The 72,089-nt window shown below is 44.5% G+C and overlaps 2 protein-coding genes across 6 annotated transcripts; one reads left to right on the forward strand and one right to left on the reverse strand.

The window, feature by feature from the left end:
• The first annotated feature begins 29,621 nt into the window (after nucleotides 1–29,621).
• On the forward strand, nucleotides 29,622–32,859 carry LOC123144097 (CBL-interacting serine/threonine-protein kinase 21). 5 transcript variants are annotated; one of them, XM_044563119.1, is made up of 14 exons: nucleotides 29,622–30,095; nucleotides 30,195–30,257; nucleotides 30,373–30,444; nucleotides 30,529–30,636; nucleotides 30,791–30,862; nucleotides 30,960–31,013; nucleotides 31,124–31,249; nucleotides 31,341–31,430; nucleotides 31,505–31,651; nucleotides 31,759–31,866; nucleotides 31,994–32,098; nucleotides 32,199–32,261; nucleotides 32,460–32,534; nucleotides 32,652–32,859. In XM_044563119.1, exons 1-14 carry the CDS (start codon nucleotides 29,934–29,936, stop codon nucleotides 32,745–32,747), a joined length of 1,341 nt encoding a protein of 446 aa, XP_044419054.1. In that variant the 5' UTR covers nucleotides 29,622–29,933; the 3' UTR covers nucleotides 32,748–32,859. The 5 variants fall into 5 exon arrangements, 4 of the variants coding, with proteins under 4 accessions (XP_044419054.1, XP_044419055.1, XP_044419052.1 ...); XM_044563120.1 differs by having other exon boundaries at nucleotides 30,818–30,862; XR_006471266.1 differs by having other exon boundaries at nucleotides 30,373–30,636; nucleotides 32,199–32,371.
• A 66-nt stretch (nucleotides 32,860–32,925) lies between these two features.
• On the reverse strand, nucleotides 32,926–37,650 carry LOC123144096 (FGGY carbohydrate kinase domain-containing protein). Its single transcript, XM_044563116.1, has 15 exons — nucleotides 37,428–37,650; nucleotides 36,906–36,985; nucleotides 36,701–36,818; nucleotides 36,408–36,586; nucleotides 35,919–36,001; nucleotides 35,648–35,832; nucleotides 35,482–35,543; nucleotides 35,179–35,287; nucleotides 34,975–35,094; nucleotides 34,730–34,849; nucleotides 34,526–34,646; nucleotides 33,836–33,992; nucleotides 33,677–33,749; nucleotides 33,464–33,591; nucleotides 32,926–33,271 (listed from the first exon to the last, which is right to left on the reverse strand). Exons 1-15 carry the CDS (start codon nucleotides 37,483–37,485, stop codon nucleotides 33,149–33,151), a joined length of 1,716 nt encoding a protein of 571 aa, XP_044419051.1. The 5' UTR covers nucleotides 37,486–37,650; the 3' UTR covers nucleotides 32,926–33,148.
• Between the last annotated feature and the right edge of the window lie 34,439 nt (nucleotides 37,651–72,089).

A 72,089-nucleotide genomic window follows, 5' to 3' on the forward strand; every position in this document is an offset into this window, starting at 1 on the left:
CTCATATTCATCATGGGGCTTGAATAAATTTTCAAGATCAAAAGAAGAATCACCCCAATCATGATCATTGCAACAAATAGTAGACATAGCAAAACTAGTATCCCCAAGCTTAGGGTTTTGCATATTATTATTAGTACAATTGACATCAAGAGAATTTATAGTAACATCATTGCAATCATGATTTTCATCGAAGGAACTAACAAGTATGGGTGCAATAGCAACGATCTCATGTTTAACATAAGGGACTATAGCAAATTCATCTTTATAAATATTGGCATCATGGCCACAAGAATAGCAAGCATCATGTTCATCCAGGGATATTTCAATCAAATCATCAGAATCATCATTATCTATAGATTCATGCATATCATTATTTTCTTCCGAAGCAACGCTCATTCTCTCAATAAATTCTTTGACATAGACATTATGAGCATAGTTTTCATAGCAATATTTAAGTATGTCGGAATTTCCAGATTTGTAGAGAGTAATATCATACTTTTCAATCAAAGAAGCAACTTCATGAGCACCCTTAAAAATGACAAATTCTTCAATTTGTTCGATATCATAGTAACTATAAACACCCTTTCCATAAGAAGATAAGATTTCATTATCATTAAACTCACATAGGTAGGGAAGGTGTTTTTTAGGGTTCTTAGAGCAACAAGTAAAATCATAAATTTCACAAAGATTCCAAGCATAGCATAGCAAACTATTTATATGATACCATAAGAGCTTCCCCTTTTCAGACAAACGATGACGCACAAAATAAGCATGCTCATCTAAAGATTTCCCATCAACTAGGCTAGTTGGAGTTTCAGCACGAGCGCATAAGGATCGAAGATGATCCAACTAGAACACTTTAAGTGGATCCATATCAATAGATTTTTAGCAAGCAAAGATGCAAGCAAATAGAAGGCACATGGAAACACAAACAATGATACATACGGGAGGAAGGCGAACGAAAAAGGGCGAATAAAATGGCAAAGGTGACGTGGGGGAGAGGAAAACGAGAGGCAAATGGCAAATAATGTAATGCGAGGGATAAGAGTTTGTGATGGATGCTTGGTATGTCTTGACTTGTGCGTAGACTCCCCGGCAACAGCGCCAGAAATCCTTCTTGCTACCTCTTGAGCACTGCGTTGGTTTTTCCCTTGAAGAGGAAAGGGTGATGCAGCAAAGTAGCGTAAGTATTTCCCTCAGTTTTGAGAACCAAGGTATCAATCCAGTAGGAGACCACGCTCAAGTCCCTCATACCTACACAAACAAATAAGAACCTTGCAACCAACGCGATAAAGGGGTTGTCAATACCTTCACGGCCACTTGCAAAAGTGAGATCTGATAGAGATGATAAGATAATATTTTTGGTATTTTTATGATAAAGACTAAAAGTAAAGAAAGCAAAATAAACGGTAATAGAAATAACTAGTTGACGGGAGATTAATATGATGGAAAATAGACCCGGGGGCCATAGGTTTCACTAGTGGCTTCTCTCAAGATAGCATAAGTATTACGGTGGGTGAACAAATTACTGTCGAGCAATTGATAGAATTGAGCATAGTTATGAGAATATCTAGGTATGATCATGTATATAGGCATCACGTCCGTGACAAGTAGACCGACTCCTGCCTGCATCTACTACTATTACTCCACACATCGACCGCTATCCAGCATGCATCTAGAGTATTAAGTTCATAAGAACAGAGTAACGCTTTAAGCAAGATGACATGATGTAGAGGGATAAAATCATGCAATATGATATAAAACCCATCTTTTTATCCTCGATGGCAACAATACAATATGTGTCGTTTCCCCTACTGTCACTGGGATTGAGCACCGCAAGATTCAACCCAAAGCTAAGCACTTCTCCCATTGCAAGAAAGATCAATCTAGTAGGCCAAACCAAACTGATAATTCGAAGAGACTTGCAAAGATAACCAATCATACATAAAAGAATTCAGAGGAGATTCAAATATTGTTCATAGATAATCTTGATCATAAACCCACAATTCATCGGATCTCGACAAACACACCGCAAAAGAAGATTACATCGAATAGATCTCCAAGAGAATCGAGAACTTTGTATTGAGATCCAAAGAGAGAGAAGAAGCCATCTAGATAATAATTATGGACCCGAAGGTCTGAGGTAAACTACTCACACATCATCGGAGAGGCTATGGTGTTGATGTAGAAGCCCTCCGTGATCGATGCCCCCTCCGGCGGAGCGCCGGAAAAGGCCCCAAGATGGGATCTCACGGGTACAGAAGGTTGTGGCGGTGGAAATAGGGTTTTTGCTCCTCTTCTGATGTTCTCGGGGTATGTAGGTATATATAGGAGGAAGAAGTAGGTCGGTGGAGCTACAAGGGGCCCACGAGGGTGGAGGGCGCGCCCAGGGGGGTAGGCGCGCCCCCTGCCTCATGGCCTCCTCGTTGATTGCTTGACGTCCACTCCAAGTCCTCTGGATCACGCTTTTTCTGAAAATCATGTTCCCGAAGGTTTCATTCCATTTGGACTCCGTTTGATATTCCTTTCCTTCGAAACACTGAAATAGGCAAAAAAACAGCAATTTGGGCTGGGCCTCCGGTTAATAGGTTAGTCCCAAAAATAATATAAAAGTGTATAATAAAGCCCATTGAACATCCAAAACAGATAATATAATAGCATGGAACAATAAAAAATTATAGATACGTTGGAGACGTATCAGCTACCTCTACATCTACCTTCGGGATTAGTTTTAGACCTGAATAATTGTTATTGGGTGCTAGCGTTGAGCATGAACATTATATCTGGATCTTGTTTAATGCGAAACGATTATTCAATTAAATCAGAGAATAATGATTGTTCTATTTATATGAGTAATATCTTTTATGGTCATGCACCCTTGAAGAGTGGTCTATTTTTGTTGAATCTCGATTGTGATGATACACATATTCATAATTTGATGCCAAAAGATGCAAAGTTGATAAAGATAGTGCAACATATTTGTGGCACTGCCGTCTAGGTCATATTGTTGCAAAGCGCATGAAGAAACTCCATGCAGATGGACTTTTGGAATCACTTGATTATGAATCATTTGATGCTTGCGAACCATGCCTCATGGGCAAGATGACTAAAACTCTGTTCTCTGGAACAATGGAGCGAGCTACTGACTTATTGGAAATAATACATACCGATGTATGCGGTCCAATGAGTGTTGAGGCTCGCGGCGGGTATCGTTATTTTCTGACCTTCACAGACGATTTGAGCAGATATGGGTATATCTACTTAATGAAAAACAAGTCTGAAACATTTGAAAAGTTCAAAGAATTTCAGAGTGAAGTGGAGAATCATCGTAACAAGAAAATAAAGTTTCTACGATCTGATCGGGGAGGTTAATATTTGAGTTATGAGTTTGACCTTCATTTAAAACAATGTGGAATAGTTTCAGAACTCACGTCACCTGGAACACCACAGCGTAATGGTGTGTCTGAATGTCATAACCGTACTTTATTAGATATGGTGCGATCTATGATGTCTCTTACCGATTTACCACTATCATTTTGGGGTTATGCATTAGAGACAGCTACATTCACATTAAATAGGGCACCATCTAAATTTGTTGAGACGACACCGTATGAACTGTGGTTTGGTAAGAAACCTACGCTGTCATTTCTTAAAGTTTGGGGTTGCGATGCTTATGTGAAAAAGCTTCAGCCTGATAAGCTCGAACCCAAATCGGAGAAGTGCGTCTTCATAGGATACCCAAAAGAGACTGTTGGTTACACCTTCTATCACAGATCCGAAGGCAAGATCTTTGTTGCTACGAATGGATCCTTTCTAGAGAAGGAGTTTCTCTCGAAAGAAGTGAGTGGGAGGAAAGTAGAACTTGATGAGGTAATTGTACCTTCTGTGGAATTGGAAAGTAGCTCATCAAAGAAAACTGTTCCCGTGATGCCTGCACCAACTAGTGAGGAAGCTAATGATAATGATCATGAAATTTCGGATCAAGTTACTACTGAACCTCGTAGGTCAACCAGAGCACGTTCCGCACCAGAGTGGTACGGTAATCCTGTTCTGGAAGTCATGTTACTAGACCATGACGAACCTACGAACTACGAGGAAGCGATAATGAGCCCAGATTCCGCAAAATGGCTTGAGGCCATGAAATCTGAGATGGGATCCATGTATGAGAACAAAGTATGGACTTTGGTGGACTTGCCCGATGATCGGCAAGCCATAGAGAATAAGTGGATCTTCAATAAGAAGACTAACGCTGATGGTAATGTTACTGTCTACAAAGCTCGACTTGTCGCAAAAGGTTTTCGACAAGTTCAAGGAGTTGACTATGATGAGACCTTCTCACCCGTAGCGATGCTTAAGTCTGTCTGAATCATGTTAGCAATTGCCGCATTTTATGATTATGAAATCTGGCAAATGGACGTCAAAACTGCATTCCTTAATGGATTTCTTAAAGAAGAGTTGTATATGATGCAACCAGAAGGTTTTGTTGATCCTAAAGGTGCTAACAAAGTGTGCAAGCTCCAGCGATCCATTTATGGACTGGTGCAAGCATCTCGGAGTTGGAATATACGCTTTGACGAGGTGATCAAAGCATATGGTTTTATACAGACTTTCGGAGAAGCCTGCATTTACAAGAAAGTGAGTGTGATCTCTATAGCATTTCTAATATTATATGTGGATGACATATTGTTGATTGGAAATGATATATAATTTCTGGATAGCATAAAAGAATACTTGAATAAAAGTTTTTCAATGAAAGACCTCGGTGAAGCTGCTTATATATTGGGCATCAAGATCTATAGAGATAGATCAAGACGCTTAATTGGACTTTCACAAAGCACATACCTTGATAAAGTTTTGAAGAAGTTCAAAATGGATCAGTCAAAGAAAGAGTTCTTGCCGGTGTTACAAGGTGTGAAGTTGAGTCAGACTCAATGCCCGGCCACTGCAGAAGATAGAGAGAAAATGCAAGTCATTCCCTATGCTTCAGTCATGGGTTCTATCATGTATGCTATGCTGTGTACCAGACCTGATGTGTGCCTTGCTATAAGTCTAGCAGGGAGGTACCAAAGTAATCCAGGAGTGGATCACTGCACAGCGGTCAAGAACATCCTGAAGTACCTGAAAAGGACTAAGGATATGTTTCTCGTTTATGGAGGTGACAAAGAGCTCATCGTAAATGGTTACGTCGATGCTAGCTTTGACACAGATGCGGATGACTCTAAGTCGCAAACCGGATACGTATTTATATTGAATGGTGGAGCTGTCAGTTGATGCAGTTCCAAGCAAAGCGTCGTGGCGGGATCTACGTGTGAAGCGGAGTATATAGCTGCTTCGGAAGCAGCGAATGAAGGAGTCTGGATGAAGGAGTTCATATCCGATCTAGGTGTAATACCTAGTGCATCGGGTCCAATGAAAATCTTTTGTGACAATACTGGAGCAATAGCCGTAGCGAAGGAATCCAGATTTCACAAAAGAACCAAACACATCAAGAGATGCTTCAACTCCATCCGTGATCAAGTCAAGGAGGGTGACATAGAGATTTGCAAAATACATACGGATCTGAATGTGGCAGACCCGTTGACTAAGCCTCTTCCACGAGCAAAACATGATCAGTACCAAGACTCCATGGGTGTTAGAATCATTACATTGTAATCTAGATTATTGACTCTAGTGCAAGTGGGAGACTGAAGGAAATATGCCCTAGAGGCAATAATAAAGTTGTTATTTATATTTTCTTATATCATGATAAATATCTATTATTCATGCTACAATTGTATTAACCAGAAACTTGATACATGTGTGGATACATAGACAAAACACAATGTCCTTAGTAAGCCTCTACTAGACTAGCTCGTTAATCGAAGATGGTTAAGTTTCCTTACCATAGACATGTGTTGTCATTTGATGAACGGGATTACATCATTAGGAGAATGATGTGATGGACAAGACCCATTTGTTAGCTTAGCATAATGATCGTTAAGTTTATTGCTAACCATAGACATGTGTTGTCTACCGTTTTCACCACTGGATTCCTCGCGTCAAGATCTTCAAAACTAAATCCTACGTTGATAGGCTTTGATGTACTTTTTTCAAGAAAAAAGGGACGAATAAACCGAACGGGGAGCATATTTTCCCCTTTTCGGAAGCCGTTTCCGAGAGGCACGGCCGTGCCTCTTGCGGAAGTAAAACCGTACCTCTCACAAAAAAAAACACATTTTTTTTCATTTCGGAAAAGCGCGGGTCTTGCCTCTCGCAGAAGCAAAACCGTGCCTCACACGAAAAAAAGAAAATGCATTTTTTTCGTTCCCAGGAGGCACAACCGTGCCTCTCGCGGAAACAAAATCGTACCTGTCATGAAAAAAAATAGAAAACATGTTTTTTTCCGTTTCCGAGAGGAAACAAAACCGTGCCTCTTACGAAAAAAAAGAAAACACATTTTTTTCGAGAGGCACGGCCGTGCCTCTCGCGGAAGCAAAAACATACCTCTCACGAAAAAAACGCGTTGTTTCGCTGAAAAAAATCAAAAATATTTTTTGTCGAATAGCTATGGAAGACCGGTGAAAAACCAAAATGTCGAAAAACCCGAAAAATAACATCTAAAAAGCAGAAAAATCGCGAGGATTTTTATAGAAAAGATTCGAAGGGAGCGCCCAGAGCACGACATGTGGCGGCTGCTGAGAGCGCGTCAAGTGACGCGCGCTCAGTTCACTCCATATGATCGTTGGGAGACTCTCGAAGGAGCGCTCCTCAACTAGTTGATCTGTGTGAACTCTGAAGACTGATTTGTTTATTCATCTTGGGCTGATGGGCTGCAACGTCTGGGCCGGCCGCCATCTGTGAGTAGTTGCTATAAAAACTGTAAGAGAAAAAGGAAAGATCGTCTCACGCTCAGTATCTACTTTGCATAGCTTGGTTTGATTCGTTAAGACAAAACTTCGAACAGAAAGGTTACTATATTGTTAGAAGGCTGACAACTAGCACGTGAGAAGCATGGTAAGTTGGGCAGTATCATAACTTTACACAGAAATTATCAAAATATATTTCAACAACTTTTACCCTCTTTGAAAATTTGCCATGGTGTTTGAGCACAAGTTATTAACTATGTGATGCGTAAAAATACCATTCTTTTCGCACATAAGTTATCGGTGTAAGTTCTTAACAACTTTCTTTCCTTCATCAAAAATTACCACGGTGTTTGTATGTAAGCTATAATGTTTATAGTACGTATATTACAATATTATTTACAGAGAAGTTATCGGGATATATTTTAAAAAATCCACAGTCAAAGTTACTGTGGTGTTTATTGTGTAAGTTATCAGGTCCGTGGTGCATATATTATCATGGGTCCGTCTATATTAGAGCAACTCTAGTAGACCCCGCATCCGCCCCCGACCCGCAAAATAACCGCCAAAATGCGGGTAGGGGCGGAAAAACCTGCCCATTCAGACCCCGCATCCTGCCCCGGCCCGCAAAAAAATTTGAGGGGCGTGGCGAAATCCCGACCTCAACCCGGGAATACGCGGGTTTCCCCCTCGCGGCTGCGGTGCCCTACCTGCATCACAGAGAAGCAGTTGGCGGGAGGGACATTTCAGCCCGCGCGCTTTTCCCCCTCCTTCCGCCGCCGACCGCCCTTGCTTCCGCCCGCCCGCCACTGGGGTTTCCGGCCAAATCTGCAGGCGGAATCGGTCCGCGGGGCCGCCCCACACCCTCCCGCGCCGAGACGCTGCATTGATCCCCCCCCCAGATCCAGCGAGAAGATCCGCCCTCGTCGCTGCCGCCGCCTGGGATCGACCACCGTCAGGCCCGCCTCTTCGTCGCCGCCCGGGATCACCCGCCGCGTCCGCCACCGGTTAGTGCGTTTTGTTGTGATTTTTGCGAGTAGCATAGTTAATTTGACACGCCGGTGCGCATGTAGATGGAGTTGAGCCCGTGCGAGAAGTTCTTGCTCTCCGATTCGTCCGATTCGGACGACTCGGATGTTGAGACCATACTTGCGAACTTTCGGCAGCAAACATTGGTCATGGCACTTGCCGTGAAGGAGCACGAAGATGGGAACCGGAAGAGGAGGCGAGGATCCACCGTCGGGCATCTTTGCATTCCCCGGAATCGTCATCTTGGGAGCGAGATGTTGATGCAAGACTACTTCATGGAGAATCCTACATATCCACCGCACCTCTTCCGGAGAAGGTACCGAATGCGCCGATCCCTCTTTGTCAACATTGTTCAAGCTTGCGAGGCAAATTGCCGGTATTTTACTCAAAGAAGAAATGCTTTGGGATTAAAGGGATTTAGTGCATATCAAAAAATCTCCGCGGCAATGCGGGTGATTGCATATGGTGTTCCGGCTGACTATGCTGATGAGTACCTTCGCATTGGTGAAGATACTACAATTGAGTCTGTGCGTAGATTTGCAAAGGTGATCATCCGTGTCTTTGGTCCTGAGTATTTTCGGGCACCCAACGAAGATGACACAAAGAAATTGATGGCAACTAATGAGAGGAGAGGTTGGCCTGGCATGCTAGGTAGCATTGATTGTATGCATTGGACTTGGAAAAATTGCCCCAAGGCATGGCAAGGAATGTATTGTGGCAAGTCTCGTGATGCAACAATTGTGCTAGAGCCCGTAGCATCCGAGGATTTATGGATTTGGCATTGTTTTTTTGGTATGCCGGGCACTCTCAATGATATCAATGTGTTGCAACGGTCTCATTTGTTTGCTAGGCTTGCTAGTGGTGATGCTCCTGCTTGCAACTACACTATCAATGTGCATGAATACACAAAGGGGTACTATCTTGCAGATGGTATATACCCTCCTTGGTGCACATTTGTCAAAAGCATCAAAGAACCCAAAACTAAAAAGCAATGTGAATTTGCAAGGGTGCAAGAGGCAGCCCGAAAAGACATTGAAAGAGCATCGGTGTTTGCAATCTAGGTTTGCCATTGTCCGTGGTCCTGCTCGTTTTTGGGATAAGAAAACCTTGAAAAATATTATGACATGCTGTGTTATCCTGCACAATATGATTCTTGAAGATGAGAGAGGAATGAACTTGGAATTCTTCTATGACAATGTGGGTAGTCGTGTCAAACCAGCTAGAGACCCTAACCGCATTAGAGCTTTTCTTCAAACATACAAGGAGATTGAAAATGCAAACACCCACTTTCAATTTCAGGAGGATCTCATTGAGCACCATTGGCAAAGGGCTGGACAGTAACTCATTTTTGTATTCATTTGTATTTATATTTATGACAAGTTTTGTATTGCATTATTTAAGTTTGCTATGGTGATTTAAATAATTTATTGTATTATGTTTGATTTGAATAATTTAGTTTTGCTTTCAATTGTTGTATTACGCTGGATTTGATATTTGCGGGCCGATGAGATGAGGATGCAGCGACACAAAGAGCAGACCTCGCATAGCCGACCCGTAAAAAAGCATATTCCGTGAATATGCTTTTTTACGGGTCCGTTTAAGGGGTCTGCATTTGTGGCCGTCTAAGCCGGCCCGTAAAATCGATTTTGCGCGAACTGCAAACACGTTTTGCGGGCCGGCGGGATGTGGGATCTGCTAGAGTTGCTCTTACATCTAGATGTGAGATAATATCTCACATCGAAGTATGATGTCAACGCCACCTCCTCATTGTTTATTTTGTTTGTCCGATTTTGATTTGTCATAAAGCCTAAATCAAACGAACCAGTCTCGCGCTCACGTCCGCCTCGGCGGGCCGGCGTATATGTCCAACATCTCGTAGTGTGTACTAGCAGGAGGGTAGCTTAATACGGTGTGCATCAGCCAGCCGAAGGTTCCTTCTTGCTACATGTGTCTCTTCCTGTGCGTGCATGGTAGATCGATAGATCATATTAGATCGGATGGCCACGCAAGGAGAAGCAGCAAGCACCTTGGTAAGTTGTGTTGCGTCACAACTCGAAGCTAGCGATCAGATTTTTTTTCCATGAAAATCTAGTGATATGTATATCAGTGAAAATAAAGTAGCTCTACCATCGATTTGTTGATTTTTGCATTTTATTGCCATCTATTTAGCGGCGTGTCTCTGACCACTAGCTTCTAGTAGGCTATAAATGATTTGTTTTTTTGCCCTTTAGCTTTTGCTTTTCCGTTCCACTCTTTATATTTTATGCATTATTTTTTAATAAAAGACAAAGTTTGATAATAAAAAAATCTGTAACATGTTCACGAATTTGTGGCAATATACATTTAATTTTTTAAATATACAGTGAACTTTTTTAGATACAATGAACTTTTAAATTATATTCACTAAACTTTCTTAATACACACTAATTTTTTAAATACAAACTTAACCTTTTTAAATATACGTAGAACTATTTTAAATATACGGTAAAATATTTTTATAATATATACACTAAATGTTTTTAAAACACATACAGAACAATTGATCGCATCCAAAAGTGTTAAAAATTGTTCTGGATTAAGAAAATGTTCGCCGATTCAAAATAAATAAACCACAAAGTTCCAAAATGTTCATGAATTTAAAATTGTTCATATATTTGAAAAAAGGTTAAAAAGGTTTAAAAACAAAATGTAAAGGAAGATAAGAAAAATAATGGAAAAACAAATAGAAAAAACCAAAAGAATAACCAGAAACCCCAAAAGAGGAAAATAGACAAAAAAGAAGAGAACAAAAAAGGCGGTTGCAACCATCCAAAACCACCAAAAAGGTTCCTAAAACCGGATCCCCCAACCACAACTCGCTCCTAGGAATCCTCAATCGCTTCCCAAAAAACACTCGCTAACAACACAAACGGTCCAACCTACTATGAGCGAATAGTGAGCGACCACTAAGCTTAGTGATTGTATCAGCGCCCCCAAGGTCCTTATTGTAGCTATTAGCGGGCCTTGTTGTTTTATTAGCAACATGCAACTGGGACAAAGGGTCGAGTCATGCAACTTCAAGTCCATCCTCAGTTGCATGTCGAGGGTGGACATGCAATTGGGTACGGGCAAGTTGCATCTCAAAGGTGAACATGCCAGTTGCAATCGGGACAAAATGATCTAGGCCAGTTGCATGTCGAGAGTGGGTCTACAATTGGTCAAAAGGGTTGAGAATAGAGTTGCTTGTCGAGGGTGCACTTGCAACTGCGACAAAGGGTCGAGACAAAGTTGTATCGATGGTGCACTTGCAAGTGGATCAAACTTGATTTTAAAACTCAGGTAAAAAGGGTCGAGCCCAGTTGTAAGTCGAAGGTGAGCTTGCAACTGGGACAACAACGAAACTATGGGCCCTGTTGCGAGTCGAGGGTGAACTTTCAACTAGGCCAACCATCAATGTATTATCCCAATTGTGAGTCGAGAATGGAAGTGCAATCGGGATGAAACAAACTATGAGCCTAGTTGCGAGTTGAGGGCGGACTTGCAACTCGGACAACTACACAAAACTAACATATCATTTGTGATTCGAGGATGGACTTGCAATTGGGACAATAATAAACTACAAGCCCAGTTGCGTGTCGAGCGTGGATTTCCAAGTGGGATGAAAGACGAAATACATGTCCAGTTGCAAGTTGGGGGTGGACTTGTGTAGGATCGAAAGTATGTCTAGAGGGGGGTGATTAGACTACTTGACCAAATAAAAATCTAGCCTTTTCCCAATTTTAGTTCTTGGCAGATTTTAGCAACTTAGCACAAGTCAAGCAATCAACCTACACATGCAATTCTAAGAGTATAGCAGCGGAATGTAAAACAATTGCATATGAAGGTAAAGGGAGGAGTTTGAGGGAGCAAACGCAATGTTGACACGGAGATTTTTTAGCCGTGGTTTCGATAGGTGGTGCTATCGTACATCCACGTTGATGGAGACTTCAACCCACGAAGGGTAACGGTTGCGCGAGTCCACGGAGGGCTCCACCCACGAAGGGTCCACGAATAAGCAACCTTGTCTATCCCACCATGGCCGTCGCCCACGAAGGACTTGCCTCACTAGGGTAGATCTTCACGAAGTAGGCGATCTCCTTGCCCTTACAAACTCCTTGGTTCAACTCCACAATCTTGACGGAGGCTCCCAAGTGACACCTAGCCAATCTAGGAGACACCACTCTCCAAGAAGTAACAAATGGTGTGTTGAAGATGAACTCCTTGCTCTTGTGCTTCAAATGATAGTCTCCCCAACACTCAACTCTCTCTCACAGGATTTGGATTTGGTGAAAAGAAGATTTGAGTGGAAAGCAACTTGGGGAGGGCTAGAGATCAAGATTTATGTGGTAGGAATGGAATATCTTGACCTCAACACAAGTGTAGGTGGTTCTCTCTCAGAAAATGTATGTTGGAAGTGTAGGCATGTTCTGATGGCTCTCTCCACGAATGAAGAGTGGGTGGAGGGGTATATATAGCCTCCACACAAAATCTAACCGTTACACACAACTTACCAAACTCGGTGGGACCGAATCGTGAAACTCGGTCGGACCGATTTAGTAAATAATGTGACCGTTAGGATTTTCGGTGGGACCGACATGTCAACTCGGTGGGACCGATATGGTTAGAGTTAGGGCATAACGTAATCTCGGTGAGACCGATTACGCAAACTCGGTGAGACCGATTTTGGTAATAGACACACAGAGGGTTGGTCAGGCAAACTCGGTGGGACCGATTCGCTCATCTCGGTTAGACCGAAACGTTACGAAAGGGAAACAGTGAGTTTGCATTGCAATCTCGGTGGGACCGATCGCTCATCTCGGTTTGACCGAAACGTTACGAAGGGAAACAGAGAGATTGCAATCCCATCTCGGTGAGACCGAGATCCCTATCGGTGAGACCGAAAAGACTAGGGTTTGTGGCAGTGGCTATGACATCTGAACTCGGTGGCGCCAGATAGATGGTTTCGGTGGGGCCGAGTTTGACTTTTGGTTTGGGTCATATGTGGATGTGAGAAAGTAGTTGAGGGCTTTGGAGCATATCACTAAGCACTTTGAGCAAGAAACTCATTAAGCAACACCTCATCCCTCCTTGATAGTATTGGCTTTTCCTATAGACTCAATGTGATCTTGGATCACTAAAATGGAAAATGTAGAGTCTTGTGCTTTGAGCTTGAGCCAATCCTTTTGTCCTTAGCATTTTGAGGGATCCACTTTTCTCATCCATGCCATGCCAATCATTGAGCTTTCCTGAAATATTTATCTTGAAATAGTATTAGCTCAATGAGCTATATGTTGTTATGAATTACCAAAACCACCCAGGGATAGTTGCACTTTCAATCTCCCCCTTTTTGGTAATTGATGACAACATATAGATCAAAGCTTCGACAAATGATAATAAGATTGAAAAACATCGTCGCTTTGAGAAGTATGTGATAAGCAAGAGCTCCCCCTAAATTTGTGCACTATTTAAAAATTTGCTTTGGACTGCAAATGCACAATGAGTTAGGATCATGGGTCACTCTTCCATGTCACATACATCTTGGTGGAGCGCTCAAAATGATAATAATTAAACACATGCACTCATCACCAAGCAAAGTGAATGATCATATAAGGATATAAAAGATAATGTCATCCAACAAGCATTAAGGTAGCATATGATCAAACACATGATCATCCAAGTATCTCACAAAAGGCATAATGTATCAAGCAAACACACAATAAAGAAGTTCAACCACCAAAAGCAAGAGAGATAAAAAGCAACACTCTCTCTCAGCCTATGATCTATACATTTTTCTCCCCCTTTGGCAACAAGTTACCAAAAAGTTCAAAAATGAATAGTGCTAATCGACTCTCAGGCTTGGTCTTCATGAGGTGGTGTAGAGATGACTCCAAGGACGAAAGCGTCTGTAGATGTGGCTGGAGCTGGTGGAGTGGGTGCTGGAGCTGGTGGCACTGAGGCTGTGGCAGCTGGTGCAGAAGATGTAGCTCTAGTGTCTGGAACATGCACTGCAGCAGATCTCTGTCCTCTGGGCACTCTAGCAAATGCATATGTAGTAGACTTGCCCTTCTTCTCCTCCACATCCTCCTGAAGTTGCTCAACTGCAGTTTGGATTTCCGTGACCTTCACATCAAGTGCATAAAACTTCTGCTCTATGATTCTCTCCAAGCTCTCCTGGTTTTGAGTCAGGGTGGCCAAGCCCTTCTCAATCCTCAAGGTGGAGGCAATCAAGTAGACAATCTAGTCTTGCTTGCTCTTCAGAAGCACTTGAGATGCCTCTTCAGCAGTTGGCATCTTTGCAGCTTTCTCTGCCCTTGCTTTCTCTCTCTTTTCATGTGCTTGCATAGATGATGGTTCCTCCTCATTCATCTCAACAGTGTTATCTTCAAATTCAGGGTATAAGGGTAGATGCTCCTTATCCAACAGATATGTGCCTGTGCCCATATTTGAGTTGATGAGCTCCTGAATGTGTGGAGCATACCCACAACTCCTCTTCTGATCAGTTGTTGTTCTCTTGATTGTTTCCACAATCAGGCTCATGACTTTGAATTTCTGAGGTATGTCAAACAAGTGCAGCAAGTTGATAGCATGACCTCTGATCATCTTGTGATCTCCTGACTTGGGAAGCAATGTGTGCCTAAGGATCCAGTTGATTGTAGGCAGACCAGATAGCAGGAAGTGTACAGATCCAAGCTTGTGAGTTTCCAAAGCTTTATCTAGGATCTCTCTATACATGTGTGCCATAGAGTTGTGGTCTTTCTTCTTCTGCATATATATCCAAGTCATCTTCAGATTCCTTAGGGGCATTGATCAACTCAGCCCATTCTTCAACTGTGGATTGGTACCTAGTACCTTCAGACATCCAGACAATCTTCCCATCTGGGTAGAAGTGAGCTGTGGAGTAAAACTGCATGATGAGCTCATCATTCCACTTGGTGAGCTTCTGGGCAACAATGTCATCTACTCCACAAGACTTGAAGCTGTCATATACTCCTGGATAGTGAGCTTCATTCTTCTTGATGTACTCCCAGTTGATCCATCTCATGTCACACACAATGGGCTTCTTGTCAAGCAAAATTGTTTCATAAAAGTCATGTTGCTCCTTTGTGTGGAATCTGTAGTCAACTGATGTCCTTCTCCTCATAGCATAAGGATCTGACTGTCTCCACAGTCTCAGTCCAGCATCCTTTCTGATATGCATGTCTTCAGCAACTGGATGAGCATCATTGTGATCAGGAATCTTGGGCTTAAACTTTCTCAGAACAAGAGAATCACCTTCTTCTTCAGCAGCTTCAGGCACTGGGGCCTTGTTCTTCTCTGATGCAGGTATACTTCTTGTGTTCCTCTTGGGTTTAGGATTGGTGTTGGAGCAGCAGCTTTGGGAGCAGCTTTGGGCTTAGATGGAGCAGCCCCTGCCTTAATTGCATCTCCCATTAGCTTCTGAGCTTTAGGAGCTGGTGCAGCATCCTCTTCTTCTTCTTCTTCTTCTTCAGAGTCTCTCCTCATGGAGGGCTTGCCAAGGACTTTGGCAGTAGTGGTTCTGACCCTCTTCTTCTTCTTATCTTGGCCAGCAGCTTCTTCATCAGACTCAATGGTGAACTTCATGGTTTCACCAGTGGCAACTTTCCTAGGTTTGGATGTGGGCACTCTCTTGGCAGGTGCCTTTCTGTTCATGCCTGGCTTTGTGGTAGCAGCTGTGCCATACTCCTTTTTCAGCACCTTCTTCTTTGAAGCGGCCTCATCTTCAACAGCAATATAGTCCTCATCTTCAGAATCTGAGGTTTTCTTCTTTCTTGTCCTGGTGGCTGCTTTTGGCAAATTGCTGGGTGTGCTCCTGCTACCCTCATCGTAGCTGCTTGAGGGACTAGTGCCCTCACTCATCTGAGCTTGGTCCTCTGACTTGTTCTGGCTGTCACTTTGATCAGACATTTTCAGGCAAACTTACTGATAGCAGACCCTGTGAATAGATATAGATGAGGTAGAGTGGATGAGAATCACAAAGCACAGAGGTTTTTGCAAAATAATTGAATCAAAAACTTAGTTTTACTTTTCCACAGAAAGCATTTTGGAGCTACCGATTTGTAAACTCGGTGATACCGAAGCAGCTTTTGGAACCTAAACTAGTGAACTCGGTCAGACCGAGTCATAGTTCGGTGGCACCGAGACTGCTAGGGTTTCACAAAGAATCGATCTCGGTCACACCGATTTGCAATTCTCGGTCAGACCGAGAATCACATGTGCAGTGGCCTAAGCCAAATCGGTGAGACCGATTTCTACAACTCGGTCGGTCCGAGATGAATTCGGCGGAAACCTAACCCTAAATTTTCAAATCTAATCTAATCTACGGAGTGCTTTCGCTGGATAGAGTGATTTCAAACGTGGCAAGATTCATGGCAAAGCAATGTGCTAGGAATCGGAGTTAATGATAGCACAAAGTTTCAAGTCCATACCCTAGTTCGGTGATGAACTTGCTACGGCGGCAACGGCGGGGCAGAATGCCGTTGACGGCGGCGGAGACCAGCGGCGGGAGGTCGCTGGCGACGAGGAGGATGATCCGGAGACCCTTGAAGGCAGAGCAGGCTATGCGCGGGCAAAGGGGTTTCGAATTTTTTTCCAAAATTTGACCCGGGGGTATATATAGCCTGACCCTGTCGGTGTGACTGAGCGGAACAACTCGGTGGCACCGAGACACAAAACTGCAAGCAGTTACTGCAACTCGGTGTGACCAAAAAGTTCTAATCGGTTGCACCGAGGTTGAAAACCTAGATCAACTTAGTGATCTTGGTGTGACCGAAAATGGTGAATTGGTCAGACCGAAATGCACAAAGAGGTTTTGGAAGTTTAAGTCTATGATGAATCGGGGACTCCGAGTGCTCCTCACATAGAGTGGTTCGAATCTGACTTGATCAAACTTTGTGATGTGGCATGAATAGAGTTTGAGACAAGAAAAGCATAGATAGATAGAGAAGGTTCTTAGGCATTCTTGTCCATCCACTTGGCAAAAGAAAAGAAACCAAACAATCAAAACAACAAGTGGATGTCCTTGAATGAGTAAAATATGCAACCAACATGCTCACACAATAAAATGGCAAATGAAATATGTGGCAAAGCATGCACGACCAATTCTAACATCTATCAAACAATTGGCGATGACTAGGTCATCTATATATGAGTATATTGACTTAGGAGTCAAATGAGAACATTTGATCATAGGTCATACTCATCGTTTAAGCACAAGTGGGGTTACCACTTTTACATAAAGCATTGTTGTTTTCACACCATTAGAGTTGCTTTAGCTCAATACTTAGAGTAAAGCTCCCCCTAGATGTGAGATCCCCCCTAAGAGGGATGAACTAACCTTGGGTTTTGTCGATGATGACTTCATGTAGGTGTTGAAGATGTGGATGCTCAATGTTGATGTAGATCATTTGGAGCAATCCATTGGAGTGAGTTGCACTTTCAATACCTACACGGGTTAGTCCCACAAGGAACAAACAAGGATATCCATAGACATAGAGTGATGCATACACAAGATGATGTCCATGAAAGCATTAGGTTACCTTGTCCCTTGTCTTACCAACAAGAGGGTTTGTGACTCCTTGAACTAGTGCAAGATGTGGAAGTTGATTGCACTTGTCCTTGCCAAAATGATATGAGTGAAGTATGTTGGCGGAGTCACCCTCAAGAACTCTCTAGTTCTTCTTCTTTGGGATTCATATCATCTTGATGGGAATCCTTGGAGTTGTAGTTGTACTTGATGAAGTAGAACTTGATGTAGTCTTGGGAACCCACTTGACCAAGGCCTTAGGAGCTTCTGCAAATGCATCAATCTCCTCTTGAAGCTTGTCCTTGCCTTTTTGCTTGTGGTCTTGTGGTGGAAGATCATCTTGAGCTTGTGTCCCTTTGAAAGAAGTAGGATCATACTTCTCTTGTTGAGGAACAAACTTCGTCTTGGGGTATTGATCTTCTTCCCACTCAACTCCATTGGCATTGAACTTTCGTTCAAAACCAACACCTTGATTCTTCCGGTGCCTTCCTTGCTTGCGTACAATTTCCTCGAATTGCTTACTTCCGGCAAGACTCTTGTAAACACCTTTCTCTATAATTCCCTTCAATAAGCTATTTTCTTGCTCAAGTGTAACTTGGCTAAGAGAATCATTAGTGGAATCAAGAGAACTACTAGAAGCAACAACATTGGATTTAGCATGATTATTGTTACTACTAGAAGAAGAATCTTTCTTGTTCTTGTTACTAGACTTGACTTGTGGCATGTAAGTAGATAAGAGTAAACGCTTGGCAATGTAAGAAGAACTTTTCTTGCGAAGATCATCATTGATTGCCTTTAAAAACTCATGCTCTTGCTCAAGGTTGAGCTTTTCAAAGCGTAACTTCTCATGAGTCTTTAAAAGTTCTCGATGATCTTCCAAGATAGTTTCATGAGCTAACTTAAGAGTGTTTAGTTCTTTAGTTAGGCGCTCAATCTTCTCCTTATCATTGTCATTCGTTTTATCTTGATTAGCATGATTATTGACGTTTCATCATAGTATTCATCACTAGAGTTGTCAACAAGTAAATCATCATCACCTAACAAGTCATCTTCATCACTATTGAAATCAACATACTCGGGGTGTGATACCTTTGGGCCTTTAGCCATGAAGCATCTTCCAAGTCCTTCATTTGGTGAGTCAAATATGTCGTAGGAGTTGGTTGACACAAGTGCTAGACCGGCAACACCTTCATCTTGAGTATATTCGGAGTCGGAGTGATAGCTTCTCTCGGAGTGATTGTCGGAGTCGGAGCCGGATACCCATTCACCAACATGAGCTTGATGTCTTCGTTTTGTGTAGCTCCTTGATGACTTGTCCTTCCTTTCCGAATCCTTGCTTCTCCGGGATGTTCTTCGTTCATAACGATCATCTCTACTCCTTCTTTCTCTTGATGGTGATTCTTCTCTTCTACTCCTTCTTTTTGGAGAATCTTCTCTTCTTTTGTAGGGAGCCGTACACTCATTGGAATAGTGTCCGGGTCTTCCACAATTGTAGCAATTACGCTCACGACTAGAAGATCTTTTGTCATTGTAGGACCTTGACTTGGAACTTCTTTCCTTGCTTCTACTCTTGTAGAACTTGTTGAAGTTCTTCACCATTAGGCTCAATTCTTCATTGAAGGTTTGTTTCTCACTTGATGATGTGGGAGCTTCACATGAGGCTTTGTAAGCACCACTTGACTTGTTGTGGAGCTCCTCCTTATCCTTGAGTGACATCTCATGAGCAACAATTCTTCCAATGACTTCCGTTGGCTTGAGATCTTTGTAATTGGGCATCATTTGGATCAATGTGCACACGGTATCATATTTTCCATCCAAGGCTCTTAGGATCTTCTTGATGATGAATTTGTCGGTCATCTCTTCACTTCCTAAGCCGGCAATCTCATTTGTGATGAGAGCAAGCCTAGAGTACATTTCAGCGACACCTTCACCATCCTTCATTTTGAACTTGTCAAGTTGACTTTGAAGCACATCCAATTTGGATTCCTTGACGGAGTCGGTACCTTCGTGCATGTCAATCAAAGTATCCCAAATTTCCTTTGCATTCTCAAGACGGCTGATTTTGTTGAATTCTTCGGGGCACAATCCGTTGAAGAGGATATCACAAGCTTGAGCATTGTATTGCAGCATCTTCAACTCTTCCGCGGTAGCTTCACGGTTCGGTTCTCTCCCATCAAAGAATTCACCTTGCAAGCCAATACACACAATAGCCCAAACGGCGGGGTTATGTCCAAGAATATGCATTTTCATCTTATGCTTCCAACTAGCAAAATTAGTACCATCAAAGTAAGGACCTCTACGGTGGTAATTTCCCTCGCTAGACGCCATACTCTCCTAGGTTGTGAAACCAAGGCTATGACCACCAAAAGCTATGGAAATCAAAGCAAATGGAGACCAAAGCTCTGATACCACTTGTAGGATCGAAAGTATGTCTAGAGGGGGGGTGATTAGACTACTTGACCAAATAAAAATCTAGCCTTTTCCCAATTTTAGTTCTTGGCAGATTTTAGCAACTTAGCACAAGTCAAGCAATCAACCTACACATGCAATTCTAAGAGTATAGCAGCGGAATGTAAAACAATTGCATATGAAGGTAAAGGGAGGAGTTTGAGGGAGCAAACGCAATGTTGACATGGAGATTTTTTAGCTGTGGTTCCGATAGGTGGTGCTATCGTACATCCACGTTGATGGAGACTTCAACCCACGAAGGGTAACGGTTGCGCGAGTCCACGGAGGGCTCCACCCACGAAGGGTCCACGAAGAAGCAACCTTGTCTATCCCACCATGGCCGTCGCCCACGAAGGACTTGCCTCACTAGGGTAGATCTTCACGAAGTAGGCGATCTCCTTGCCCTTACAAACTCCTTGGTTCAACTCCACAATCTTGTCGGAGGCTCCCAAGTGACACCTAGCCAATCTAGGAGACACCACTCTCCAAGAAGTAACAAATGGTGTGTTGATGATGAACTCCTTGCTCTTGTGCTTCAAATGATAGTCTCCCCAACACTCAACTCTCTCTCACAGGATTTGGATTTGGTGGAAAGAAGATTTGAGTGGAAAGCAACTTGGGGAAGGCTAGAGATCAAGATTTATGTGGTAGGAATGGAATATCTTGACCTCAACACAAGTGTAGGTGGTTCTCTCTCAGAAAATGTATGTTGGAAGTGTAGGCATGTTCTGATGGCTTTCTCCACGAATGAAGAGTGGGTGGAGGGGTATATATAGCCTCCACACAAAATCTAACCGTTACACACAACTTACCAAACTCGGTGGGACCGAATAGTGAAACTCGGTCGGACTGATTTAGTAAATAATGTGACCGTTAGGATTTTCAGTGGGACCGACATGTCATCTTGGTGGGACCGATATGGTTAGGGTTAGGGCATAACGTAATCTCGGTGAGAGCGATTACACAAACTCGGTGAGACCGATTTTGGCAATAGACACATAGAGGGTTGGTCAGGCAAACTCGGTGGGACCAATTCGCTCATCTCGGTCAGACTGAAATGTTACGAAAGGGAAACAGTGAGTTTGCATTGCAATCTCGGTGGGACCGATCGCTCATCTCGGTTTGACCGAAACGTTACGAAGGGAAACAGAGAGATTTCAATCCCATCTCGGTGAGACCGAGATCCCTATCAGTGAGACCGAAAAGACTAGGGTTTGTGGCTGTGGCTATGACATCTGAACTCGGTGGCGCCGGATAGATGGTTTCGGTGGGGCCGAGTTTGACTTTTGGTTTGGGTCATATGTGGATGTGAGAAAGTAGTAGAGGGCTTTGGAGCATATCACTAAGCACTTTGAGCAAGAAACTCATTAAGCAACACCTCATCCCTCCTTGATAGTATTGGCTTTTCCTATAGACTCAATGTGATCTTGGATCACTAAAATGGAAAATGTAGAGTCTTGTGTTTTGAGCTTGAGCCAATCCTTTTGTCCTTAGCATTTTGAGGGATCCACTTTTCTCGTCCATGCCATGCCAATCATTGAGCTTTCCTGAAATATTTATCTTGAAATAGCATTAGCTCAATGAGTTATATGTTGTTAGGAATTACCAAAACCACCCAGGGATAGTTGCACTTTCAACTTGCAACTGGGGTGAAAACAAAACAACACCCTCCTGAGTTTCAAGTCGAGGGTGGACTTGCAATTGGGCCGATTGAAACCCCTTCAGGTCAAGGGTCTAATTGCAACTACTATGAAATAAGAACAAAAAACAACCCCCCCCCCCCCCCGAGTTGCGAGTCGAGGGTGGACCTGCAACTAGGGCAACTACAAAACAACACCCTCCCGAGTTGCAAGTACATGGTTGACTTGCAACTGGGGCGATTACAAACTACATTGCTCGAGTTGCAAGTCGGGGGTGGACTTGCAACTGGGGTGAAAACAAACAACACCCTCCCCGAGTTGCGAGTACATGGTTGACTTGCAACTGGGGCGATTACAAACTACATCTCCCGAATTTCAAGTCGGGGGTGGACTTGCAACTGGGGTGGAAACAAAACAACACCCTCCCGAGTTGCAGACGAGGGTGGACTTGCAACTGGGCTGACAGAAATCCCTAGTTGCAGGTCGAGGGTCTAATTGCAACTACTATGAAACAAGAACAAAAAACAACAACCCCCCCCCCCCCCGAGTTGCGAGTCGAGGGTGGACTTGCAACTAGGGCAACTACAAAACTACACCCTCCCGAGTTGCGAGTACACAGTTGACTTGCAACTGGGGTGATTACAAACTACATCCCTCGAGTTGCAAGTCGGGGGTGGACTTGCAATCCGGGTGAAAACAAACAACAAAAAACACCCTCCCGAGTTGCGAGTACATGGTTGACTTGCAACCGGGGCGATTACAAACTACATCCCTCGAGTTGCAAGTCAGGGGTGGACTTGCAACTGGGGTGAAAACAAAACAACACCCTCCCGAGTTGCAAGTCGAGGGTGGACTTGCAACTGGGCCGACAGAAACCCCTAGTTGCATTTCGAGGGTCTAATTGCAACTACTATGGAACAAGAACAAAAAACAACACCCCCTCCCCCCCCCCGATTGCGAGTTGATGGTGGACTTGCAACTAGGGCAACTACAAAACTACCCCTCCCTTGAGTCGGAGGTGGACTTGTAACTAGGACAACAACAAACTATGAGCTTAGTTGCGAGTCGAGAGTGGACTCGCAACTAAGATGAAAAAAAAATAGAGGCCCAGTTGCGAGTCGAGGGTGGACTTGCAACTAGAACAACAACAAACTATGGGCCTAGTTAGAGTCGGGGGTGAACTTACAACTTTGACAACAACAAAAGTATGAACCTAGTTGCGAGTCGAGGATGGACCTGCAATTAGGACAACTATGAAACAATGCGCCCAGTTGCGAGTAAATGGTCGACTTGCAACTGGGATGAAAGAAACTATGGACCCAGTTGCGAGTCAAAGGTGGACTTGCAACTGGAGTGTAAAACAAAAGACATGTCTAGTTGCGAGTCGAGGGTGGGCTTGCAATAGGGAGAACTATAAGGCCAGTTGCGAGTCGAAGGTGGACTTGCAACTGAGAAAGCTACGAAACTACGAACCCAGTTGCGAGTCAAGGGTCGACATGCATCTGGGATCAAACAAATTACAATCCCAGTTACGAGTCAAGGGTGAACTTGCAACTAAGATGAAAAGACAAAACACAGGTCAAGTTGCGAGTCAAGGGTGGGATTCCAACGAGGATAAAACAAACTATGGGCATAACTAGTTGCGAATCAAGGGTGTACTTGTAACTGGGACAACTGTACAAAACTATGATATGAGTTGCGAGTCGACGATGAGTTTGTAACTGGGACAACTATAGACTGTGAGCTTAATTGCGAGCCAAGGGTAGACTTGCAACTGGGATAAAAAACAAACCACATGCCCAGTTACGAGTCAATGGTGAGCTTGCAACTGGGACAACTACACAAAACTACGATACGAGTTGTGAGTAGAGGGTGGATTTGCCACTAAAAAAATTACAAACTATGAGCTGAGTTACGAGAAAAAGATGAACTTGCAACCAGGATGAAAAACAAAATATGGACCCAGTTATGAGTCTGAAGGTAGGCTTGCAACCGGGACAAGCGCATAACCTACCTCTTTGACTTCTACGACATTGCCAAATGACATGAGCACACAAGAACGCGTGCAGAAAAATGCCCAATAAAAAAAATATGCACAACACGGACGGGACGACAAATGAACAAAAGGGAACAACGCGATAGAGGAATACATCGGCCGACATGCAAAATCAAAAATTTGCACTAAATTACAACAGCGAGATCCGAGGGACAACAACTAGATGAAACATTGCTAATTGTATCTTGATAAAGCTTAGAAGAAATGGGAGACAATGTGAAAATGAACAGAGAAGGTAACAACCACGATAGACCTTTGCTTTTCTTGTCTCTTCTAATTCTACGCCGTGGCCTAGAAACAACGTAGCGAAATGGCATGTCAGCGCGGCACGATAATGGGCCGAAAAGTGTGAAGTCAAACTGACCAACAAAAGGATGCGCGACAAACAAAACATCGACCAACAAGGCGGGGATATCGCTTGCATAAAAATCACAAAAACTAAATCAACCAGTAAAAACTTAGATGAGACATCATCAAAAATCATCCAAATGCCATTTTGCAATTTAGTATAAAAGTTTCGACTGGACAAATGGAGGACAAAAGCCACAACGCGCACCAGATAGAACAAATTACATGAACCGTACAACAATTAATCATCAGGAGAGAATGAGCAAATAGTCAATCTGATTTGTACAAAAAAAATCAAAAAATTATAACAGTTTTCTTTTAGAAAATCACGAACAACTCACATTTTTTAAAGTCAAACGAACAGCTCACATTTTTTTGAGGTGGTCGAACAACTCACATGGACGTGAAATGATCGGGGGACAAAGAAAAAAAACAGGCCCAAACACTGACGCAGGGAACACAGGCCAACAAACAACTACTAATAAGGACATAATGGGCCCAAGAAACGCAGCAGCGGACGCGACAACGGCAAACTACAGGAATCAAGGGCTCGCATGAAAAAAAGACTGTGGATTGAACGGTGAGGGACTTAGATGTGAGACACCAACAAAAATCACGAGTTTTTGAAAAGGCGAAAACAAAAAATAAAAAGAGAAAAACCAAAGAAAAAAGACAAAAAAAAAGGTTTGGAAGCTTCTCCCAAAACTAGTAAAAAAACCTTCATGGGTCAGCTCATTCACACATGTACGCTCCGGGGAGACAAAAAGCCAAACAATTGGCAGGACATAGAACGGCTGGACAAACTCTCCTCCCTGGAAAAAAAAACAATTCTCGTTTTCCCTGGCTGAAAGCCCACAAAGAAAAAAACGGGAGACTCGCAAAAAACAAAAAAGCTCACAACGAGCAGGCGGGACAAGAGGCCGACACGGGCTGGACACTGGCTGCGGCACCTTCGGACTGGACACGGGCTGCCGCGCGCGACGCCAGCGAGCGCGAGCGAGCCGAACAAGCTGCGCGAATCATAGACAGAAATAAGACCTGATGGCCCCAGACTTAGATGTGATATAACTATTTCACATCTAGATGTAAAATAGCAAACCTGTATCATGTTATTTACACAAAAATTGTCGGGCATGTTTCAACAACTTTTTTTCTCCGGGTCAAACTTATCATGGTGTTTGTATGTAATTAACCAGGTATGTAGTACATAAGTTATCATACTATTTACATGTGTGTTAGGGGGGTATAGTTTCAACAACTTTTTTCTGGTTCAAAAGTTACCGTGGTGTTTGTGCATGAGTTATCAGCTCCACGGTGTGTATATGTACCATTTTATTTACACAGAAGTTGTCAGGTTATATTTTTCCAACAACTTCTGTCCCGGAGTTAAAAAGTCACCGTGCTGTGTATGTTACCTTGTTATTTACACAGAAATTATAGAGGGTGTGTTTACAACAATTTTTTTTGTTGGATCAAAAGTACACGGTGTTTTGCACATAAGTTAGCACGTCTATGGTGCGCATATTACCATACTATTTACACAAAAGTTACGAGTAAAGTCTATTCTAAACCTTGAACTCGTTGACTTGTCGGAACCGAACCCTCATATCCGAATCCCTGAAATCGGTACCCTCACCTCTTTGATCCCGGTTAATATCAACCCTAAGCCTGTTTGGCGCACCGGGAAAAGATCCATCCTGCCCAGGATCACAGTCTACTATCGCTGACGCCCATGCCCCTTGCATGCCCCACATGTCATATACATCCCAATCCCCGGGCATTTTTCCTGGCTGCATGACCTGCGGAAGGGCGTGCATGGAGGTCTGGTGTGCTCCAGCATGACGTCGCCGACGCCGGGGCTGGCGGCAAGGCGTCAGAGGAGGGATGGGAGCTGTAGGGGGACGGATAGTGATGGCACGTGTATTGACGCGGTGGAACAAGAGGTAATAGCACTAGCAGTCCTTAAACTTGTCCAGGATGTGATGATCTAGTTCAAAACTTGCAAAAGCCAACTATTGCATCCCATAACTTGTAGCCAATGTGCAAATTTAGTCCTAGCCAATCAGACGACGACAAGTGGAGCCTAGTCAGCAGAGCCGGTCAGCGCAGCACATTTTGCAATTACCCTCCTGGCCTATTCACTAATCAACCCGCGCTACACTGCCTTTTGCTATTACCTCTTTCTGAAATAAGGATGTTGGCAAACAGAGATGACCACCGCGCAAGATGATAAAAAGCAACAGAATGCAGGATTTGATTCGGATTTGACACAAGAATGGGGACAGAAAAAGTAACACCCTGTGCAGAGCAAATCGCGGAATTTCAAGCTAGCCAGGGTCAGGGAATCGGCAAAGGCTGTGAAGGAGAGGAAGTGCAAATTTTTACTGCTGACCGAAACTGCCAAGGCTTTCGACACGGTCCCTTGGCAATTCCTTTTGGATGCGCTGCGAAAAATCGGCGTCAGGCACAAGTGGTGCTCCTGGATGTTGTTCGCTTGCCCATACATTCTGCAGGCAAACTTCTGCTGGATATTTTTGGAAGCTCCACTATCTACGATACAAACTTGGTAAGAACTCGATCTCACCTATCCTCTGGAGATGATGAGGTCATGGCCTTCAGTAACATTCTAAATTGTCCAAACTCACCTCTCCCTAAGTACCTGGGCTTGCCCCTTCGTTTGAGCAAGTTACGAATATAAGACTGACAGAGGAAGACTTGACATTCAGAGGAAGATTGAGTCCTTGGCCTACATGTTTTCTCTATCAAAGCGATCGTTTTTCTCTTGGTGCAAGCGGTGCTTTCAGCTATCCCGATTTTCCACCTAATGTCCCTGGATCCCCTCCATGGGTTTTCAAAGCAATCAACATAGTACGAAGATCTTTTCCTATGAAAAGGGACTGAAACCGTTCAAGGTGGACATTTCCTTGTTATCTGGAGGCATGTGTGCCACCCAAAATCGGAAGGTGGTTCGAGGTGGACATTTCCTCTAGAGTGAATCATCAAGCTGATCAAGGTAGAAGCTAGACAGTAGGTTATTGCAAGTTCTGGGTGTTTCACTCCACCTCCAGCTATACATCTTACTTGAATGTTTAGTGGCAGCTAGGAGAAGACTGCGAGGGCCTAAGATCAAGTTTCTGAATTTATACACTGTCTCTTGTCACCTGGAGCATTGAGTGTGTATGTAGCAGCAGGGTTCTTGAAGATAACTACCCACCAGTCCAGTGAATCTTTTACCAAGTCACGGCAGATGCAAGGAATTGATTCTTGCTAGTGCTGGGCATCCTCCTTTGTAACTCGTTTGTTTCTTCCTGCTGCATTGAGGTGCCTGCTGGATGTTTATTCAGAAGAAAATAAATAAATGAGAGGATGCTTATAAGCAAAAATTCTACATCCCAAACATATTCAGAAAACCATGTCAAACAAGACAGGTTTCTTTGAAACAATTAACCGTATCTTTGCGTATACAAAGAAAGAATTCTCATTCACTGATACAATGCTCTCCGCTTACAAAAAAAGGAGCATCAGGATAAGGGCCTTTCACTACATCTTCTAGTGATATCTATTAACAAAAAAATTGGGAGGCGCTCAAAAGGACCCGTCCTTTGGCCTGATGACAAGCATATGATCCCAGGGATTGTGTACCTGACTGAATCCAGTCGCTCGAAAGAATGCTGCAATTATTACTTTCGCATGGCCGTTTTTGCAGCATAGCGCAGGCCAACATGAGTACAAAATTGTAAATGTGCTGTGTAGTGCGGGTTGATTAGTGAATAGGCCAGGGGGTAATTGCAAAATGTGCTGCGCTGACCGGCACTGCTGACTAGGCTCCGCTTGTTGTCGTCTAATTGGCTAGAACTAAATTTGCACATTGAGTGCAAGTTGTGGGATGCAATAGTTGGCTTTTGCTAGTTTTGGACTAGAACATCACATCCTGGACAAGTTTAAGGACTGCTGGTCCTATTACCTCGTGGAACAATGCATGCACATCGAGGACGTGGGAGAGTAGCACGACGCGAGCAGTTGGGTTGACACAGCGGACCCGTGTGCCGGCGATCTTTGTCACGACGTTGGCCGACAGGAGGTGCATGACGCGCGCATACATCGGCTGGACGGGCCTGCTTGACTTTGTTCTTCGGGTCCTCAGTAATCACATCAGTTGATGACTACGTGCTGCGGCGCGCCATGAAGCTGGTGACCAAGGTGCTCGGGTTCTTCCTTGGGACGTGTCTAGCATGCTCCCGGCGGCAGCATGCCGGCGGGCCATGACAAGACGAGGATGCGGTTCCATCTCATAAGGGCAGAGCTCACGAGGGACCTTGTGCAACTGTACATGCACGTGCGGGAACTGCACCTTGATTGTGAGGAACGAAAGCTCGGAGCTGGCTCGCCGTACGAGATGATTACCGTGTCGGCGCATGCCACCGTGGGCGATTACGCAGAGCCCCAAGTCGCCGAGCCGTCGCTGAGTACTCTGCGGCGAACACTATTGTGCAAAGCTGACTCGAACGATTTTGGTATTCCAGCGTATTCACGTAGAAGCTGACTTTGAAGCAGGTAGGCATGTGGATGGATTTCCATGAGCTAGCTGACGTAAACACCGGCTAGCTTGATTGATCTGTACCGGCGGGACTCGGCTAGATGCCGTTCAATGGACGCGCGAGTACGCCCAAGAGCACGGCCTCTGACTCGGCTTCGGCGTCTTGGCGGGTGTCGGGGCATGCCGTGGAGTTTGCCACGCATGGCAGTGCTGGCTGTTGCAGCATCGCTCGGCGCGATAGCAGAGGGGGAGATGGATATGACGCACAGTGAGAGAACATGTAATCCCGGCCAGGATTGCGGTTTTCCGGTGCGACAAACATGTCTAGGATCGGTGTAGGGTTGATTTTGACCGGGATCAGAGAGGTCAGGGTATCAATTTCTGGGATTCAAAGGTTGAGGTTCGATTCCGACTAGCTCTACGAATTCAAGGTTTAAAACAGACTTTACTCCAAAAGTTACCTGGGGTATATTTTTATCAACTGTTTTTTCATAGGATCGAAGTTATCACGGTATTTATACGTAACTTTATCAGGTATGCGGTTCGTAAAGTATCATGATATTTACGCAAAAATTACCGGGGTATGTTTTTAGCAGCTTTTTTTCCTATGTCAAAGTTATCATGGTGTTTATACGTTAGTTATCAGGTTTGTGGTGGTAAATTATCATGCTATTTCTATTGGAATTACCGGTGCTGCAATGCACTGGTGTAGAACATGCAAAAACAAAAGGAACAAAAATGGTGAAACTTATGTGCATAGTTTTTAAAACCACACTAGTGAGGCCATCAGTTCAGGATTTCACTTGACTCGTCGCTGTTTATTTTTTCAATTGTGTTTTAAGAAAGGTATAAGGAGTATGTAACTTGTGTATAAATAACAAAGTCACTTAGCCTAATTGGTTATTAAGGAGCTGTTCGGCAGTCCTCCAGCTCCCTGAAATATGAGAATCTGCGGAGCTCCTTTTTTCCTGCTCCGTCATTTTTAGCTACAACTCCACCAACTTTTGAAGCGGACTTAGGGAGCGCGAGAGTCTCCGAACAAGCCCTAAGAAGGAAATAATAAGTTTGCCCGTTATTATTTCACGCGGGGATTCAAGAGCGCAAGTTGCATGCATACTATACTCAATACTTGCATCTTTGCCCTCAAAAACAAATACTTGCATCTTCCATTCCATGACCAGAGGCCAGCCGACCGTGCACGCCGTCGACGAGAGGGAGACACACAGGGCCTCTCCTTTTTACCGGGCCGTGGTGCACGCCGTTGACAGGAGGGCAGACGGCCAGACGGCGACCGGCAGTTGCGCCCGGAAATCACGTTGCCACGGCTACTTTCTCCCCAAACCCCCCAACCACCTTCCCCCTCTCATCCCATCTCCGTTTCACGGTGCATCCATCGTACTACCACCACGGACAAGCGCACATTCCCGTCCAGCCACTGCTTGATTAAGGGTTGCTGCTCGGTACGAGGAAGATGGTGCTGGCGGAGAGCATTGGCAAGTACAGGGTCGGCCGGACCATCGGCGAGGGCGCCTTCGCCAAGGTCCGGCTCGCCGTCGACGCCGAGACGGGCGGCTGCGTCGCGGTCAAGGTCATCGACAGGAGCACGGTGCTCAGGAACAACCTCATGTACCAGGTGCGTACGTGTCCGGCCCGGCTGTTATTGCTGTGAACGATGCTCCGCCGTCCATGGACCGGAGCATTCCGTGACGGCCTCTTTGCTTGGCCTTTGAAGGTGAAGAGAGAGATCGGCGCGATGAGGCTTCTCAATCACCCCAACATAGTCAAGATACACGAGGTAGTTGCTCAAATTCCTTCGCCATTCCATCTATCTGGTTGCCCAAGCATCTAGCATCAGGACTTTGGCAGAATTGAACCCTCTTTCGCGCCTTACCGCGGTTACATCTGCTCAGGTGATCGCGACAAAGACGAAGATATGTCTGGTGACGGAGTATGTTCCGGGAGGGCAGCTCTCTGACAAGCTAGTAAGATGGGCATCTTCATCAAGTAACAGTTCTTGGTTATTGTTCAGGAGGTTTTTCTTATGGTTACTGAATTTTCTGTTTAAGAGTTACCTCAAGAGATTGGACGAGAGGGAAGCAAAGAAGTACTTCTACCAGCTGATTGATGCTGTGGACTATTGTCACCGGAGAGGCGTCTTTCACAGGGATCTCAAGGTCAATTTATTCTCATTCTCCCCTAGCTAGTTGCATGTTTGCGTATAACTCTTTTCATCCCTGATGATGCAAACTGATTCGCATTCTTCCTCGATCATCGTTCATTTATGGTTGCCACATCACTGAGTTATTCTACTTTTGAGAGTGTCAACAGCCTGAAAACTTGTTGCTAGATAATCAGGGCAATCTCAAGGTATCTGATTTTGGCCTCAGCGTGCTACGGAAGGTAGTGAGAACTTGCAAAGGCTATGAGCTCATCTCATTTCAGTTTTCGATGATTCAGATTGATCAACTCCAAAACTTTGCATCTGATTTTCTTCCAGCCAGGGCAGTTGCTATCCACATCTTGCGGCTCTCCGTGCTACGTCGCTCCTGAGGTATTTGAAAGATCATAGCGCTCCAGCAAAAATAAGAGCTTGGCATGGCCTAACTACACAAAATTTCAGTATTTTGCATTGCCAACTTCTAAATTTTGATGCTCTGATAGGTGATTCAGCACAAGACTTACGATGGGGCGGCCGCGGACATCTGGTCATGCGGTGTGATCCTGTTTGAACTCCTTGCTGGTTATCTGCCATTCCAGGACTGCAGCTTGATACACTTGTACAGAAGGGTAAGCATAAACATCAAAGTGTCTGATGATGCCTTTTGCTTCGTTACACCTTGCTGATGCGAGGTTTCAACTGACAACTATCGTCGCGAAGATATCTCGAGCACAGTATGCATTACCGCAATGGATCACGCTGCCTCAGAAGAAGATCATCTTGAGGATACTGGATCCGTCTCCTATAACGGTAACCCTATTAGAAGCATTAGACCAATACATGTTCTTAATTACTAGCACGGTCATCTGACAACTGTGGTGTAGAGAGCGAAGATAAATGATATATTCGATGACGAGTGGTTCCAAGAGGGCTACAATCCATCAGTAAGGAGAACTGAGAGTGATAATGGTGATGATTGTGTTGATCTTGATGAGGCTGGCACAGATAGTGATGGCAGTCACAGCACAGAGGTAAGAGTACTAAACACAGCTCTGGAACACATACCCACATATTAATTTCCTCCATTCTGCACCAGTCATTTCCTACCTTCAATTGCCAGGACTTGCCTTTTGTCTAGGTAAGAGAAGCTGGGGGAGCGAATCCAGAGCCTGAGCAGTTCATCAACGCGTTCCGGTTGATAGCGACGTGCAGAGATCTCGACTTGTCAGGACTCTTCCAGGAGCAGGTCATTAACCATATCCTGTCAACTTTGTTCCATATGTATTTGACCTGCATCAACAAATGGGTCTAGCTTGTACCTAAAATTTTCCGGTGGCTGACTTGGCTGATGATGCATGATCACCATTGACCAGAAAACAAAGCTCGGCTCGCCGCATTCGGTGCAAGAAACACTGGAGATAATCACAGCTGCAGCCCAGGATGTGAGCTTGTCAGCGAGGAGAATGGGCAGCTCCATGGTAATTAGCTAGAGCTTGGCAATATTTGAATTCAGCATCTTGAATGATCTTGAGAAATCACAGGTCAAGTTTTGATCCTGGGATTTCAATTTTGGCACAGGTAAAGCTTCAGGACATCAGATTGCTCTCAAGAAGCATGCTGGATCTTACGCTCTCGGCCGAGGTGAAGTGCCGTGCCATATATTCTTATATACCACTGGAGATAGCAATACCATACAATTTGCAATTTGATGAATGCCACTGGATGCGCTACTGACATGTGGGATCTGGAATGTTAGCCTCACTACAAGTGGCCTTTTTTTTCAAAAAATGATAGATTCACGGTGTCATCTATCTAATTTTGCTTATCTGAAAAGTGCAGGTGATCCAGGTGACACCAGCACATTGCGTTGTCGAAGTGTCCAAGTCCAGCGGTGATCTGAGAGCATACAAAGAGGTATGTCAATATGGCAATATGAATGCTGTTTGTTTCATTCCAGTCTGATCTTATCTCGAGGAAAGATGATGCACAGTTTACTGATGAACAATGCAATTGCATTGTTAACACATGCAGTTCTGCACAAGCCTGTCCAGATTGCTGACCGGGCGGGTGCAGCAGAATGGCAGCTCATCAGATTTGGAGACCAACCAACTCCCAACTCTTGAGTAAAGGATGATTATTTCTGTCAAGAGAGCAAAACAGCCGAGGTAGCACAACCTGCTAACAGAGTTTCCAGCTACGCTGAGCAGTTGGTTCTCGAAGATTGTAATGCTGCCCTGGTTAATCAATAGAATCTCCCTTTTCTGTCGCAAGAGAAATATGAGATGTAATTTCAACAACTGAAATTCGAACCGGAGCATCTAATTTCACAAAAACTTTGTGGTAGATAATTACCATTCCACTACAAAGGATCATTTTCTATACTTTTGGTGACTCATAGACATTATTGTATCACTGCTTCCATAACGGAATGAAATTTCTTTACATGTAAATAATTCAAGGAAACATGGCAACAGATCTGGGGTATTCAGAACCAAGAGTGAAGTATCCAGTTCAGTGGTCACGTAACCCTACTGCAATGCTTGCGCCATAGTTGAGCGATGAGAGAGCTGTTGCTCATACAGGGATCTAAATATCTTATATTTGGCATCGTGGTATTTCTTCACCCTAGGATCCGAAGATGGATGCACAACCTACAAAAAAAATACATTTGCTTTAGAAACAGCAAATGAAAAATGGAAGATTCTAATTAAGAATGTATGCAAATCAAAATGGACGAATATCGGGCATATTTGATGAATAACAAGTTCTCTAGGTTCTCTAACAGCAAAAAAATGGAGCCAGCTAATCCATATTTTTTTAAAATAGGAGGGACTGGGACATACCTTTCCAGCTGCATTCATTGACTTCATTGCATCGTGAATACCAGAAAACTTCTTTGCAGCAACAGCACCCAGAACAGAAGCACCTAAAAGCACAGACTCATTCTCTCTAGGAAGTATTATTGGACAGCCTGCAAAGAACCAAGTAAATTTCAGAGCGGGGAGGAAAGGAGATGGAGAGAGGTGAGTAGGTAACTGCAGGAAAAAGAGGCATACCAATGATATCTGCATGCTCTTGGATATACAAGGAGTTCTTTGCAAGTCCGCCACAGGCAAGAAGGGTGTCGATCTAATATACATGAAATAAATATTATATTATAGGCATCCAATCATATACCGAGTTACTCTTTGGAATCCTTGGTCGAAAATAAGTACCTTGTGTCCATGAGCATTGCAATGCTCCACAATATGACGAGTTCCATACGCAATACCCTGAATTGTTGCTAGGTACAAAAGCGCTAAATACTTTTCACTTGTATCAAGTGTCAAGCCACAAATCACTCCTTTGGATTTTGGATCAGCAACAGGGGACCTAACCATTAGAATGGTTTACATTAGAGTCAGCCACATCAGGAGTGCGTCCTTTTTGTCAGGTAAAACATTGAACAAAACATTTGAGGGGGAATAACAAATTGTGCGAACTGATAAGGCTGTAACTTCACCATTCTGTTATAAGATTTAATATCTTAGGAATAACCGAGATTGCTAGCTGTCTCACTGATTGTGTTATGTTGTCATATTGTTGAATGCATACATCTAATTAGAACAGCAAGAAAAGTTAAATACTTAAATAAGCAAATTATATAAAAGCCGACAAAATACATCCAGTTAATGTGTCAAGAAAATACATACGGTTTTCATCCTCTGCAGTGAAATAGTTGCTATAGATGTCAGAGATAAATAAAGTTTACACTACGGCTGGTTGAGATTCAGGACAGGAAAAGGAGACTGATTTGGTCTGATATTCTGAGATCTTTATGTGTCGCATTGCAAAATTGTGAAGACATGAGGATCTGGATAACTAGAATTCTTGTTTAAGCACAAAGGATTTAATGAATTTCTTACCGATTTCCATGAAAATCTGGAAGGACATGCGTATCTTGACTCAAGGCAGATAGAAAGGGAATATTTTGTTCATGTGCCATCGAAAGCAATATCTTGTTCAACAACTCAAATATGGATACACCTGAACAATTTCAGAAGAAAATTACATGCCTTTTACAGGGCACAAACTAAAAAATAATCTGCTTGGGCAAACATGAAACTTACTCTGAGAAGCAGCATGATTAGCCAGAAGGGGAGCAGCAGCATGGTTTTCGACAATGTAATCAAGTAGAGCACCAGTTGCGCTTTGACCACCTTCTGTGAGCCAATACTCAGGAATCATCGCTGAACATTGAATCACAATATAAGTGTCAACCAACATGTTCCACGATAGATACTAGAGAACCAAGGAATAAAGCAGAGATGCTGGCTAGAAACATATGGAAGTAAATACACGAGGGCAACTCTACCAGACCAAAATGGCCCCCAGACACCAGGAATAAATAATTTGTTCTTTGAAACAGCCATGTGGCATGTGGATGTCCCACAGACCAAGACCATACGGCGGCAGATCGCTTCTTCATCAGATACTGAAAACAAAATGTTCCTCAATAAATGAATATAAAGTTCTAAAGTAGTTTCCATAGGAAAAATACAGATTAATCAACACTAACAGTCGGCTTTAGATTCTGCCTCTGGCACACTTTCCATTACTCCAACGCCACCGGCATGAGCATCAATAAGCGAAGTTCCAACAGGTGTCCCAGGAAGCAAGCCTAACTCCTGAGAATTGGATTCAACCAACATCAGATAGGCAATTACATAATATTAACAGCAGAGGCATTTCCGCTGACACAAATATTATATAGAAAGAACCAAGATAATTGATCACAACATAGTTCATAAATGACACAGTTACTATAAGTTCAACGTAAACATTGCAATTTCAAATAAAAAGCAACATTATTTTTGCTTGCCTTTGCAGAAGTAGGTGTCAAACCAGAACCTAGAGCATGGCCTGGAAATGCAACACTGCGTCCTATATGTTGCATAAGAGTAGTGTTGTATTAGGAAACTAATGACCATCAATGACATGTTGGTTTTAGTGCTGGAAGGGGGAAATGAACAACTCTTCAGTTCAACCTATTTTTGCACGATTCCCTTCAACTAGGTCTCCCAAGCCTATTTCTTCCCAAAAGACTTCATCCCATCCACATGCTTCCATATCACGCGAATCTAATTCCCTCCACTGGCCCATGTGTGCATGTCCAAGATATGTCCATTTGCAAACAGTTGTGCATAAGCTACGGGTGTCATCACCAGTTGCCCTAGAAAATGAACCACCAAAGCAAACATGTTATAGAAGCCAACCTATAGCTTACGGCAAATTCAGACATAGATAGTGAAAACTCACCTATATGCTAACCAGTCACTAAGGTCCATCCACCTACATGCCATGGACCAGGACTCTTGCAGATTTTCCTTTACCCACAAAAGCTGAAAAATATTTAAAGTAAAAATGTGATACTAGCAAGGGAGATAATCAAATAATACACGATGGTATTAATTGCTTAACAACTTTTCTCGAAAATAATATTTGGGAAGGTCAAATTTACGTATATTCATGCTGTAACCAACATCGATTTTAGTGACTCCCTAAACAATGTCCACGTTTATTAATTTCTTCAAACCATCTCCAGAGAGTGAACATTGCAATTTCCAGGTTTCAAAACCAAGAAGTGAAATTTCCTGGAATATACTGTGACTACCATTATCAGGCAATAAACATAATGGTTGACTTTTATAACATCATGTTTATATTATTTACAAATCATGAATCAAGAAGTCAAGAGTCCGCACAATTATGATTTAAACCATACTGCATGAAAAGTGAGGTGGTTACCTTTGGAGCTTGCATTTCTGGAGAGACGCCCCCGCCACAGTACTGCAATACAGGTGAATTGCGAGCATTAATTCGATCAGCCTGGTCGACAGCCCTATGGTCCATCCACACGATGATGTTCCTTCTTGCATCAGCACTCCAAGAAACCGAAACAGGGGAACCATCAGCATCAACAGCAACTGCAAGCAGCACACTATGATATTATCAGGTCGGTGAATTCCGAGTCACCTTAAGACACAAAATTCCCCAATAAGAAGCCAACTCAAACAGCTCATATGGAGATGAGGTCAAACCAAGGGAGCAAGTAGCGGCGAATCCAAGGCCAGCGACATCCTCAGCTGCAACATTTGCAAGCGAGCATGCAGATTTTACAGCAGTGCACACCGCAAGCCAGATATCCGTCGAAGATTGCTGGTGTGCACCGCCCAGAATTAGCAAGGTGTTCGTTAGTTCATTTGTCGATCATGCAATACATTGAACGGATTAGAGGTTACTAACCTCGATGCAATCTTTCTCTTTCCATATCTGTATTGGGCTGCTCGCCGAACCGAGCAATTTACCCTTCTCATCAAAGATGCCTGCATCAACAGACAACTAAGAATTAATAACACCAACCTAATTACCTGCTATGCCTGCCAAGAATGAACTCCTTTCTCAAGGCCTGATATGCCCGGTGTCAAGCATGCTCTGTTAACACCCATCTTAAATTACCCTTCGTAACATCCGAGAGAACGATTGAGGGAGAACTACATGAACAGCACCGCTCCTCCCATGAAAACAACATTCAGTTCGTCACTCTCAGTGGACAACTAGTGATACTCTTGAGTAAAAAAAAATCTTCGGAAATGGAATTTCCCCCAGAATTTAACAATTGCTTCGCCACAGAAGCAGCACTGCTAGTGATAGCCTACTCACTCGATTACTACTCTCAAATCAAGAAACGGCCGAAGTCTATCTAGTAAAAGCTAGTCAAGAAAAAGGGAGGGGGCGTTGATTCAAAGGATTCAGAGGGTGACGAGCCTGCGCGAGCGCTCCCAGTGCCGACGTCGACGCCGAGGAAGACGCCGCCGTGGGACATGCTGCCGGCGGCGACGGGCGCAGGCGGGGAGCGTCCACGTGGGCGTGGCCTGCGTCGCGTGTTTGGGCTTCGGTTTGATCTGATCCGTTTGCGCTGGCCCACTTGTCAGAGCAAATTTGCGCCCTTGAGAAGTGATGATGAAAATGAAAAAAGTGTTTGACTCGGAAAAAAGCGGAAAATGTTGTAAATCCAACGGATCCCCCGAGCGGAGCAGCCCCGTCCTAGAAAAAAAAAATACATGCCCAACACACCCACCCCGCCGAAGCCGCCCCCGTCCCCGTTGAGACAATCCCACCGTGGTTGCCTGCTCCATGGCCGCGGTGAAGCCGAAGAAAGAGCTCACCCCGAAGCAGAGAGCTGCCGAGATGGTGGAGCGGGCCAACCGGAGGGGGTGAAGACAAACGAAGAAACCGCCACGCCACTGTTCTGGACACCGAGGCCATCGTCGGCAAAGCCGCGCAAGCCACCCTCCGCATGTTAGGGATCGTCTGTGAGTCAGCCCTTGTCGTAGCTGCCACCACGGCAGGCTTCCGGAGTTGCCCTCCATGTCAACATCGCCGCCGACACATGGGTACCTACCCGGACACAACCTGACAATGTTTCGCTTCTCCACCTCATCTTGGGACAGCTCGCCGGAAGACGATGATTCCGTGTCGATCGTGCATGCGGTGCCTCCTATCTTACATTCTTAAGAAGTTGATCCCCACTACTACTAATTCTCTCAACATGCACACTGTCCACATCATCACCATGCCACATCATCATTCAGTTTGCAAATTAATACTACATTCTTCCATGAAAAACTGTCCGTTTTTACATGTTGAACATCAAAAATTATTCCTTGGTCTTCCTCCTATATGTGCGTCGCTTGAGGTAAAGAAATCCGTTACGTGGACAATTGGGAGAGGACTCTGTAGCGCTTCAAATCAGGAGAATGCATGCACGCCCCAAAGCAAATACAGTGTTAACTGCTGCAATTAGTTAGGGAAGTTAAACAACCCAACGCTTTTATAGGATGCGGAGCACGAAACGTTTTTGCCCTTCTGATAGCCTTCCTAGATTAAATTCAAGCTTAAACAGCTCAGTTGTCGTCTCCCCTTCGGCCATTCATAATGCCAAATCAAGGATTAAAAAGTCCCCAATGGGGAATCGCGTTGTGGATTTGTGGGGACCGAATCCTCAGCTCCAGCAAGATCATCTGCCTACGATCTGATGCATCTGGTTAGAGCGGCCGGTGCCCTATGGGCTATGGCGTCGCCCTCATCTTGAAGCACCTGCAAGTTACTGCCGATGTAATTGCTGAAGGCGCTGAATTGGAAGATCTCCACGATCGACTGCTTCTCGCCTGCTGCCACCCCCATGATCTTCGCTCAACAACCCGTTGTGGTGTCATCTCCAGCGCCTCCAAACGGTCTCTCTTGCAATTGCATCGTGCATTCGACTACAATGATGATCTTGCCCATGAGCAGGTAACTAACCTCTGGTGTGAAACCTCGATTATGTCTCCAAAATTAATCTTGCCTTTCCGTTAATTTTCTTCATGCACCTCTATTTCTTCTTATACAGATTATAGGTCGGCGAAATTTGGACTCTCCATTGCCTGCAGGTCTTCCTCCTGATGTCATCTATACCACATAGCAGGCTATTCCTTTTTCATTTTGAGGGAAACGTTGCAGGCTATTCCTGATTGCTTCATTACTAATCCCCATCCATTATCTTGCTACTTTAGCGTGAGGTTATGTTACTGATCTGCTTATTATTATTTTTGCCATGCCTTATGTAGGTTCGTTCGTATATGGATGATATTTTTCACCCCAATGATTCATGTTTATTGGTTCATTTTTTGAGTTTTTGTTAAATTTGCTATTTGATCATTTCTTATACTGTTAGATAGCGAAGCATAGACCATCAAGGTACATGGAGGGTTTTCCACAATTTATTTTGATCTGAAACAGCATGACATCTTATGCAGATAAATTAATCATTAATAGGTATGTAAAAATTAGCAAAATGGCCTCATAAGATTATTGAGCCATTATTGAGTACTACATATTGCTTTCCTCACTCCACATGGCATCCCCATATGTAATTCATGTTTATGTTTCCTTCCAATTATCTCCGTTTGATCTTACCAAAATATGAAGCGTCCATTTGGTTTCTAATTACATTTTTCCAAAGTGTGTTCTTTATTGCAGTTTCTTAGAAGAGTGCCAAGGACAACCTATGTAAGTCACAAGTTTTGTACCCAGTAATTAAGCCTAAAGAGCTAACGACATGTTCTCTCAAAAATCATAGATTAACTAGCTGCATGGATAATATGAATTCCTCATTATATATTTTGCCAATTCTAAATCTTAAGTACCATGCACGAAAAATGATTCTTATATTCAATAATATTTTACAGTTATAGGAGAAAATATATGTATAATTAGTCTAAGATCTTATTATTAATCAAAATATTCATGTTCCATAAAGTCAAATCACATTAGTATATATTGCAACCTATTCCGCAGCAACGCGCGGGGTATTATCTAGTTGATCTCAATGTCGCACCCATGGCCCACGAGTCAACGAGGACGCCAAGGAAGCCCCCACGGGTGGTCTCCCTTGCCAACCTCCCCGATGAATGCAACCTATTTGGTGAAAAGTCGGCCTGACGCCTGACAACATGGGGTACTACGAGGGGGCCATGGGCCCAAGAAAAAGGGTTTGGTTTGAGAAGAGGCAAAAGTTCATGATCGACCAAGATGCGTGATCATCTTATATTTATTTCTTTTGCATGAACTATGAGATCGAGGCCATGCGGGGCTTGTGTGGTTCTTTGGTGCAATGTTGTATATCGGTATGGCATAATATTCTCTTGGTACTTAAAAAAATGCTAGATTTATTTGCTATTTTATTTTGATGAAAATATGACGAACCAAGTGGTCATCCCGTCGGGTGCACTGAGAGCATCGCAGATCCCGGGAAAACATGTCCCGTAAAACCAATTTCGAGTACCCAAAAACTGGTTTGTGGTAATGCGCGGGGCATTTGTTCCGCCCACCTGCGCGGTACCGTAAGCCCAACAATATTATGAATCGAACTTATTAATGTTTTAGCATCATACACTAAAATAATTATCTCAATTACAAAAAATGTTCAAATCCGAATAATTAAAACAATAACAAATGGTCTAAAATGAAAATTACACATGAATACAAAATAAGATCAAATGAATAAATTGGGAGTCTACCTCCCATGCAGTTGCTACCGGTGATCACCACAGAGTGGGTGTGTATCATTGTCCTCGATCTACAGGTAGGTCTCAAGAAATGCATTGATCCAATTTGGGTTCCTGCTAGGTTTGACATGGCTACCAATTTTGTCATAGAAAAAACTCCGTTTAAATCCCTCTCATCCTCAATAAGCATGTTGTGTAGAACTACACATGCATGCATGAACTACACATGCATGCATGATATTTGAGAGGGATTTCTTATCCTAGATAAGAGCAGGACCTCGAACAATGGCAAACCGAGCTTGCAACATATCAAATGCCCTCTCAATATCCTTTCGGCATGCTTCTTGTGCTTGGGAAAAAAATGGATTGCTTCTTGCCCTTTGGCTTCTGGATGGCCTTCACAAATGTTGGCCATGAAGGATAGATATTGTCGCCAAGATAATACCCCATGGTATAATCATGCCTATCGACAGTGTAGTTGCAAGTCGAGCATCTCCACTAGCAAGCCAAGCAAAAAGATGTGATCTCTGCAATACATTGATCTTACTGAGAGCACCCGACAAACCAAAGAAGCAATGCCAAATCCACAAAGTCCTGCGAAGCCATGACTTCAAGCACAATAGCAGGATCATGATGATGATCGGTGTATTGCCCGTGCCAAGCCGTAGGGCAGCTCTTCCACCTCCATGCATGCAATCCACACTCCCAAGCATGCCCGACTATCCTCTTGCTTCATTCATCGCCATCAACTGCTTTGTGTCCTCCTCATTGGGAGCTCGAAGATACTCAGGACCAAAAACCTGAACCCAAACCTTGATAAACACCTGCACGCATTTGAGCATTGTATCTTCTCCTATGCGAAGACACTCATGGGTGTAGTCAGCCGAAATACCATATGCTATCACTCTCATTGCCGCTGATATCTTTTGGTATAAACTAAACCCAAGCAAATCGGCGGCATTCCTCTGGTGAGTGAAAAGCGACAATTTTTCTCGCAAGCTTCCACAGTGCAAAAATAAGAGATCTACGCATTCGATAACGCCTGAAAGATCATTGATGTCGCCTAGAGGGGGGGTGAATAGGCGCTTTAAAATAATTACGGTTTAGACTTAAACAAATGCGGAATAAAAATAACGTTTAATTTGTCAAGCACAAAACCTAAAACAACTAGGCTCACCTATGTACACCAACAACTTATGCTAAGCAAGATAAACAACTAAGTGATAGCAAGATACAGTATATAACAAGAAACAATATGGCTATCACAAAGCAAAGTGCATAAGTAATGGGCTCGGGTAAGAGATAACCGAGGCACGCGGAGACGATGATGTATCCGGAAGTTCACACCCTTGCGGATGCTAATCTTCGTTTGGGGCGGTGTGGAGGCACAATGCGCCCCAAAAAGCCACTAGGGTCACTGTAATCTCCTCATGCCCTCGCACAATACAAGATGCCATTATTCCACTAAGGGACCCTTGATGAAGGTCACCGAATCCATACAAATGGCAACCCTTGGGGGTAGTCACCGAACCTGTACACTTTGGCAGCCCTTGGGGGCAGTCACCGGAACCCGTACAAATTGCTCGAGGCGATCTCCACAACCTAATTGGAGACCCCCGACGCTTGTTTCGGAGCTTTCCACCACAATGATTGAGCTCCACAACACCAACCATTTAGGGCACCAAAGCACGCAAGAGGAACAAGCTCTAGGGTGCCCAAACACCCAAGAGTAATAAGCTTCTCACCTTCACTTCCATGTATCACCGTGGAGAACTCAAACCTATGCACCAAATGCAATGACAAGGGCACACGGAGTGCCCAAGTCCTTTTCTCTCAAATCCCACCACAACAACTGATGCTATGGAGGAAAATGAGAGGAAGAACGAAGAAGAGAACACAAAGAACTCCAAGATCTAGATCCAAGGAGTTTCCCTCACATAGAGGAGAAAATGATTGGTGGAAAGGTGGATCTAGATCTCCTCTCTCTTTTCCCTAAAAAACTAGCAAGAATCCATGAAGGGATTGAGAGATAGCAAGCTCGAAGAAGGTCAACGATGGGGGAAGAACACGAGCTCAAAGGATAAGGTTCATTGGGGAAGAAGACCCCCTTTATAGGACCTCCCGAATCCAACTGTTATGTGCTCAGCCCGCACACAAGCAGTACTACCGCTCCGTGGAGCGGTACTACCTCTCGGGCGGTAGAACCAGGAAAATAGAGCAAAGGCGAGGAACCTCGGGGAGGTAGAGCCGCCGGAGCGGTACTACCGCTCATGCCAACGGTACTACCGCGGGAGATGCAGAACACAAGAGCAGAGGAGCTAGGGCAGAGCAGAGCACGATAGCAGTACCCCAGCAGCGGTACAACCGCCCGACCAGGACGGTACTACCGCTTATAGGCGGTATTGCCGCACCTCACTGCTGCCCTACTACCGCTGAACCCGACACGAAAAACAGAACCCCCAGAATAAGCAAAAGTGCGTGCGGTACTAGAACAACAGAAGTACCACTTACAGGCGGTACTACCGCCTGACTTGGACAGTACTGTCGCTTACAAGTGGTACTACCGCTGCCCAGAGCGGTACTACCGCAGGGGTGCATCAAGCAAGCCCCAAGCAAAACAGATGCAACAAGAAAACCAGAACTGCCATAACTTCTGCATATGAGCTCCAAATTGAGTAAACTCAAGCTTGTTGGATAGATGACGATGAGTACTATCCAAAAAGTAATACATATATGAGCTCCATTTTTGATGAACTCGAGCTTGTCATGAAGATGACCATAAGCTCTAAAACTCACAGAAAGAAACACCAAACAAGAACTAAGAAAGGTGATGCAACAATGCAATGGTTTGAGCTCTCTACGAACAATACTATCAAGCTACTAACTTGAGAGCCCCCCTTGATAGTACGAAAATCGATTCTATAACCCGGTCTCCTAACTGTCACCATGAGACCGGTAAAATAGAAAACCTATCACGGACAAACATTTGCCTTGCACATAGTCCACTTGAGCTAGATGATGATGATCTTGACTTCCTCAAGTTGGACCACCTTTCTCGATTGCGTTGGCTCGATGAAGACTAGTTGATTGCTCCCCCATACTCCACTATGGATGAGCCACTCTTCGGCACATCTTCACAAGTCCATTGTCACCCCAATGGACGGCAAGCTTCAAGCATGATCTCTTCGTGATGCTTCACTTGAACTTGCACACCGCAATCTTGATGACGATCACCACTTGATGTCATCCTCCATGGGTGTACACAAAGCATAATGGACAATGCTTACATACCATGTGGTCACATGATCCCCCTCAGTACATCTTGTATGCTTTTTGTGTTGATCAACTTGATTCACTCTTTGACTTAGTCTTGATCAACCTTGAACCTTTCCAACTCTCTTCATTAAGATGATGTCTTGAAGGTAAATATGAATGTTCGCACAATCTTCTTCTTCTAGACATGCTTGCAATAGGCTCAACTCTCACATGACCAATCTTTGGATAAATTCTTGAATAACACCTTGGTCAACACATATTTTCTTTTAATAACCTTAAAACCAACAAATGGTCTTCAAGTAATACTTATGGACAAACCCTTCAAATATAACTCAACGCAACCATTAGTCCATAAAGATTGTCATCAATTACCAAAACCAAAAATGTGGGCACCACATGTTCTTTCAACGCCCATGGAAGAGGTGAGTCATATAAGCCGGTACCTCGTCAAAGTAATCTTTCATGAGCATGGAATGGCCGAGAGCTCGGTTGCGCAAAATGCAAAGATGGCCAACCGTCTATGCTATACGCTTTCTCTTCTTGCCGCCCTCTAATTCTTGGACAAGATGCAACAAGGCGAGGTGCTCGACACATCGTCTAAACACAATTCCTCTATGCCGGAACCATCAGACTCTGACAACGACGACGAACTCCAATAAATATCCATATAAAAATCCAAAAATTAATCCCACATATCGCCAGTCTCCTAAAATTAAAACTGACAGAAACCACCAGAAAAATTATCTTTGGCCGCAAGGACGTCGCTTCTTCTTCCCACCGACGGCTGGTAGCAAATCCATCCCCTACTTCCACATGGTTGCGCGGCCCCAAACCAGCGGTGTCGGCAAGCGTGGCGGCTGTGAGCATGAATTCACGTCTCAATCACGCCCGGAGCAGACTCTTCCGACCGTAATGGGGTGATGTGGAGCATCCTACGATCATCCCCAAGCCCACTACGACTACTCCCCAAGCCTCAAGAGGACCTACGACGAGACCTCAAGCATACACCATTGGACACAAGGTGAACCCGCTCCTAGACGCTTCCCCTTTCCATTCATGCGAGACATGGTTGCTACCTCAAGCGCGGACCTTGTGCATACTCAGGTACTCCCAAGGAGACCATAGAGAGCCCAAGGACCAAGGCCAAGTGTGCGCGGGAGCAAAGGAAGGAGAAGGAAGAAGAGCCAGCTGCTACAGCGACCGTACATCCGGCCCAGCCCGGACATCCGGCCCAGCCCGGACATCCGGCCCCCTCCTATCCAGAGAGCTCCGGAAGCGACCCCGACAGCCCGGACATCCAGCCCCATGCCCCGGACATCCGGCCCCCTTATTCAGAGAGCACATGAATCGGGCAACTCCAGCCCGGACATCCGGCCAGAGGCCCGGACATCCGGCTCTTCGTGAGCCGCCGGACATCCGGCCCCCAGCCCGGAGATCCGGCGCCTGTCTGCGCACAGTGTACGGGCCAAGGGCCCATGTATCCCCCCTCTCACTTACCCCTTCGTGGGCTAACACTATATATAGACCCCCTCCTCCTCCTAGTTAGGGTTAGCGTTGTGATAGCTCATATGTGAGATAGAGCCTCGCTTATCCATCCGGATCTACTCCATCGCGAGGGACCGACACCTCTTCGGAAAGATCCACTTGGATTCAAGACCCCTAACGGGAAGACCCTAAGACCTCCTCGCGGAGAAGAACCGGTTACCCTATTGATGACCCACAAGTATAGGGGATCTATCATAGTCCTTTCGATAAGTAAGAGTGTCGAACCCAACGAGGAGCAGAAGGAAATGACAAGCGGTTTTCAGTAAGGTATTCTCTGCAAGCACTGAAATTATTGGTAACAAATAGTTTTGTGATAAGGTAATTTGTAACGGGTAACAAGTAATAAAAGTAAATAAGGTGCAGCAAGATGGCCCAATCCTTTTTGTAGCAAAGGACAAGCCTGGACAAACTCTTATATAAAGGAAAACGCTCCCGATGACACATGGGAATTATCGTCAAGCTAGTTTTCATCACGCTCATATGATTCACGTTCGTTACTTTGATAATTTGATATGTGGGTGGACCGGTGCTTGGGTACTGCCCTTGTTGGAAATATGCCCTAGAGGCAATAATAAAGTGGTTATTATTATATTTCCTTGTTCATGATAATTGTCTATTGTTCATGCTATAGTTGTGTTATCCGGAAATCATAGTACATGTGTGAATACATAGACCTCAACATGTCCCTAGTGAGCCTCTAGTTGACTAGCTCGTTGATCAATAGATGGTTACGGTTTCCTGACCTTGGACATTGGATGTCGTTGATTACGGGATCACATCATTAGGAGAATGATGTGATGGACAAGACCCAATCCTAAGCATAGCACAAGATCGTGTAGTTCGTCTGCTAAAGCTTTTCTAATGTCAAGTATCATTTCCTTAGACCATGAGATTGTGCAACTCCCGGATACCGTAGGAATGCTTTGGGTGTGCCAAACGTCACAACGCAACTGGGTGGCTATTAAGGCACACTACGGGTATCTCCGAAAGTGTCTGTTGGGTTGGCACGAATCGAGACTGGGATTTGTCACTCCGTGTGACGGAGAGGTATCTTTGGGCCCACTCGGTAGGACATCATCATAATGAGCTCAATGCGAACAAGGAGTTGATCACGGGATGATGTGTTACGAACGAGTAAAGAGACTTGCCGATAACGAGATTGAACAAGGTATAGGGATACCGACGATCGAATCTCGGGCAAGTAACATACCGATGGACAAAGGGAATTGTATACGGGATTGATTGAATCCTCGACATCGTGGTTCATCCGATGAGATCATCATGGAACATGTGGGAGCCAACATGCGTATCCAGATCCCGCTGTTGGTTATTGGCCGGAGAGATGTCTCGGTCATGTCTACATGGTTTCCGAACCCGTAGGGTCTACACACTTAAGGTTCGGTGACGCTAGAGTTGTTATGGGAAATAGTATGTGGTTACCGAAGGTTGTTCGGAGTCCCGGATGAGATCCCGGACGTCACGAGGAGTTCCGGAATGGTCCGGAGGTAAATATTTATATATGAGGAGTCCTCATACGGTCACCAGAAGTGTTCGGGGGTTTGCCGGTATTGTACCGGGACCACCGAAAGGGTTCCGGGGGTCCACCGGGAGGGTCCAACTGCCCCGGATGGCCCTATGGGCTGTATTTGGAGGGGAACCAGCCCCTAAGTGGGTTGGGCGCCATTCCCCCTAGGGCCCATGCGCCTAGGGTTGAGGGGAAACCCTAAAGGGGGCACCCCCCTTGGCTTGGGGGGCAAGTTTCCCCTCGCTGGCCGCCGCCCCTCCCCTAGATGGGATCTAAGGGGGCCGGGCCCCCTCTCCCTTGCCCCTATATATAGTGAGGGGGTGGGAGGGCAGCCGCACCCTTCCCCTGGCGCAGCCCTTCCCCCTCTCCAACATCTCCTCCTCCTCCGTAGTGCTTGGCGAAGCCCTGCCGGAGAACTGCAAGCTCCACCACCACGTTGTCGTGCTGCCGGAGCTCTCCCTCAACTTCTCCTCTCACCTTGCTGGATCAAGAAGGAGGAGACGTCCCTGGGCTGTACGTGTGTTGAACGCGGAGGCGTCGTTGTTCGGCACTTAGATCGGAATCGACTGCGATCGGAATCGCTGCGTGTACGACTCCACCAACCGCGTTCTTGCAACGCTTCCGCATCGCGATCTTCAAGGGTATGAAGATGCACTCCCCTCTCTCTTGTTGCTAGTCTCTCCATAGATTGATCTTGGTGATGCGTAGAATTTTTTTAATTTCTGCAACGATCCCCAACAGTGGCATCATGAGCTAGGTCTATGCGTAGTTTCTATGCACGAGTAGAACACAAGTTGTTGTGGGCGTCGATTTTGTCAATTTACTTGCCGTTACTAGTCTTATCTTGATTCGGCGGCATCGTGGGATGAAGCGGCCCGGATCAACCTTACACGTATGCTTACGTGAGACAGGTTCCACCGACTGACATGCACTGGTTGCATATAAGGTGGCTAGCGGGTGTCTGTCTCTCCCACTTTAGTCGGATCGGATTCGATGAAAAGGGTCCATATGAAGGGTAAATAGAAATTGGCATATCACGTTGTGGTTGAGGCGTAGGTAAGAAACGTTCTTGCTAGAAACCTATAACAGCCACGTAAAAAACTTGCAAACAACAATTAGAGGACGTCTAACTTGTTCTTGCAGCATATGCCGTGTGATGTGATATGGCCAAAAAGATGTGATGAATGATATATGTGATGTATGAGATTGATCATGTTCTTGTAATAGGAATCACGACTTGCATGTCGATGAGTATGACAACCGGCAGGAGCCATAGGAGTTGTCTTAATTTATTGTATGACCTGCGTGTCAATGAAAACGCCATGTAATTACTTTACTTTATTGCTAAACATTAGCCATAGTAGTAGAAGTAACAGTTGGCGAGACAACTTCATGAAGACACGATGATGGAGATCATGATGATGGAGATCATGGTGTCATGCCGGTGATGATGATGATCATGGCGCCCCGAAGATGGAGATCAAAAGGAGCAAAATGATATTGGCCATATCATGTCACTATTTGATTGCATGTGATGTTTATCATGTTTTTACATCTTATTTGCTTAGAACAACGGTAGCTTAAATAAGATGATCCCTCGCTAAAATTTCAAGAAAGTGTTCCCCCTAACTGTGCACCATTGCGAAGGTTCGTTGTTTCGAAGCACCACGTGATGATCGGGTGTGATAGATTCTAACGTTCGAATACAACGGGTGTAAGCCAGATTTACACATGCAAAACACTTAGGTTGACTTGACGAGCCTAGCATGTACAGACATGGCCTCGGAACACGAGAGACCGAAAGGTCGAACATGAGTCGTATAGTAGATACGATCAACATGGAGATGTTCACCGTTGATGACTAGTCCGTCTCACGTGATGATCGGACACGGCCTAGTCGATTCGGATCATGTATCACTTAGATGACTAGAGGGATGTCTACCTGAGTGGGAGTTCATTAAATAATTTGATTAGATGAACTTAATTATCATGAACTTAGTCTAAAAATCTTTACAATATGTCTTGTAGATCAAATGGCCCACACTAATGTTGCCCTCAACTTCAACGCGTTCCTAGAGAAAACCAAGCTGAAAGACGATGGTAGCAACTATACAGACTGGGTCCGTAACTTGAGGATCATCCTCATAGCTGCCAAGAAAGCATATGTCCATGAAGCACCGCTAGGTGAAGCACCCATTTTCCCAGCAACTCAAGATGTTATGAACGCCTGGCAGTCGCGTAGTGATGATTACTCCCTGGTTTAGTGTGGCATGCTTTACAGCTTAGAAACGGGGCTCCAAAAGCATTTTGAGTAGCACAGAGCATATGAGATGTTCCAAGAGCTGAAAATGGTTTTCCAAGCTCATGCCCGGGTCGAGAGATATGAAGTCTCCGACAAGTTCTACAGTTGTAAGATGGAGGAAAACAGTTCTGTCAGCGAGCATATACTCAAAATGTCTGGGTTGCACAACCGCTTGTCTCAGCTGGGAGTTAATCTCCCGGATGACTCGGTCATTGACAGGATCCTCCAGTCGCTTTCCACCTAGCTACAAAAGCTTTGTGATGAACTACAATATGCAAGGGATGGAGAAGTCCATTCCTGAGTTATGTTCAATGCTGAAATCAGCGGAGGTGGAGATCAAAAAGGAACATCAAGTGTTGATGGTGAATAAGACCACTAGTTTCAAGAAGGGCAAGGGTAAGAAGAACTTCAAGAAGGACGGCAAGGGAGTTTCCACGCTCGGTAAATCAGCTGCCGGGAAGAAGCCAAAGAATGGACCCAAGCCCGAGACTCAGTGCTTTTATTGCAAGGGAAATGGTCACTGGAAGCGGAACTGCCCCAAGTACTTAGCGGATCAGAAGGCCGGCAATACCAAAGGTATATATGATATACATGTCATTGATGTGTACCTTACCAGCACTCGTAGTAGCTCCTGGGTATTTGATATCGGTGCGGTTTCTCATATTTGTAACTCAAAATAGGAGCTGCGGAATAAGCGGAGACTGGCGAAGGACGAGGTGACGATGCGCGTCGGGAATGGTTCCAAGGTCGATGTGATCGTCGTTGGCATGCTACCTCTACATTTACCTACGGGATTAGTGTTAAACCTCAATAATTGTTATTTAGTGCCAGGTTTGAGCATGAACATTGTATCTGGATCTCGTTTAATGTGAGATGGCTACTCATTTAAATCTGAGAATAATGGTTGTTCTATTTATATGAGAGATGTTTTATGGTCATGCCCCGCTAGTCAATGGTTTATTCTTATTGAATCTCGAACATGATGTTACACATATTCATAGTGTGAATGCCAAAAGATGTAAGGTTGATAATGATAGTCCCACATACTTGTGGCACTGCCGCCTTGGTCACATTGGTGTCAAACGCATGAAGAAACTCCATGCTGATGGACTTTTGGAGTCTCTTGATTATGAATCATTTGACACGTGCGAACCATGCCTCATGGGCAAAATGACCAAGACTCCGTTCTTCGAAACAATGGAGCGAGCAACCAACTTATTGGAAATCATACATACTGATGTGTGCAGTCCAATGAGCGTTGAGGCTCGCGGTGGTTATCGTTATGTTCTCACCTTCATTGATGACTTAAGTAGATATGGGTATGTCTACTTAATGAAACACAAGTCTGAGACCTTTGAAAAGTTCAAGGAATTTCAGAGTGAGGTTGAGAATCAACATGACAGGAAAATAAAGTTCTTACGATCAGATCGTGGAGGGGAATATTTGAGTCACGAATTTGGCACACACTTAAGGAAATGTGGAATTGTTTCACAACTCACGCCGCCTGGAACACCTCAGCGTAATGGTGTGTCCGAACATCGTAATCGCACTGTATTGGATATGGTGCGATCTATGATGTCTCTTACCGATCTACCGCTATCATTTTGGGGTTATGCTTTAGAGACTGCCGCATTCACTTTAAATAGGGCTCCGTCAAAATCCGTTGAGACGAAACCATATGAATTATGGTTTGGGAAGAAACCTAAGCTGTCGTTTCTGAAAGTTTGGGGATGCGATGCTTATGTCAAGAAACTTCAACCTTAAAAGCTCGAACCCAAGTCGGAAAAATGCGTCTTCATAGGATACCCTAAGGAAACTATTGGGTATACCTTCTACCTCAGATCCAAAGGCAAGATCTTTGTTGCCAAGAATGGATCCTTTCTAGAGAAAGAGTTTCTCTCGAAAGAAGTAAGTGGGAGGAAAGTAGAACTTGATGAGTATCGCCTCTTGAATCGCAAAGTAGCACAGCTCAGGAAGATGTTTCTGTGGTGCCTGCACCGACTAGAGAGGAAGTTAATGATAATGATCATGAAACTTCGGATCAAGTTACTACTGAACTTCGTAGGTCCACAAGGACACGTTCCGCACCAGAGTGGTAAGACAACCCTGTCCTGGAAATCATGTTGTTAGACAATGGTGAACCTTTGAACTATGAAGAAGCGATGGCGGGCCTGGATTCCAACAAATGGCTTGAAGCCATGGAGTCCGAGATAGGATCCATGTATGAAAACGAAGTATGGACTTTGACAGACTTGCCCGATGATCGGCAAGCCATAGAGAATAAATGGATCTTTAAGAAGAAGACTGACACGGATGGTAATGTGACCATCTATAAGGCTCGGCTTGTCGCTAAGGGTTATCGACAAGTTCAAGGGGTTGACTATGATGAGACCTTCTCACCCGTAGTGATGTTGAAGTCCGTCTGAATCATGTTAGAGATTGCCGCATTCTATGATCATGAGATATGGCAAATGGACGTCAAAACGGCATTCCTTAATGGTTTCCTTAAGGAAGAATTGTATATGATGCAGCCAGAAGGTTTTGCCGATCCTAAGAATGCTGACAAGGTATGCAAGCTACATCGCTCAATCTATGGGTTGGTGCAAGCATCTCGGAGTTGGAACATTCGCTTTGATGAGATGATCAAAGCGTTTGGGTTTACACAGACTTATGGAGAAGCCTGCGTTTACAAGAAAGTGAGTGGGAGCTTTGTAGCATTTCTCATATTATATGTGGATGACATACTATTGATGGGAAATGATATAGAATTTTTGGAAAGCATAAAGGCCTACTTGAATAAGTGTTTTTCAATGAAGGACCTGGGAGAAGCTTCTTACATATTAGGCATCAAGATCTATAGAGATAGATCAAGACGCCTCATTGGTCTTTCGCAAAGCACATACCTTGACAAGATATTGAAGAAGTTCAATATGGATCAATCCAAGAAGAGGTTCTTGCCTGTATTGCAAGGTGTGAGATTGAGCACGGCTCAATGCCCGACCACGGCAGAAGATAGAGAAAAGATGAGTGTCATCCCCTATGCCTCGGCCATAGGGTCTATTATGTATGCCATGCTGTGTACCAGACCTGATGTGAACCTTGCCGTAAGTTTGGTAGGGAGTTACCAAAGTAATCCCGGCATGGAACACTAGACAGCGGTCAAGAATATCCTGAAGTACCTGAAAAGGACTAAGGATATGTTTCTCGTTTATGGAGGTGACGAAGAGCTCGTCGCAAAGGGTTACGTCGATGCTAGCTTCGACACAGATCCGGATGACTCCAAGTCACAAACCGGATACGTGTATATTTTGAATGGTGGGGCAGTCAGCTGGTGTAGTTGCAAGCAAAGCGTTGTGCAGGATCTACATGTGAAGCAGAGTACATAGCAGCCTCGGAGGCAGCACAGGAAGCAGTCTGGATGAAGGAGTTCATCACCGACCTAGGAGTAATTCCCAATGCGTTGGGCCCGATGACTCTCTTCTGTGACAACACTAGAGCTATTGCCCTTGCCAAGGAGCCCAGGTTTCACAACAAGACCAAGCATATCAAGCGTTGCTTCAACTCCATTCGTGAATATATTCAAGATGGAGACATAGATATTTGTGAAGTGCATACGGATCTAAATGTCGCAGATCCGTTGACTGAACCTCTTCCACGAGCAAAACATGATCAACACCAGAACTCTATGGGTGTTCGATTCATCATAATGTAACTAGATTATTGACTCTAGTGCAAGTGGGAGACTGTTGGAAATATGCCCTAGAGGCAATAATAAAGTGGTTATTATTATATTTCCTTGTTCATGATAATTGTCTATTGTTCATGCTATAATTGTGTTATCCGGAAATCATAATACATGTGTGAATACATAGACCTCAACATGTTCCTAGTGAGCCTCTAGTTGACTAGCTCATTGATCAATAGATGGTTATGGTTTCCTGACCATGGACATTGGATGTTGTTGATAACGGGATCACATCATTAGGAGAATGATGTGATGGACAAGACCCAATCCTAAGCATAGCACAAGATCGTGTAGTTCGTCTACTAAATCTTTCCTAATGTCAAGTATCATTTCCTTAGAACATGAGATTGTGCAACTTCCGGATACCGTAGGAATGCTTTGGGTGTGCCAAACGTTACAACGTAACTGGGTGGCTATAAAGGCACACTACGGGTATCTCTGAAAGTGTTTGTTGGGTTGGCACGAATCGAGACTGGGATTTGTCACTCCGTGTGACGGAGAGGTATCTTTGGGCCCACTCGGTAGGACATCATCATAATGAGCTCAATGTGACCAAGGAGTTGATCACGGGATGATGTGTTACGAATGAGTAAAGAGACTTGCCGGTAACGAGATTGAACAAGGTATAGGGATACCGGCGATCGAATCTCGGGCAAGTAACATACCGATGGACAAAGGGAATTGTATACGGGATTGATTGAATCCTCGACATCGTGGTTCATCCGATGAGATCATCGTGGAACATGTGGGATCCAACATGGGTATCCAGATCCCGCTGTTGGTTATTGGCCGGAGAGATGTCTTGGTCATGTCTACATGGTTCCCGAACCTGTAGGGTCTACACACTTAAGGTTCGGTGACGCTAGAGTTGTTATGGGAAATAGTATGTGGTTACCGAAGGTTGTTCGGAGTTCCGGATGAGATCCCGGACGTCACGAGGAGTTCCGGAATGGTCCGGAGGTAAAGATCTATATATGGGGAGTCCTCATACGGTCACCAGAAGTGTTCGGGGGTTTGCCGGTATTGTACCGGGACCACTGAAAGGGTTCTGGGGGTCCACCGGGAGGGTCCACCTGCCCCGGAGGGCCGTATGGGTTGTATGTGCAGGGGAACCAGCCCCTAAGTGGGTTGGGCGCCATTCCCCCTAGGGCCCATGCGCCTAGGGTTGAGGGGAAACCCTAAAGGGGGCGCCCTCCTTGGCTTGGGGGGCAAGTTTCCCCTCCCTGGCCGCCGCCCCTCCCCTAGATGGGATCTATGGGGGCCGGACCCCTCTCCCTTGCCCCTATATATAGTGAGGGGGTGGGAGGGCAGCCGCACCCTTCCCCTGGCGCAGCCTTTCCCCCTCTCCAACATCTCCTCCTCCTCCGTAGTGCTTGGCGAAGCCCTGCCAGAGAACTGCAAGCTCCACCACCACGCCGTCGTGCTGCCGGAGCTCTCCCTCAACTTCTCCTCTCCCCTTGCTGGATCAAGAAGGAGGAGACGTCCCCGGGCTGTACGTGTGTTGAACGCGGAGGCGCCGTTGTTCGGTGCTTAGATCGGAATCGACTGCGATCTGAATCGCTGTGTGTACGACTCCACCAACCGCATTCTTGCAACACTTCCGCATCGCGATCATCAAGGGTATGAAGATGCACTCCCCTCTCTCTCGTTGCTAGTCTCTCCATAGATTGATCTTGGTGATGCGTAGAAATTTTTTAATTCTAGCAACGATCCCCAACAGCCCTTCCTTGGACAAGCATCCCACTTATGATTAACCCCTATTGCAAGCATCCGCAACTACAAAAGAAGTATTAAGGTAAAACTAACCATAGCATGAAACATATGGATCCAAATCAGCCCCTTGCGAAGCAACGCATGAACTAGGGTTTAAGCTTCTGTCACTCTAGCAACCCATCATCTACTTATTACTTCCCAATGCCTTCCTCTAGGCCCAAACAATGGTGAAGTGTCATGTAGTCGACGTTCACATAACACCACTAGAGGAAAGACAACATACATCTCATCAAAATATCGAACGAATACCAAATTCACATGACTACTTATAGCAAGACTTCTCCCATGTCCTCAGGAACAAACGTACTTACTCACAAATCATATTCATGTTCATAATCAGAGGGGTATTAAAATGCATAAAGGATCTGAACATATGATCTTCCACCAAATAAACCAACTAGCATCAACTACAAGGAGTAATCAACACTACTAGCAACCCACAGGTAACAATCTGAGATTTTGAGACAAAGATTGGATACAAGAGATGAACTAGGGTTTTAGAGGAGATGGTGCTGGTGAAGATGTTGATGGAGATTAACCCCCTCCCGATGAGAGGATCGATGGTGATTACGACGGTGATGATTTCCCCCTCCCGGAGGGATGTTTCCCCGGCAGAACAGCTCCGCCGGAGCCCTAGATTGGTTTTGCTAGGTTCCGCCTTGTGGCGGCGGTGCTTCGTCCCGAAAGCTTGCTTATGATTTTTTCTAGGGCAAAAGACTTCATATAGCCAAAGATGGGCACCGGAGGCCTGCCAGGGGGCCCACGAGGCAGGGGGTGCACCCAGGGGGTGGGGCGCGCCCCCACCCTCGTGGACAGGGTGTGGCCCCCCTCTGGTGCTTTCTTCGTCCAATATTTTTAATATATTCCAAAACTGACTTCTATGGAGTTTCAGGACTTTTGGAGTTGTGCAGAATAGGTCTCTAATATTTGCTCCTTCTTCAGCCCAGAATTCCAGCTGTCGGCATTCTCCCTCTTCATGTAAACCTTGTAAAATAAGAGAGAAAAGGCATAAGTATTGTGACATAATGTGTAATAACAGCCCATAATGCAATAAATTTCGATATAAAAGCATGATGCAAAATGGACGTATGAACTCCCCCAAGCTTAGACCTCGCTTGTCCTCAAGCGGAAGCCGATATCGAAAAATATGTCCACATGTTTAGAGATAGAGGTGTCGATAAAATAAAATACGGACATGAGGGCATCATGATCATTCTTATAACAGCAACATATATATATACTGTCATATGATTTCTTATGCTAAAGTAACAATCTATTCACAATGTCAAGTATGAATCAAAAACTTCATTGAAAACTAACAAACTATGATCTCGGTCATTGAAGCAATTGCAATTTATCATAACATCGGCAAGAGTCAATATAAGAGCTTTTTAGCAAGTCCACATACTCAACTATCATTTAGTCTTTCACAATTGCTAACACTCACGCAATACTTATGGGTATGGAGTTTTAATCGGACACAGAGAAAGATAGGGGCTTATAGTGTTGCCTCCCAACCTTTTACCTCAAGGGTAATGTCAACAATAATAGTTTATGATAACTTACATCCAATTGGATATATATATATATATATATATATATATATATATATATATATATATCAGGATCTTTCCAAAACAATGTGCTTGCCAAAGGATAAAGTGTAAAAAGTAAAGGTGAAGATCACCATGACTCTTACATAAGGTATAAGACAAAAATAAAAGACAGGCCCTTCGCTGAGGGAAGCAGAGGTTGTCATGTGCTTTTATGGTTGGATGCACAAAATCTTAATGCAAAAGAACATCACTTTATATGGCCACTTGTGATAGGGACCTTTATTACGCAGTCCGTCGCTTTTATTGCTTCCATATCACAAGATCGTATAAAGCTTATTTTCTCCACACTAATAGATCATACATATTTAGAGAGAAATTTTTATTGCATGCAACAATGACAACTTACTTGAAGGATCTTGCTCAATCCATAGGTAGATATGGTGGACTCTCATGGCAAAACAGGGTTTAAGGATATTTGGAAGCACAAGTAGTATCTTACTTGGTGCAAAGAATTTGGCTAGCATGAGGGGGAAAGGCAAGCTCAACATGTTGGATGATCCATGACATTATACTTTATTTCGGATATAAGAAAACATAACCCATTAAGTTGTCTTCCTTGTCCAACATCAAATTTTTAGCATGTCATATTTTAATGAGTGCTCACAATCATAAAAGATGTCCAAGATAGTATATTTATATGTGAAAACCTCTCTTTCTTTATTACTTCCTATTAATTGCAACGATGACCAAAACTATGTTTGTCAACTCTCAACAACTTTTATTCATCATACTCTTTTATATGTGAAGTCATTACTCTCCATAATATCAGTATGATCTCTTTAATTCTTTCTTTTATTCCCTCAAGATCATAGCAAGATAACCAAACCCTCGACTCAAAACTAATCTTTATTATATATAGCTCACAGACTCGATTACATAGAAGGATCATAAAGCAAAGCTCAAAACTAGATCATACTAAAACTTTATTCTACCAGATCAAGATATTACCAAAAGGATCGAACTAAGAAAAACGGTAAAGATAGAAGTGTGATGGTGATACGATACCGGGGCACCTCCCCCAAGCTTGGCAGTTGCCAAGGGGAGTGCCCATACCCAATACTCAGTTCTCCTTCCTCGGAGGTGGTGATGATGGAGTTGTTGATGATGTAGGCTTGTCGTCCCTCTTCCAAGGCATAGGCTCACCATCATAGAAAGATGATCGAGTCTCCGGGATCCTCAAATCTGCAGCCAAACTCATCCTCTTGAATCTATATTCATACTCACAGTTTTGGTTTTGCAGGTCATAGATCTAGGCTTGGAGGTGCTCGATTTTCTAGTGAAGCTTGAAGATGGCCTCCCCAATGTTCTTGGCATCCAGCTTGTGGTTGTTGGTGAACTCCGCGATCATCATGTGGTTAGCATCGAGTCCGCGTTCCACCATCCCTTGTCACTTGAAAACTTGCTGCTCCCTTGCTTCGAGTCTTGTCTCCATGCTTCTGGTCCTCCTTGGTCCCTCAACATCACGGATGTGCAGCACCCCCTCATGCATCTCAATGGTTTGAGGGTGTTGCAGCACCTTCGCGAGGCAGGGGTTGATGACCTTCTCAAAAAACTTGTCCTTGGGTGCGCTCGAAGACGTCATGGTGATCTAGATCTATCAGAAAAACAGCTCGAAACAAAAACAAGAGATATTTGTGTGGTACGGTAGTCAAAACCTTCGGGAGATTATATAATGAATTTTTACCGACCAAAAGAAGTATCGTGCAAGAAAACGGAGTCCGGAGGGCACTTGAGGTGCCCACGAGGCAGGGGGGCATGCCCAGGGGGGTAGGGCACGCCCTCCACCCTCGTGGATGCCTCGTGTCCCTTTCGGACTACTTCTTATTTTCCTATTTTCTTAAATATTCCAAAACGGAGAAAAATTGCCATTAGAACTGTTTTGGAGTCGGTTTACTTACCGTACCACATACCTATTCCTTTTCGGAGTCTGAAACGTTCTGGAAAGTGTCCCTTATGTATTCCTGCAGGGTTACGGTTTCAATAACATTAGTTTCAACATTTATTCGATTACCTGAGATATAATGTTTGATTCTTTGACCGTTCACCACCTTTGGATTTGTGCCTTCGAAGTTGTTGATTTTTATGGCACCGGAATGATAGACCTCCTCGATAACTTCAGGACCTTCCCATTTAGAGAGAAGTTTTCCTGCAAAAACCTTAAACGAGAGTTGTATGACAAAACATAATCACCTACGTTAAACTCATGCTTTTGTATCCTTTTGTCATGCCATCTTTTAACTTTTTCTTTAAATAGTTTGGCATTCTCATAGGCTTGGGTTCTCCATTCATCAAGCGAGCTAATGTCAAATAGCCTCTTTTCACCAGCAAGTTTGAAATCATAAATCATAATTGAGCTCTTTAATGGCCCAATATGCCTTATGTTCTAGTTCGATAGGTAAGTGACATGCTTTTCCATAAACCATTTTATACGGAGACATACCCATAGGATTTTTATATGCAGTTCTATAGGCCCATAATGCATCATCAAGTTTCTTGGACCAATTCTTTCTAGATCTATTAACAGTCTTTTGCAAAATTAATTTAATCTCTATTACTCAATTCTACTTGGCCACTAGACCGTGGGTTGTATGGAGATGCAATTCTATGATTAACATCATACTTAGCAAGCATTTTACGAAAAGCACCATGAATAAAATGTGAACAACCATCAGTCATTAAATATCTAGGGACTCCAAACCTTGGAAAAATAACTTCTTTAAGCATCTTAATAGAGGTGTTATGATCAGCTCTACTAGTTGGAATAGCTTCTACCCACTTAGTAACGTAATCAACAGCAACTAAAATATGTGTATACCCATTAGAGGAAGGAAACGGTCCCATATAATCAAAACCCCAAACATCAAATGGTTCAATAACAAGTGAATAATTCATAGGCATTTCTTGACGTCTACTAATATTACCAATTCTTTGACATTCATCACAAGACAAGACAAACTTAAGGGCATCCTTGAAAAGAGTAGTCCAATAAAAACCGGATTGCAATACCTTATGTGCAGTTCTATCTCCAGCGCGGTGTCCTCCATAAGCCTTGGAGTGACACTTCCGTAGGATATGTTCCTGTTCATGCTCAGGTACACAACGTCTAATGACACCATCTACTCCTTCTTTATAAAGGTGTGGGTCATCCCAGAAGTAATGTCTTAAATCATAGAAAAACTTTTTCTTTTGCTGGTATGTGAAACTAGGTGGTATAAATTTAGCAACAATGTAATTAGCATAATCAGCATACCATGGAGCAGTACGAGAAGCATTTATGACAGCTAATTGTTCATCAGGAAAGCTATCATCAATAGGTAGTGGGTCATCAAGAACATTCTCTAACCTAGATAAGTTGTCTGCAACGGGGTTCTCAGCTCCCTTTCTATCAATAATATGCAAATCAAATTCTTGTAGCAAGAGAACCCATCTAATAAGTCTAGGCTTAGCATCTTTCTTTTCCATAAGATATTTAATAGCAGCACGATCAGTGTGAACAGTTACTTTAGAATCAACAATATAAGGTCTGAACTTATCACAAGCAAATACAACTGCTAAAAATTCTTTTTCAGTAGTAGCATAGTTTCTCTAGGCACTGTCTAGAGTTTTACTAGCATATTGAATAACATTTAATTTCTTATCAACTCTTTGTCCTAGAACAACACCTACAGCATAATCACTATCATCACACATAATTTCAAGGGGTAAATTCCAATCAGGTGGCTGAACAATAGGTGCAGAAATCAAGGCTTTCTTAAGTATTTCAAATGCTTCTACACAATCATCATCAAAGACAAAAGGTACATCTTTTTGTAAGAGATTAGTCAGAGGCCTATAAATTTTTGAGAAGTCTTTAACGAACCTCCTATAAAAATCGGCATGACCAAGGAAACTTCTTATACCTTTAATGTCCTTAGGACACGTCATCTTTTCAATAGCATCAACTTTAGCTTTCTCAACTTCAATACCTCTTTCAGAAATTTTATGCCCCAAGACAATACCTTCATTAACCATAAAGTGGCACTTCTCCCAATTCAAGACAAGATTAGTTTCTTCACATCTCTGCAAAACTCAATCAAGGTTGCTTAAGCAATCATCAAAAGAAGTTCCATACACGAAGAAATCATCCATGAAAACCTCAACAATCTTTTCACAAAAGTCAGAGAATATAGCAGTCATACATCTTTGAAAGGTAGCAGGTGCATTACATAAACCAAAAGGCATACGTCTATAAGCAAAGGTACCGGAAAGGGCAAGTAAAAGTGGTATTTTCCTGATCCTCTTTTGACACAGGTATTTGAGAGAAATCAGAATAACCATCTAGAAAGCAAAAATGTGTGTGTTTGGATAATATTTCTAGCATTTGATCAATAAAAGGTAAAGGGTAATGATCCTGTTTAGTAGCTTTATTTAGTTTGCGAAAATCAATTACCATTCTATAACCTGTAACAATTCTTTGTGGGATTCTTCTTTCATCTTGGGATTTAACTGTCGTTGGTGATCAACAACCGGTTTAGCGTCTTTCTCCAATTTTATTTTGTGTTGGCATAGAGTGGGACTAATGCCCTTAAGATCATCAAGAGTATATCCAATAGCAGCACGGTGCTTCTTCAGAGTTTTCAATAATTTCTCTTCTTCCTGCTCTGAAAGGTTAGCACTAATAATAACAGGATATATCTTCTTTTCATCAAGATAAGCATATTTAAGAGTATCAGGTAATGGTTTAAGCTCAAACGCGGGATCACCCTTGGGTGGAGGAGGATCCCCTAGAATTTCAACAGGCAAATTGTGTTTCAAAATAGGTCCCTGCTTGAAGAATACTTCATCTATTTCCCTTCTTTCATTCATAAACATATCATTTTCATGGTCTAGCAAATATTGTTCTAAAGGATCATTAGGAGGCATGGCAATAGAAGCAAGACCAATAATTTCATCTTTACTAGGCAATTCTTTATCATGGGGTTGTCTACGAAATTTAGCAAAATTAAAATCATGAGACATATCCCCTAATCCAATAGTAACAACATCCTTTTTGCAGTCTATCTTAGCATTAACAGTATTCAAGAAGGGTCTTCCAAATATAATGGGACAAAAGTCATTTTGTGGGGAACCAAGAACAAGAAAATCAGTAGGATATTTAACTTTCCCACACAAGACTTCAACATCTCTAACAATCCCAACCAGTGAGATAGTATCTCTATTGGCAAGCTTAATTGTAACATCAACACTACAAAAAAAAGACACATACGTGACATTTTGGGCCAAACGAAATTTTTTCTGTCATACTTATGACACTTCTATGACGATAATTGTGACAAAACCCGGTATCATCATAGATGTGGTGGGCTCCTACTTATATGACAAAAAATCATGACAGAAAATGGGCTTTTCGTCCTGGGCGGGCCGGAGACGCAGCTGCATGACATTCTTTGGGCCGTCCATGACGGAGAAAACCGTGGTAGAAGCGAGGGCGAGGAAAATTTCGGCGAGTTCCCGATTACGGTGGGAGGTCGGGGGCCGAGCGATGCGCGTTTCTCTCGTACACGTACGCGCGTGTGTGCGAGGCGTTGGCTCTAACTGAACCCGAGCGAGGCGTTGGGCTCTAACTAAACCCGAGCGATTGCACTGCAGGCTACGCGTTACTGAACCCGTGCGATCGATCGATGGCTGTTAACTGAACCCGATCGAGCGATTCCTTCGCTACTGCTGCTAACCGAAGCCGATCGATGCTGCCTCTAGATGAACAGTGAGCGGTGGGGGTGGACGAACAGGACCCCGTGGCGTTGCCTCTGGATGAACAGGACCCCGATCGATCGAGCCGGTTGGGGCTGGATGAACAGGACCCCGTGGAGGGCTGGATGAACAGGACGACCCCGTGGAGGGCTGGATGAATAGTAGACGGTGGAGGGGTGGATGAACAGTAGCCCGTGGAGGGGTGGTTGAACAGGAGCCCGTGGAGAGGGGTGGTTGAACAGGAGCCGGTGGAGTAGCGTGCGGTGGAGGCTGGATGAACAGGAGCCCGTGGATGAACAGTCGCGGGTGGAGGCTGGAGGAGGTCGACGGTGGATGAACAGTATCCCGTGGAGGCTGGAGGAGGTCGACGGTGGAGATGAACAGTATCCCGTGGAGTCCCGTTTTGCGGTACGCCACACCCCTCCCGATGAACAGGACCCCCGTTTCGACCGTAGCGCTCCAACACAAGTTCGTTTCGTCCGTTTTGCGGTACGCCACACCCCTCCCGATCAACAGGACCCCCATTTCGACCGTAGGAGGTCCGTTTCCTCCGTTTTGCGGTACGCCAGACCCCTCCCGATGAACAGGATCCCGTTTCGAACGTGGCCGGTCGAACACAAGGCCGTTTCCTCCGTTCTGCGGTACGCCAGGCCTCGTTTCCATCGCCTGTTCCGTCCAAGCCCTCCCGATGAACACGACGACGCATTCCGTTCCAACCCAGCCGGTTGGCTCCCCATGAACACGACGACGACGCTGTTTCTCCGTTCCGACCCAGCCATGTACACGAGCCCTGGCCGTACGTATGCGCGAGTAGGCGTTCGAGACCCCACCCGTATGTACACATACGTGGCCGTATTTTCTTTCTTGCACACTGGCCGCTGTACGTACGTGTACATGCTACGTGTGCGCCTCTACTACGACACGTGCGCGCCTCTACTATGACAGGTGCGCGCCTCTAGGCCCTCTACATCCACCAGTATGTACGTACACGTTCGCGACCAGAATGACAACGCTACGTACGCTTCGACCAGGTGGGTCCCGACTGTCAGGCACTTCCTTGCGTGCGAAGATGTAGCTGGTGGGTCCCAGCAGTCAGGGGGACGAATCATTTTTTTGCCCGGACGCACTTCCTTGCGTGCGAAGATGTAGCTGGTGGGTCCCAGCAGTCAGGGGGAAACATTTTATTCGCGAAATATGGTGGCCCGTCCGATGGGTCCCTGCTGTTAGGTGGAGGAATCATTATTTTCCGCGTAATAAGGAGGCACTTCCTTGCTGTGGCCGTGGACCCAGCTGTCAGCCTCTCCACATACAGTCCACGTCCGATGGAAGTCGTTCCTTGATCACGTTGACCACGCCGCGCCGAGAGCACCAGGGCGGTGGACGATGGCGAGGCCTAGGAAGGGGACGGCGCGGAGTCGAGGAAGACGCGGCAGTGGATGCCCATGCGTAGAGGAGTATGAGGTTTCACTGGTTCGGCTGCGGTGTGAGGTTGCCATCGCCGCAGAATAACAGGGGGTGTGGATGAGTAGAGGGATGGCCTGGCCAGCGGTGGGAGTAGTAGGGGGCGGTGAGGCCTCCGCGGCATCACAGCCGGCCACGGGAGGCAGGAGCATGCGGCATGACCGGCGCTGCTTTGGGCGGCTGGAGCAAGAAGACCAGAGGTTGAAGAAGCACTACGGTCGTTGGATGGACATCGTACGGTCACTGGAGCTAGAATCGTTCATATTGACTAAAGTTGACAAAGGCCTCCGTCCCAGTCAACTTAGTAGGCCCACAAGTCAGCCTCCCACCAAGGTGGGTCCCAGCTAGCAGAGGGTATTCATTTTTTTGTGCGTAATAAGGAGGCACTTCCGGTGGGTCCGAGCTGACAGCGGGGGGACATTTTTTTCGCGAAATACGGTGGCCCGTCCAGTGGGTCCCAGCAGTCAGGGGGAAACATTTTTTTCGCTAAATACTGGTGGCCCGTCCGGTGGGTCCCTGCTGTCAGGTGGAGGAATAATTATTTTGCGCGTAATAAGGAGGCACTTCCTTGCGGCTGCCGTGGACCCAGCTGTAGCCTCTCCACGTACAGTACTCTTCCGATGGAAGTCAGTCGTTGACCACATTGACCACGCCGCGCCGAGAGCACCACGGTGGTGGACGACGGCGAGGCCTAGGAAGGGGACGACGCGGAGCCGGGGAAGACGCGGCAGTGGAAGCCCGCACGGAGAGGAGTACGAGGGTTCACTGGTTCGGCTGCGGTGTGAGGCTGCCATCGCCGCAGAATAACAGGGGGTGTGGGTGAGTAGAGGGATGCCCTGGCCAGCGGTGGGAGTAGTAGGGGGCGCTGAGGCCTGCGCGGCAGCACAGCCGGCCAAGGGAGGCGGGAGCAGACGGTCCCGCCGGCGCTGCTTTGGTGGCTGGAGCAAGAAGATCAGAGATTGAAGAAACACGACGGCCGTTGGATTGACATCCAACGGTTATGTCTGCTAGAATCGTTTGTTTACGTATATAATAACTAAAAAAATCTTGCATACGCGTCAACTTAACAGGCCCACAAGTCAGACGACTCCCTCTTTTTTTTAATAATTTATATATAGCTCATTGCAACTTCTTATGCAATTTATTGCAGTCATTTTTTTTGGTTGGCCAGGGCCAATTTCGCATATTTTTGTGGGTTCCAAACTATTTTTAATACTGAAATGTCGAGCCAGATTTAAAGTACTTTGAAGATATATTTAAATTAGGTTAATGCCCAGTGAGATAGGAATATGAAAATGTGAAAAAATTAGAAATTATAAAGTAATTGCCAATTTGTCATCTGTTTTTATATTTACAACCCATTTCATATTACTTTCAAGATTTGCAGGCGTCTTGAAAGAGTTGCAGCCCATCAGGGCATAGAAAAATAAGTAGGCCTGGATTGGGTATTCTTCAGAAAAAATAAACTGGGCTCATTTTCACAAAGAAAAAATAGCTGGGCTGGTCACATGGTGAACATAAAATATAAGCCTGGGCTAGACGGGCCACAGCCCAGTTCAAACCCTGCTCCGTCTCAACAATAACAAAAAAATACTGCTCGAGCAGCTACGTCCCAGGTGTCAGCCGATCTTGTGTTGTTCTCTTGTCTATTGACTATATACGCTCACAATGTCGTGGGTCCCAGATGTCAGCAAAAACACTAGGAGGAAGCATTTTATTTTTCCATACGCTGACATGGTGGGCCCCCACTGTCATCCTCTCCACGTACTTCTGCCGATTCCTGTTGTTTGTTGACCATGTTGACAACACGAGAGGGCGGCGCCGCGGCGAGCGCACCAAAGCGCGCGGAGGACGTCAGCGTTAACGATTTAGGAGATGGTGGGGCGGCGATGCGTGCGCTGAGGCGCAGCCAGCCGTGGGAGGCGGAAGCAGGCGGCCCCGCCGGCGCTGGTTTGGTTTTGGCGGCTGGAGGAAGACAGGACTGAAGAAACACGACAAACTGTAAAAGCAGCAGGAGTACTTAACAACCTTAACTGAAACCAGCAGGGGCACTTAACAACCAAAGTTGAAAGCAGTATGAGTACTTATACAGGTTCAACCATACAAAGCACGCCTCGAACAGTGCTACTTTGCCTACAGTTAACCAAGGGTGAGGCCGCAAAGCCCCAGGACAAGGCCCAGGCGTCACCCCGCGCATCCACAACCTTCTGAAAGCGGCTTCATCTCGCAATGTGGTCAATAAATAGGATATTCGCTTTAGAGCCATGGAAAAGCATGAACATAATCTTCTGTCCTATTCTCCAAGATGGACGGGCCTTCATTATTTGAGACCACCCATGAATAAGTATCTTTTCACCTCCAAGGGGAATGGAGTAGGTCGACATAAACATCATGTTGTGACCAAGCGCAAGTCTGACCCGACCATGGTCAGGCATCTGTATAGGAACAATAGAACTGGGCAGTTTCTGTTTCAAGAAGATCACAGCTGTAAAACTGTGTATAAGCAATAGTTTATGAACAACATATATAACAGAAAACAGCTCGTACCATAAGTTTCTCGACACAGTTGGACCTGTTCAACGAGTGCAGCAGTGGCACACATATCCCACGTGGCCTTCCACCATTGAAACGCCCCACAAGGACCTCAAGAGGATCAATAAAGTGTTGGAACTTGTGGGTGTCGTCCTAGTCAACTTCAGTGCCATCAGTAACAGCCGAGTTACTACAGAATAACAAACGAGCAGCCTGCTTAACTCTGAAAAAACCTACACGTGCCACTAATTATAAGAAAATATTAGTTAGAAGTAGCATCTTCATGAGAGATTCGTTGCTACTTCTAAAGTTAAATTGTGATTAGTTAGACAGAATAGGTGGATTAAGAAGTAATCGAGGCAACAAGCAAGAACCAGATACAAAACTAACATGGATGAACAATTGGAACGACGTCGGGGTGGAAGATCGCAGTGAAGATGAGACCAGGTTCTGCTATTTCCATCAACATTCGTGCGCCAACTTTCAGTCCGTAACACTTGAGAAAGTTTACCCAAGTTCGGCCATAAAAGAGCAGCGATCTTCTTGGTTCATGAACCCAACTCGGAACTTATATCCATGGCTTGTCTTCACTGTGACCATTAAACTAGTGTATTCAGTTATGGCAAGGCCGAGCATCTTGAGTACATGTGTTCTGGCAGAGCAAATAATGCACTGAAGGAAAAATAATATGAGAACACAATGTATTCCCTATCCAAATCTAGAAATAACTTCCTCCTTCACGTCAGTGTTGACCATCGTACTAGTAGTACCTTTTATCCAAATATAGCAATCCAAATTTCCAAATTAGTCGACAACATGTTCAAAAAAACCCCACCCTCCCGGATAGAAAAGAGGATTCTAGGAACATACTGTGCGTGTTTTAAAATCCTGTGTTAGGATGAGAAGGAACAAGTGTGGCGTCTCGCCGAGGGCGCAGAAACCTGTAGGGTCCTCGCACTTTGGGCACTGCAAATGAAGCACACTAGATTCAGGGGGTGTTTGGTTCAGAAGTCCTAGGACTTTTTCTAGTCCTAGGGACTAATAAAAAAAACTCTCCAGTAGAGTCTTTTTCTAGTCCCTGTAGAAAAACTCCATCCCCTTTGGTTCCTAGGGACTTTTTCTTAGTCTGTGGGACTAAAAAGTCCCTGAACCAAACACCCCCTCAGTAGGAAGAAAAATGCATCAACGGCGGCGGCTGCCATCCTAGGATTACCTGCGACCAAGGTACTTGGATTTATCGGGGATGGATGAAGAATTCATACCTGGTTCTCCATGAGAAAACCCTATGCAATCGCCGAGAGGGGGTTTTCTCTGAACAAGCAGACGAGGGAGAAGGGGATTCAGGCCCAGTGAAATATTGCCGCTTCGTCCGTCCAGCTTACTGCTAAAGCTGGAAAGGGGGGGGTTTGTGATTTGACGGCTCATTGGGCATTACTGCGGCACTACGACCGGGGTGTGTCTATCGTGCAGTTGTGCGCTCTAATTTGTGCATATGGCACGTGGACCCCGTTGCCGATTGCCCCACATATCAGCGAAAGGAAGTAGAAAGACAGGAGTAACTAGTTACACATAAATATATTTTTGACAGAGAGATACTCCCTCTGTAAAGAAATATACAAATCTTTTATATCACAACTTTATACATAAGAAAAATCAAGGGGAATATATATAACATATATAATTATAAAAAACAGAGTTTTTTTAACACAGTATAGACGAGTTGGTGATGATGGTGTGCCTGCCATCCTGCAATATAGGCCGTCCGATTTATATCTGACGGATAGGAAGGAAACTATGGCAATTTTGCAAAAAGGTACCCACACACCTCTCCACATTTGCAAATAAGGCCTTCCCTCGTTCATCCTTTTCTCTCACAAGATAAAATACTCATACAAATGCATCTTGATGTTACGTGCAACGCACGGGCATTATGGGGGTTCAGCTGAGAATATAATACTCAGACAGGCTCACGGTTCTGGACTTTGGGCCGCAGGCCCACCCTGCATGTTTGGGGGCCCATGTGTTCTACCTCAGTGCTTTTCATATTGCAAGCGATCGGTACGACACTAGTTTTAGATGTTGTCGCAAGGCGAATACACAAAATTGAATAAAGCACAACAGCTGTTGGAATGAAATCGAACAACAGTTGCTAACCAATAATGAGAGTTGCAATTCTATCAATGATATACCATGCGATAAATAATACTGTCGTACTACTTATACACACAGGACACTTCTTTCACCATGCCAGATTATTACATCAAAATCTCTCGGAGGATAGATCAGTTCGGCAGTTACGTGCTGCTACTGAAGAATTTCAAAGTTGATTTGGACCAGCTCTCCTTGCCGAGAAAGTTTGATTTTGACATCATCCCCTACCGCAAGATATGATTTAGATTTGAACCTTGACCATCCTTTAGCATCAATCATCGTGCGACCATCCTTTGTACTTACGGTATATTGAGCAGGTTCATTCACACCAAGGTTGTGCATGGTAAGAGAAACTTGGTCGCGGTCGCTCGGATTGTTGAACGACTCCCTCATTGCTCTAGGAATTCTCTGTTTGCAAACAAGAAGACATACCCAAACAGTTAGATCAACACAGTGAATCATGTGAAACAACATGGAAAGAAAAAAGAACGAAGCACTTGGGCGGCCAATGCTTACCAAGAAGGTGGAGATGTCGGTTTTTGTAACGACTTTGGTATATGAAGTGCGAACTGCAGCCCAGTCTATTGCCGGTGCAACTGCTCGTTCGGTTGACGCTGCACGGGCCGGAACAGATGCAAGTGCAAGTGTTGGTGCAGGTGCCGAAGCCGCTGCTGCTGCCGGAGATGGTGCTCCTTGTAGAGCTGGTGCCGGTATCGGAGCAGGTGCCGGTGTCGATGCCCGATCCTCCGGTAGATCAGACTGATCCGCTGACGCGGTCGGTGCCCAATCCTTAGCCGGATCAGACTGAGCTGCTGCCGCTGTCAGTGCTAGAGCAACTGCCGGTGCTCGATCCGTTGCTGAAGGTGGTACCGATGTGCGAGACAGCGGCGATCGTGTCTGGTCTACTATGATCAGCTTTGTAACTTGACTAGGATCCGTGACCGTGATCCAGTTTTTTTCTTCATTTCTTTTAAACGCAAGAAGGACTAATTGTGGCATTTTTGTTAAACCAAACTGCAGTTCATCATAGGGATTCAGCTTGTACTCAGACAACAGACTGATCCAATTTTTTCCAGTAATATAAGTGATGGGCAGTGCCTTCGTTACTGACATGACATAAGAAGTGAAACCTGCAAAAATAGCCATCGTAGAGCAAACCAAACGGTTTATTCTATGATGAATGTCACATGGCAAAACCTGCATCATAAAATTGCAGGAAAAGAAAGAAAACATGACATTAAATCAATAAGATTTAGACAGTAAATCAATAAGATTTACTTGATGTGACACGAGTGAATCCTTACCAGGAAATCACTATGTTGAAGTACTAAACAGAAGATTGATCGTCCAACTACGGGTGGCATGCAGGGGCCCCGCCTACTCCCACAAGCAGGACAGTCCAAAGGTTGTGACAAATCGTATGGACCGAACATCCATGGGACTGGAAATCCTGGTGGGTGCGATAAACCCTGCAATGCATACAGATATTGGAGTGTAACCATAATTGATAAATCGTCCTCACAAAAAAGATGATCTGGATACTTCAAAATATACAAACTGAATTGAGTGGACAGACATTAACATAGACCGTTCTCAGGACTGACCACACACCAAAAGCGGCAGTACTAATAAACAATACAGGGTTCACAAACACAAATCAAGTACTGAACAATAGTACTTACTACAGACAAGCAAAGTTGCACTAATTAAACTCTGCAGACTATTTCTTGCCACCGACCTACGGGATGAACCCCGCATAACTGACTAGGCCATGGACTTCGTGAGAGATGTCTACATGCACCATCACCATCTCGTCAACCTTGGAGAACCTAACAGAGTGGTCTTTCCACTCATAAACATGATGATGAAGACAGGCCGCATCAGATTTGTTGGGAAGCTTTACAAGAACCACACCCTTCGTAATCGAAGGCACAACCAGGAAATTGTTGTGGTCAAGTACAGCCTCGAGAACACGCCTGACAACAATGCTACAGGAAAACACTAGTTCAGGACACGTGGCGACAAGGACACAGCAGCTGGATAGTTTAGCAGTAGAACTCATCCCCAGGTCTTCCAGTTCACACGGCATGACTTTGAGAACTTCATCTCCACCGCGGACCTGGTTCTAATTCAAACAGAAACCATATTTTATTACTACCTCCGTTCAGAAATATAAGATGATTTTCGATATTATACTCCATATATGACTACATATACGCACAGAAATGAGTGAACAAAGACACTAGAACATGTCTTCAAAGGCATGAGAGCAGAGGGATTACTTGCAATATCCATAACACAAGTTACTGAGGCAAATATACCCTCTTCGAAGGTAGCATTGATGTTCATAAAGTACTCCCTCCATCCCAAAATTCTTGTCTTAGATTTGTCTAGATACGGATGTATCAAGTCACATTTTAGTATTAGATACATCCGTATATAGACAAATCTAAGACAAGAAATTTGGGACAGAGGGAGTAGTTGAAAGTAATATATAAGAAATCAGTGTCAACCTCTCGCATGTTTTGGTCAAAAGAGGAATTTAGAACCGTCATTTGGCACACTAAAATCACATGCAAGATCACCCAGAAAGTTGTACTACCAGTACTAGTACTGCGCGTTAGATGAAAAAAACATGATCAAGATCGAGAAAAAGATCGTCAACAAGAGACATTACCTGGACTTGCTTAATGAGGGATCTCGGAGAGGGGGGCTTGGACAGGGCGATGGCTTTGAGCTTGTCTGCGGTAGTCTCGGCGGGGTGCTTGCGCTTCTTCGTACTATGAGCCTCGACGGTTTTGGCCAGAGCCATAGACATCACGTCGGTCGGTGCTCCAGCGTCCATCCAAGAGAGGAAGCTGAGAGAGAAGAGTGAAAGGAGGAACAAGATGAGGGAGAAGCAAAGCGAGTGGGGGTTTTCTTCAAGAGAGGAAGCTGAGAGAGAAGAGTGAAATGATGGTTGCTTCGTCCGTCCAACTTACTGCTGGAAAGGAGGGGGTTTTGTGATTTGACGACTCATTGGGCATTACTGCGGCGCTTCGATCGGGGTAGTCTACCGTCACTCTACTACGGAGTAATTTAGTGCATGGCTGGTGGACCCAGGTGCTGGCTGTCCCACACGTCGGCGAAAGTGAGTAATTTAGTGCATGGCTGGAGGAGGATCCGCACGGTAGAGCGTGTCCACTGTTTTTTCTGAAGAAAAAAATGATTATAGCAAGCGTTTCCACTCTTACGACGAAGGAGTGCAAAACACGGCAGCCACTTGAACATACACAATGCTCCTACTACTAGGCATGTGCAGTGGTTCATACGTCAGTACTACACAATCTTGTTGCTAGTGTAGTAAGATATGACGATAACAAATGATGTTGTGCGCATGTCAACTACTCCTATATGTACTGCTTTTTCGACTGTCCGGTCGAGAATGAATGGTGAGATCAATGTTAACAGAACTAGGTCTACAGTGCACGGAGCGTACGGTGCTACAGTACTCCACGAAACATGAACCATATGAAGCACGAATAGTGTTAGGCAGGGTGTATGAAGGGTGCACAGGATGGGAGCAAAAGTTTCCTTCTCGACCCACTTTTGGGTGTTTGGCAGAGTGCATGAAGGGTGCATGAGTCCACACTAGTAGGTGAACAAAAATACATGAAGAGGAAACAACTATATTGAGATGAGAATGCAACCAAACACACCCACATGCTTTGTGCTACAGTGACTGA

Source organism: Triticum aestivum, chromosome 6D (genome assembly GCF_018294505.1).
Source record: "Triticum aestivum cultivar Chinese Spring chromosome 6D, IWGSC CS RefSeq v2.1, whole genome shotgun sequence".
Classification (NCBI taxonomy): Eukaryota; Viridiplantae; Streptophyta; class Magnoliopsida; order Poales; family Poaceae; genus Triticum; species Triticum aestivum.

Coding starts and splice junctions, on each gene's coding strand:
- LOC123144097 (XM_044563117.1), top strand. CDS start 29,934: ATGGTGCTGGCGGAGAGCATTGGCAAGTACAGGGTCGGCCGGACCATC. Junction 30,258..30,372: donor ACATAGTCAAGATACACGAG/GTAGTTGCTCAA, acceptor ACATCTGCTCAG/GTGATCGCGACAAAGACGAA. Junction 32,099..32,198: donor GGAGAATGGGCAGCTCCATG/GTAATTAGCTAG, acceptor ATTTTGGCACAG/GTAAAGCTTCAGGACATCAG.
- LOC123144096 (XM_044563116.1), bottom strand. CDS start 37,485: ATGTCCCACGGCGGCGTCTTCCTCGGCGTCGACGTCGGCACTGGGAGC. Junction 35,288..35,481: donor TGACACCTACTTCTGCAAAG/GCAAGCAAAAAT, acceptor TCCAATTCTCAG/GAGTTAGGCTTGCTTCCTGG. Junction 34,850..34,974: donor CTGGGGGCCATTTTGGTCTG/GTAGAGTTGCCC, acceptor TTCAATGTTCAG/CGATGATTCCTGAGTATTGG.